Consider the following 72,089-nt stretch of genomic DNA (forward strand, 5'->3'; position numbering starts at 1 on the left):
TGCCAAATCTGAAGTAACCTTTTTAATGAGTGTTGTCTTTTGCTCTCTCTTGTCAAACTTTAGACTTTCAGGGTAGCCAAAAATTGGCAGAATGGTCTTTTGCCAGATCTATCCTACCTGTCTTTGGACAGTCATACACTTTCAGTTGATGTAAAAGGAAGCAAAACCTCTGCATCTAAGGTTATTGAAAGGCTTTGATTCACATCACAGACTTGGCTGTGAAAAGTCTTCTTGAAAAATTAAAAGGGACAACAGGCAGAAAAAACTACCCTAAATATGCACTGCAGAAAGAAACTTGTAAGCAGTTGGGATAATTCTTCTAATTGCCATCATCACCTCTCCGAAGCAGCACTCTCTTCAATCAGTCACTTGTCCCTTTTGCTTAATATTTTCAAGATGATAGATGAGAGAATGTAATAAAGCATGATGTATTTATGCTTATGCTACACACATGCATTGAACAAAGCCATCAAGGTAAAATGCAGGAATTTCATCAGATAACCTAAGGAAGTGACTGACTGGTATTAAGTCTACATCTATTTCCATTTTCCAAATAGAAATAACTGTTGCACTAAACTGCAATTGATGAAACTTGTGAGAAAACAAAATATATCTTAGGTTGTATAAATAGCGAGTGTTTAGCATTCTGATGAATGAAGGCCAGAATCATATCTAACAGGAGTTTAAATGAAGCAGAAAATAGTCTATACCTGCTTTGAAAGAACAGATAAAAAGGCTGATTACCTTCTCTACTATCATAACTTAAGAAGTGAACAAGTACTACCAACCTTCCTCTGCCATGTCATGTCCAAAATTATGTCAGACAAACCACTGACAGGCAACATACTTCTTCATAGTAAGTATCTAAAAGGGCTACAAAAGAGCTGGAAAGGGACTTTTTACAAGGGCATGGAGTGATAAGACAAAGGTGCAATGGCTTCAAACTGATAGAGAGCAGGTTTGAACTAGATATTGGGAAGAAATTCTTCACTGTGAGGCCCTGGCACAGGTTGTCCAGAGAAGCTGTGGATGCCCCATCCCTGAGCAGTGATCAAGGCCGGGTTGGATGGGCCTTGGAGCAGCCTGGTCTCGTGGAAGGTGTTCCTGCCCATGAGAGGGGGCTTGGAACTCCGTGATCTTTAGGGTCCCTTCCAACTCAAACCATTAATTAATTAACTATTCAGTAACTATCAGAACTTCTTTTACTTACAGGATTTATACAGGATTTTTTTAATTTAAACTTTTGTTTGTGAGTAATTTGGATTTGTTTTGTTACCTTTTCAGAGCCATTAAACTGGGATTAACTAAACAATGTAACAATGCACAATAACGTGATTTCAAATCTTCAGTATAAATAAAATCTCTGTTAGAATTAATTTGTGAAGTTTTCTCCAGCATTGCATTTATGTATTCTTAAAAATAAAATTGAATAAAGTGGTATCATAAAAAACTGCTGCTGCTGCAAAATACTGAATTGTGATGAAACTGTAACATATGCAATAGAAATAAAGAGCATAAAGAAACAAAGATATTGTCACAAGACACCAGGGATAGTGTCACTGTGATTGCTGAGCTTGTTGATCTTAAATGATAACCGTGAGGTGCCTTGCTGTATGTTCATGTGAAATCTCTGCCTTCTTAAAGAAGGGATCAGTGAAAATACTTACAGTATTCCTGCCTGCCCCCACAAATGGCAGATAAAGTCCAGAGTCAGTATCTTAGTAGCAAAAAAATATGCTGGTAGGTACAACAAAGAATAGATATTTTCTATCTTTGAAGACCAGAAGAAGCAGCTCATGTGGATTTACCAAAATCCGTGGAGGAATGTCCAAGGCATGTGTAATAAGCCAATAACATGAGTCCATGATGAGGCTTCAATGGTATTTGACAAAACAAGAAAGGAAGAGGGATATGCGATAATTACCATGAAAACTGATGGCACCTGGATGAGAGTTCTAGTTCTAAATGGGAAGAAAAGGGTAAACTCATTCATACCAGAGTCTTTGCATAAATCTGACATTACTGTACAAGACATGTTTGTTCTGTATAAGCTTTCAAAACCCCATCAGGCAGCTTGTGTATTCAAATACATTGTACTAGTTAGCCATGAAGGGAAAAGGAATTCTAGCAAACCAAAGAATGGGGTTTTGGTGATCCCCTCACTCAAGTATCTCATTATTCTAGGACAGGATTTGTTAATTTTTGAGACATCCATCTACAGATGTATATCATTAATCATCTAAAATTTGCACAAACTGCCTTTGATCTTTTTAGAGAACTTTTGTGAGGTGCTAAAGAAATTATAAGGAATACTTTCTTCCCTTTGGTTGAACTATGTGCCTACCCTACTTCCTTGTGAGGTCATGACAACCTTCAAACGTAAATCTGTTTGAATCCATATTTTAGAACAACAGGATGGCTTTGAGATTTCAAACTGGGTCAGTTTATGCTTTTGGAACAACGTGAAGAGCGATTTAGCTGCATGTAGTTTTGCTCACATAGACCACATCATTACTTTCGTTACCTTGTAAAGGTATCAAGAAACAAGATCTCATTTTGATAGTCCAATATGTACAAGCAATGATGAGAAAATCTGGGTATGGAGGGAGTGAACAAAAAAAGCAAAGCAGTCATAGCATGAAAGACAGTATCACAACAAAAAAAGTGCCCGCCCTTGATTTCCTTCCAACTACAGTGGTCAGAGACTGGTTTTGTTTTAAGGAAGAAAATGAGATGGCTTTGTGGGAAGCCACCTGTATATCCCTGGGGTATAAAAAAAAAAAAGCATATTTAAAACTTTCACATATGGATTATTGAAAGTGGAAGGTATTGGTGGTAAGACGTAACTTCAAATTGATACAAACCACCTGGGATATTTGTGAGGTACAGGTTATACAGGTGTTTGGAAGGAAAGATTTTATACTACATAGTTGGTGAAGGAAAACTGGCAGCAGGACACACAAGAAGGGATGTGTGGTCAAAGCAAAAGACTCTGTGAAGATATTCTCAAAACAGCATTTTAAAAAAAATTAAGTAATGAAAACTTACATTTACCACAGCTCAAGATATTCAAGAATTTTCATCCTTATGCATCAAGTTTATAAGCCCAACCCATCTATTGACACACCAATTTACATCAAAGTTATTTATCCTAAAATGAAGCTTATCAAAATTATTGCATGCATTAACCTTGAAACTATTATTTGATTTTCAGACTCAAGTGCCTATTGAAAAAAAAAAGGAATTATAGAGGTCTGTGTGATTTTGTTTGATTACCCACAAACTCAAGAAGACAAAGTTATACTGAATTACATTTTCAAACTTGTTTCACAGTTGCAAGTTTTAAACCACGCAATTCTTATCAAGAAAGCTTGGCACAAGCATTTTAAAATAATGTGAGACTACAGGTAAAAATGCTAAAAAGCAAAACCCAGAAACATTTTCCATTTCAAAAAATATTTTAGCACATTCTTTTGAATCACTCACACAAACATTTATATGGGACATTTCAGTAAGTGCTGTGATTTAAAGAGAAAGTACTTCATCTTATAATTGCAGAGAACATGTTAACACTTGGGCTGCATTTTTCACCACAAACTTTAGCTTCCATAATCACTCGTTCTTGATACTTGTGTTAACCCTGGTACCTCTTTGCTGTTTTCCCCTCCGTTATCCTCTCTTCAAAATGAACCAAAGAAAAACCCCGCCCATCTTTAGAACTGTAACCATGTAAACATAGTAATAATCAGCTTGTTTTACTACCATTGTCCTGTCACTTGTTACACTCACTTCTTTGTTATTTGAAGTTTCCCTCTTAACCTCCAGCTGATTCCAAAAGGCAGATGCCTTCGCTTGTAGGGAGAGTCACATGGTTCCCTTTAGAGCTGGGACTCTGCTATAGCAAAGGCAACAGTGATCTTCAGAGAAGCCCAAGGCTGTTTCTATGAAAAAGAATAAATAAAACAACTATTAAGGACGATGAAAGTTCATTATGTTTAAAACTGAAAATTGTGGAGCCAGGTGACCCTGTAAGTAATGCCTAATCAAGGCAGGTTGAAAGGATGGAGACAAGAAGACATTCATGGCAAAAATACTGTTGAAGCCTTTAGAAAAGGGAAATGCAAGGCTGAAACTGAAAGATAGGAAGCACATTTGCTCTCCTGGTTTGTTAAGATGCTCCCTGGCTTTGTTTTTCTAAGCAATATCATCTGTTGCTACTCCACAACTGTATTATTATAATACTATTTAAAAGTGAATTTTCTCACCAGGCATCATTCCAAGCCCTCACATCTGTGACTTTTATCTTGTTAAATGTTTGCTTCTAAATTGAAAAAGGTATTTAACTACAGGTGTTAATTCTTCCCTGGTTTAGCCCCAGGACCATTGTAAAAACAAACCTTTTTAACTTGGAGCAAAGGTGGGTAGATATTAATGGAGTAAACATTTCATGCAGCACTAGTAAATGTCTTTTTACAGAATAAGGAATAAAACAGTTTCAAATAGGCTTAAAAAAAATCTTAATGCTAAAATATTCCCCCAAATAAATACAGTATCAAAATCACTGCTGTTTCCTTGAGAATAAAAGGTAAAGAAGGTTATAACAGTCAATATACATTAAAAATACTTCTTGCTTCTTAATGAAGAATTTATCTTCATGAAGATGCACTATCTTCCTTTTTACTGTCACTGTCACAAGAGTAATATTTTAAAATACACTTCAGATATGACGAGGCATTTCAAGCAACTGATGGCAATTCCATTGTTTACCTAATGGCCTGAATTACTGAATTTTGTCAAATTTTAAAACAGATATTATGCTGTTTAGCATTAAGTTATCTTACTGAACAGAAACTTCAGTGTCCTCATTTTAGTTTATTTTAAATAAAAACCAAAATTACAAATCAGGATGCTTTACCTAACTTTAGCTGTGGAGTGCTGGGATCAAGAACAGACTCCTTTTCTGCATCTTCCTTGGTTTTGTGGTGAGTGCTCTTTTTTCTTAGTCCAGTACCTACTATTCTTCTGCCCATTTCTTTGTTCACAGGTTTGTAAATATTCTTGGTATCCCTTATCCTTGACTTAAAATGTTCTGCTAATGAAAAATCCTGGAGCTGATGAGTGTGTATTATATGATCCTGCAGAAAAACTGCAGAAACTGTATCATCTCTCTTTTGGAGGAGCAGCCCTAAAAAGGCAAGAACTCCCAACCAATCTTGAATAGTTATTGTTGCAAATTATTTAAACCTGTACGTATTACACTAAAATAAAAGAAACTCCACTCTTAGCCAATATTTTTGACTTGTCAAAGGCTTTGATACACATACAACTCCAGTACTTGAAGCCTAACATACAATTACCATAATATGAAATTTAAGATTGATGTTTCTGACACATCCTAGTTTTAACTTATAAAAAATCAAATGAAATCTTTGATTTATCATTTATATTAAATAAAATAGCAGTAATTTTTAAGTTTTAATCACTGAGCCTATAATTATTATATGCAATAAACCCATTAAGAACTATACAAGTTTGGCATGCCCAAACACACTTTAACTTCATATAATTAAAAACAATCCCAAAGGCTAACTTTGCCTTCCAGAATACTGAATATAAATAAGAATGAATTATTTTAATACAGTGAATGGGCTTATCTACCTATTCCTCTATTTCTCCCCACACTTATGCTTTATTTTAAGAGATGTGAAATCATACAGTGTAAGATCATGATGTTCCATTAATAGCCTTTAGCTGATTTTACAAGAATAGGGTGGCTTTACAAACAGACACGTACAAGAATTCGAATAATATTTCTCAGCAGAAACAGCCTCATCAACAGCAGATGAGAAATTCACTACAATTTCACTTGTTTTCTCCTAGGGCTCCCATGGGAGAGAACATCTGCTCCAGGCACAGAAGTGAACTTTGGATCCATAAACCACCGTGTCCCTGCCCTGTCAACCTCGTTTCACCCCCAGTCAACTGCCCAGATGGACACAGAATGGCTTCAGAATGAATGGGAGAAACCACAGATTTCAAGCTGAACTGAGGAAAAAATATAACCATAGCAATAAATCCCATTGAACTACTCTGTAAGGTTAGTTTATTGTAGACAAGGAAGCCTGTGACATGCAGAGCAAGGATGATGTTAGCAGCCCCTTCAGGGCTGGAGCTGCTCTGCTGTGATCTCAACATCCTCACTGGTACAGCTGGAGAATGTGGCTCAGTCTGGCAGAAGGTGAAAAGAGACCCTTTAACAGTGTCTGTACCAAAGGGGAGCCACTCCTTACAATGCTGTTCTGTTTCACAGAATCAGAGGATGCTTTGGGTTGGAAGAGGCCTTAAAGATCATCTAATTCCAAACCTCCTGCCATGGTCAGGGACACAGCAGTAAGATGGGAGGAAGACCCTGTAGTTATCATAGATTTATAGAATATTTTAGGTTTGAAAAGGTTTCTAACATTGAGTCCAACCATTACTGCCAAGTCCACCACTAACCTGTGTCCCTATATGCCACATCTACATGTGTATATGCCACATCTACACATTTTTTTAACACTTCTGGGGATGGTGATTCCATCACTTCCCTGGGCAACCTGTTCCAATGCTTGACAACCCTTTCAGTGAAGAAATTTCTCCCAGTATCCAATCTAAACCTCCCCTGATGCTACTTGGGGCTGTTTTCTCTTATCCTACAGCTTGTTACTTGGGAGAAGAGAGTGACACCCACTTCACTACAACCTCCTTTTAGGTACTCATAGAGAGTGATAAGGTCCCCCCTTGAGCCTCCTCTTCTCCAGGCTAAACATCCCCAGCTCCCTCAGTCACTCCTCATAAGACTTGTGTTCCAAATCCTTCATCAGCTTCCTCACTGCCATTTTGGGTGACCTGTATTTTTGGCAACTCCGTAACAGAGTCATCATCATAAAAAAACCTCATCTATACAAAGAGGACATGGTGGTGAATGGTATGAGATGAATGGTGTCCATACAGATCACACAAAGAGCTTTGTCCCCTAATGTCCAATCTTTGTCCACCTCTGGAAAGCAGAGGGCTGAGGGGGATGGTAAGACTTTGTTTAGTACAGCATCAGCTCCTTCAGGGACTTCCCAGGATTTAGAGCTTGGCTTCCTGAGCCAGAAGCACTCCCTTGTCTTTGATAAACACTGACATGTTTCTTGCAGATCCAGAACCATGTGAAGGTACCTCTAGCCCCCCCGTAGGTGTATAGGCTTTCTCTGGCTATTTTCCTGGTTATTCTCACTTGATGGCCCTTTATTTCTGATGAGAACAGGTGTAGATGCTGTGTTAAGTCCAGGTGTGCCATTTATTTTTTTGGATTTAAATAGTTGACGAAGTCCTTCTCAGCTGCCACGGACTTGAGAGATTTGTTTTCTTGTGGAACTGACATTTTCCAAGCAAAAGCAGTGAAGCTGTCCTGAGAGTAATCCTTCGAGCAGCATATAAATGGAGTGATTAATCCATTGGATGCACTTCTCTGTAATTATAAGTAATTACTTTAAAGTCAAATCTGCAAATGAGAATACCTCTTTTTACTGTAGGGGATGATGTAAAAAGCAACTGAAGTGGCTATCTTTAAAATGACATTAAATCACTGATTGTTTCCAAAGGCAGGAATGAAAAGATAAAATAACGGTTTTTAAAGTGAACTTGCAAGTTAAGACTAACACTAAATTCAACTCAGTAAGATGATGAAGGGCTATTTTACAATATAAACTCCTAAAGATTTTTATCAATAAATTTAAATTAGGAAATAAAGTAGAAAATTATTTTCTCCTGTCTAAAATTTAAATGGAAATGGAAATGCTGTAATATTTGTAAAATTGAAGCCACTGATGTGTAGGAAAATCATTAATATGTATCAATTAAATACAAAGATACTGAAAAATATCTCTCTTGCACCCATTTTGGTTTCACTGTTTTATGCCTGAACTTGGTTCAACATTCTTGTGTCTTTTCAGTATTGCATTACTTTTTTTTTTTTTTTAGGAATCTTTGACAGAATTTCCTAAAGTTGTTAATAAGCTTCTTTAAAATAATATTTGCCATCTCTTCTGTTTCTGTCATGCCTCATTAAGGTGATCCTATACACATGTATGCTTAATTAAGGCTTTTTGTTAAAATAAGCCTTTAATCCAGAGGTGCTGGGCCTTAATTGAAACTCAGAGAAGATTAGTGTAGCCTCTTACTTTGCTTTTCACTTTTACTGTACTTCCTACTGCTTCTAAACTAAAATGTCTCTATTAGCCTTAGAAGAAACATGGTCAGGAAGAAATTAAAATTCATACTACAGTCTTCTGGAGAGTAACATGCCATAGTAATTGCTCTTTCTTATTAAGTGCCACCTTTTACCAAGAGCCTCTACTCAAAATGCAAAAGGTTGCTTTAAGCACTCCAGGGACATTAACATAATGAACACACTGCCTGTTTTGAAGGTGACTAATAAGTGACTAATGATACCTGGTTTTATCCATATGTATAGTTTTGAAATGTTAATTGTGTGTTTAAATAGTGCTGAAATGATGGAACTGTCTAGAATGATTGACTTTTACAGAATCCTTTTTGAAGAAGACTTAGAAACAATGAGAATTTTAGTCACAGAATAGCAGCATTCAGCGGAGGTACCATGGGTGTAGTAAGTTTTAAAGCCTTTTTGAAGGAGCAAGACATAGATTCAACAGCTTCTGGTCTTCCAGAACAAAATGCTACAGCTGAAGAGCCAATCTGTTTTCTTGTTATAGAGCTGCAACAGGACATGGTATTGCTAATTAACAGAGGCAGGTGGCCTGCTGTCATCAATGGCAGGAGAGCAACTTTTCAGGAAGAGCTATTAAATTGTGTCTGTGGAATAAATCTGATACAGAAACAGTAATTCTAGTTCAAAGGTTTGAAGTGAACTTTTTAGCACAGCAACTGAAACGAGCTTCGCTGATATTGTATCTTTATATTATGAAACTTACTGTCTGTAATATGTTTTTACACTTAGTCATGTTAGAGGAGTGTAATAGAAATGTTAAAACACTTGAAAGGAATGCAGTACTTTTGGGTAGGCTACTTCAAACTGATCAGTGTTTGAATGGCATTTTTTTAAAAGAATGTGTTATAAAAGTGTGTCTTGGCACAACAAGTAAAGCCTGTGTGGTAAATGAGCTTGATGAGCTCTGTACTGTCTTAAGCTTCTCCCTGAAAGGGTTGTTATGTACTAGTTACAGTGATGTTGGGTTATGTCAATGCCTTCAAACCAGGCTCCAGGGACAGTGAATAGGATGGGTAAACCTTTGCATATGTAAACATACAGATTTTTTTCCCCCACTGGAGATCAGGACATTTATGCTACCAAAATTTTACAAGCCAATTTTTCATCTGAGAATCAAGTGCACTGTTGTCATAAAGAATGAGAGCTGAATCTGAGTGCATTAACAAGGAATTCCAGCTTGAAATACTTCTGCTGACTGAGGAGGGCAGGTTTTGGCAAATCTGCACATGTGAGCCCTGCCTTTGACTCAGCAAGGAACAGTGTCACAGAGCTTTGTAGTTGCCCTGTTAAAGGTTATTTTAAGAGAACTGAATCAGACATTAATTATCAAAATACAGTGTCTGCTCTTTCTTCTCAGAGTTTGAAAATGTTTTACCTTGTTTACTATTTGTTCACATATGTTCAGTGTTTATTTATTTATTTGTAGGTGTACACAGGCATATTCTGTATTTTTCCTTGTTGTGCTCTTTGTTTACTGTTTACATTTTCTGTGAACTTCTGTTAACTTCCAGGCACATTCTTCCAAGTCAGTAGGAAAACTGCACAATTTTATTTCGTAAGGATAGTAGAGATGTTACTAGGTCTCATTCAAAGCCCTTTCAAGTTAGTAAAAAGGCTGTCATTTGTTCATAGCTGAATTAAAAATCTGTTCTGTTAAGTAAGTATTATTTCCTTCTCTGCCAGAAAAAATTTAATTTAAGGGGAAATTTGTATATATACATTTCTGGATCAAATTAGACTCCAAACTGAATGTAAATTTTGTATATGACCATTGATTTTTATTAGCATATGTCATAGTGAATTTTTTTTTACTCAATTTGTGCAAATGTAGTAAGGATTTACAGATATGAAGTGCCTTATATTTGTAAAAACTTTCAAGTATTTTATAAGAATGTATTGTCAATTATTTAGGTAATGTTACTGTAAAAAGAACAAAGCATCTTGTTTGCAATATTTCTGATGCCTGTGCATTAACCATGTGTGGTACTAGGTTGTGTAATGTGATAGATGTAGGAATGTTTAGTTTTGGATCTATCTGTGAAGTGCTGTCTGTGTTTTAATCCATAATTTCCGGTCAGATTAATATTTGTTCAGTGGAGGCATTTTTTACTTTGTGGGAAATCCATTTAATTGTGTAAAGGGTGAATTTTTTGCAAATGTGTACCGTAGAGTACAAGCCTCTAATTCGTACCACTGTCAGCATTTAATGCACTGATATTGTTCCTTCCTTTCTGTTTGTCTTTGGAGAGGTCCTCATTCCTTGGGGATGAAGTAAAGCTCTGGTTCCATCACTGCGATCTTCAGAATTAGCACTGAAAACACAGGATTCTTTTCCTGGGTTGATGAAAGTAATTTCTTGTTTGCTGTGTCAAACAAAGCATGCTATTTGTCACATTGTGGTTTGTGTATCTTTTAAGAAGCTTTCAACTTTGATCTGAGCCAAGGTACACTCAGTAGCACAGATGACAGAAGTAACAAACCAGTGATGTGCATTGTCATTCATACAAACTCTTTAAGTCAACAAATACTGAGACTTAGATGTAGAAAACCATATTGCTTTTGAGGGGGCTTGTGCATTCTTGTGAGAAAATGCAGACCTTTGCTTTTCTTGTTTCAGACAAAGGTGTGGAACAATTTATTAGTTAAGGATTCAGTTCAGTGTCTGCACTCAAAAGGTGCCTCATCTAGTTCAGATTCTAGCCCTTGCTTATATTTTCTAGGTAAACAGTTGCATTTAAAAGACATTATAGAGATGGGCTCAGTAGCACATAAAGCTGCTTTCTTCAAACTGTCATCACAGAGGTTTTCAGAGCATGCTTTAAATACTTCCAGTGCTGGTGTTTGTATCTCTTTCTTCCTCTCTTTTTCTATGTAAAATGCTATTTGAAACAGGAGTGTTTTTTTAAATACAACTTTCACCTGCTTTTTACCTGCTCTGTCTGAAGGGAAATTAACCTTTTGTGTAATAAGGCAGAGGGTTAGCAAATTGTTTCACAAACTTACCGTTTTAAGAGAATGCAAAAAAGCCAATTAAAACAAACCAGCAGTAGTTAGGAATGGTTGCATGATTCTGAAAGTTATGTATTGTCACATGTTAAAACTTCCAGGTTTGAGGCACAATTTGATCACCCAGTTTGAGCTCCTAAGATTGTGCAAGGAATTTTATGCAGGTAGCAAAATTTAGAAATTAAACCATTTGTTTAAATCATTTTTCATAAAGCCATTCTGTTTTCATCTAAAAATTTCATAACTTGAGGGAGATTGTCTGTTCAAGTGATTAATCATCGTTACTCTTTATAATATCTCATTTGAATTTGTCTGGCATCAGCTTCTAACCATTTGCTCTTTTTATGCCTCTCTCAGCTAGGCTGAAGAGCTCTTTATTAACTGGTATTTTCTCCTTGAAAAGATACATTAACGATGTCATCAAGTCATCCCTCAATTATTGTTGCTAATCTGAATAGATTGGGTTTGTCAGACCACTCTTGAGACATTTGCCGATGCCTAGAATATTTTCTTGTCTTTTTTTCACCCTGTGCATTATACAGATTTCAACTTAAAAAAATGAAGGTACTTAAACAATATAGTATTCTGTTCTTTGTTTCATCAGCAACTTATACAACTCAAAAATATTTCCTGATAGAACAAAAGTGTATGCAGCAGGAAACATTCTTTACAAGAAAAAGTACTCTGCTACAGTTTTACTTTTCTCCTCTTGGTATTTGCAGACGAAAATGTCCCGTTTCTTATGTACTGTTCAGACCTCTCACCTTCGCATAATACGCCCAAGAACAGAAGATAAAGCAAGCAACTGCATCTGTGGTGCAGCAAGGGTGAAAAGATCTCTCTAAAGAGGAACTCTTCAGTAAAATAATAAAACTTGCAAATACTGATTATAAGGAGCTTAAAGGAAACTCTGAGTAGGGCTTAATGTCTGGCATCAAGATAATGTAGGTGTAATTTATCACTTGTGATAAATATGGTGCTCAGGAAAAAAATCAATGAGGTACAATAATTCATTTCTGTATACTGTGTAGGAAAGAGATTTGGATGTGGAAGTGGGAGGCTGTTCTATAGATTAGATATTTTTTTTTTTTTTAGGCAAGAAAAGGGAAGAGTATATAGGACCAAGAGAGAATATCTGAGCTAAATACTAGACTGAATTGGTTGAGAATGACACTAAAGAGCACAAAGCAAAGACTGTTTTCCAATGTGGTTTTAAGGAGAGTGTGAGTAGAGGTAGATGACATTATTGGTGTGTATTTAAAATAATAAGGTTTTATTATTTTTTCAAAGTTGTTTCCCTGTAATACAAGTGTAATTAATCTCAAACATGTCAGAGGAAATCCGAAGAAAGTTTAGACTTATACTGCCAATGTGCTGGAAATGTATGAGAAGTCACCAAGGTACAAAGGGAACAAACTAAGACAAAGAGCTTATGCAGAAATAAAGTATTTTGGTGGCTTAGAACTTCAGCAGAGCAGATCATGAGGAACTACTTGCCTTAGTATTTGCTATTTACTAAGAGCAATCTTTGCCAAAAGCAGTGATGTATATACAGGGTTTGCAGCAACCATGGAATTAAATGACAGTGAAAGTCAGAACATGTGGCATTCATCCAAGGAATCTGAAGGAGCTAAAGAATTGCTAACTGAATTCCTATTAAAATGTAGGTAATTAATCAGCAAAATGTGATACAACAGAGAAAAACTGAAGGTAGACAGCTTCACAAAACTGTGTTTGGGTAAATGGATCTGAGAATGATTCCGGGAATTCGAATGGTGAACTTCTTTTGGTGTTAGGAAACTTAATTGATAAAATCATTAAAGATAGAAAACCTGAAACTATAAAGAGCTTGGATGGAGTACAATTCTAAGGAAAAATAACTCTGGCTGTTGCAGCTGTATATCTTGCTGCTCCAGTCTTACAATACATATTAAAGATTAACAATTTAATGGAGAAGTTTGGCAGTAGAACTACCCATATAGTTTTCTCAAAAAGACGTGTTCCACAAAGAATGCTACACAAGGTTTTTCTACAGAAGCTAGAAACACAACTCATCATAAGAAACCCCCTTGTTAATTAAGGTGAGACAATTAAAGCCAATGTGGGGAAAAATTAGGTTGGCAATAGAAAGCAAAAGCTTTCATCAGAAAAATAAATCAGTCAGGGGAATGTCCAAGGTTCTTTGTAGATGGGTTTAAACTGCCATAGAGACAAAGCATGTGCCATCTCCTTTTCTGACAGAGTAGGTCTTAACACCTGAGTCTCTGTGGAAGCTGCAGGGTGTGTGTCCTGCACCTCAACAAACCGTGGAGGTGCCACAGAGCTTTTTGTGCTGCACTCTATTGTGAGTCTGATTTTGGAGGAGAGGCTAGAAGTGGTGACTAATGACATCCCAATTTGCTGATGAAACAAAATAAAGCATTTTCTCACTACGTTTCTAAGATAAAAACCCAACCTCAAACACGGGAAGGGTCAAGGGGGAAAATAGAAATGATTAGAGGCATGTGGGGAGCTTCTTTACAAGCAAATTAGCAAGAATGGTCCGGATTTGCAGCTGATGAAAATTGGCACAGTTCCACTAGAATCAATGGCACTGTGCCAGTTTACACCAGCAGAGAATCCACCCCAATGTGTTTTTGATATGAAAAACCAGAGCGATTGTAGAAGAGACCTACAGTAAAAGACCAACATAATTACAGAAATAAGGTTGTGAGGGTTAGAGAGTGTGTCTTTAGAGATGTAGGGGTTTTTTTGAGTGTCGGTTAGGATCAGTTTTTACAGTCAATGTAAAATTGCTCTCTATTTTTGCTGTAGGATGCAGATTTCTCCTGTCTTACCCCAGTCTATTCCAGTCCAGCCCTTTCTCTCACCTTTTCCCAGCTCCATATCTATACTCCTTTGGCATCAGGAAGGAGTGCTTTAACTATATTGCCTAGGCACCACAGAGTGAAAGGGGAGCAGTGAACACAGGAGAGCTGTCTGGTTAAACTGCCCAGGCTGCATTGCCCAGCTGGGCATCCACAGATCTTAGGCTGCAGTGCAAGACTGTCACAGTTTTTCTGATCTTAGGCCCTGTGCTTCTTACTCTGGTGTCCCCTGGTTGCAGAAAAATGCCTGTGTAGGACAAGAGTAGACAACGGTCAACTGCTGGGGTTAATATATGATCAATGTGGTTTTATTTTTGGAGCTCTGGGAAGATGGAACATGTTAGCAGTAGACAGAGGCTGTAAATCTGCCAACTCTGGCAAGGCTCCCTTGAGCATATGTAGAAGGACACGCCCAAATTTTATCTCTTTTGCTGCAATTATCACACCAACAATATCAGTGAAAGGCGTAAGTTTTTTGAACGTAGACAAAACAGTTTTTCCACTCACATAGAAGGCTTTTACAGAAAATTTCCAGAAAAGTTTCTTCCCAAGACAGAAACCTGGCATGGAAGACAACTGAAGTTTGGCAAGGTTGTAAGCAACTGAGAAGATGTAATAAAGTGATGTTAAACCACTTAATTATAAACATAGTTACCAGCTAAATAATTTGGGTAGTAGAGATGTTCTTGATGCAGCTAATTGCACTTCCTGATACTACCTGAAATAAAAGGTGAATTAATGAGAGGGAAAAACAAAGTTAATGAAAGTTAATAAGAGACAAGAAAATGTGCATATAGATACATCCACACGGGGGAGAGAGAGAGAGAGAGGGAATCCCTGTTGCTTCTGTAGGGTAAGACACTGCATAGAGTAGTAATGCCTACCATAATTAATTTTTCCTTGTTAGATTTTAATTTGTTTTACCAGTCACCATTGCTTTATAAACTCTTCTGACAATCTTTTTTGCCCATCTGCTCATTTACCCTTGCCTCCTCACATCATTATTGGTTTTTGTTTGTTTTGGCCTGAGTAGAAAGTCACTCAAGGAGCCCACGTGCTCATCTCAGAGAGAAAAGGAGGAGAGGCCCTGGCTGTGCATATGCTTGGTTCTGACTGCCTTGTGCGTGTATCTATCATGACAGGGTGCGTGCCATTTGGAGCAATAGGTATTACTGAAGAGCAATTTCAGATGAGATCATAAATATCCAAACTTATTTGTTCCAAGTAGTAGTAACAACAGCTGCTATAGAAGTTCAAGTAAAACCAAGATTTTTCTCTTGGTACTGTATTGTACAATAACAGATCTTTTAAAGGTTTGGTCTCTTCTTCCAGATCAGAAGTCACTTAATATTTTAGAAACTGGTGATCAGTGCACTCTGATGCCCTAGTATTTCTAATTTTAAATTAATTTTTCTCCTTATTTTTTTAAAAAGAAATTTTAAACTTCTACTTTAAATGCCTATGAAATGTGTTTTAATGTGTATTTATTTTCTAGTTTAATTTCTTATTAACAAGCAGTAAAAGGTAGTAAATCTGGATCTTCAACCTCCCTTTAAAATTTCCTAATGACCCTCATATTTCTAATTAGAGTTTGTCTCAATGATAAAAGAATCAGCAAAATATTTGTTGAATAGGAGACACAAATACTGTTGCTAATACTGTGATAGTTTTGTAGCTGTAGTGCCTATGTGAAGCTTCTGTTACTGAGAGAAAATATTTATTCCAAATATATCTGTTAATTTGGCAGATGTTATTAAATCTCTTTAAATATATCATCTCTCCGAAGAAGAGCTTTGCGTATATTTTTTCTAAAATTATGCTCCAGAATTTGGAAGAATGAGTGAAATTAGACATCCTGTCAAAAAATATGATAACATTTATGAGAGTCCATACAATTAAAAAAGCAAATCACCATTTAGTTTTAGCCTTGACGTCTTCAATACTGATGGAAAGGTCGCTGAGTAGTTCTTGTTGAATGAGATTTTCTCTAATGTTTTAGCCACCAATAAAAACCCCAGTTAAGTCCTTCATAGGAAACTTGAGAATTGACTGATGGGAGTCACATGGTTAAATCAGTGCTTGTTATTCATAATTTATTCAATGGTTGATGGAAAAAAATTGTCCAATTATTTGACAAATACTGCTTGGCAAGATGATTTACAGAGAATAATGCAAGTATTTGTTGAAGAATTTAAAGTGACAAAAACTGCCAAAATTACGGCCTTTATTCTCAATGCAGTGATTAGAGCTGATTGAATGATATTCAGACAGTTTGACTAATTTTGAATAGTCCTTACACAGGCAATATTCCCATTGACTTCAGCTGGAATTTTGCCAGAGTAAGGACTACAGGACTGGGCCTTTAAGTGTAATGTCTTGAAAGGGTCCCTTTATGAAGCAGCAGCTTAAATTCTGAACCGCAATGAAAACCCATTTTCACTTTTCTCTTACTTTGCCTGTTCTGTGGAATTGCTCTGTATGAATGTTAATCCCACTCCCTCTTTATCAGTAGAGGGTGCTATGGGAGTTTTGTGCTCTCCCGTAGCCTTTTGTTTATGCACAGTTCAATCTAATTTAAGTTGAACTGACCATTTCAATGGGAGTCAAGTGTGTATTTAAATGGTGTGTGGGAGAGCCATAGTTTAATGGCAAACCATTTCCTTAATTGATCCAAGTTAAAGAAGGGAGACATTTTAAAGTGGATATTTTCAGATTCCTGGCTTCTACCCCCATACCGTCCTAAATGGGTCACTGAACATGGTCTTACACCTTTGCATGATAAATGATAGCATTTGCATATGTTTTAGAAAGGCAGGCACAGTATTCTAAATAACTAGAAATGTATAATAAACTAATATTTTTGAATATAAACTTCAGCGACTTTTTAAAGTTCATGATCTTTGTAAATGTTAGTAGGACTTTAACATAAAAGAAGTGTTTACAAGTCCCTGAAATGGAAACACTCAAAAGTGGAAAAATTGTTTTCAGTAAGTCAGTATATCATAGGCTTTGTTACGAGAGTGTTAAGGTTGTAAAGTCAAGTGTAGAGAAAACAGGAAATACATAGGCAATCTTAATTCTGGTAATTTTTGTTCATCCACACCCTGACAAGGATGGTAAATTATATGATTGCATAGCTACTTTTTTCTGTGAGATGTCTGTGCCTTTAACATATACAATAGACACCGCTGAATAGGAGCTTTATGAAATATTTCTTTTTATCTCAATTGCTCAGTGTATGCCACTGAGTTATTTGCTCCACACCATTCTGTCCAGCATTGAATACATGATTATCAACTTCCTCAAGTATCTTTCTATAGTGCTACCATAAGAGGATAGTTTATTAATCCTTTGGTTAATCACTGCTTAATGTATTGTTGCTATTTAACGCACAAGGACGGGAAAGATGGTGAAATGCAAGGTAAAAGTGATGACTAATTTTATCAATTCAGTTTGAGATGCCTTAAACCTCACGCATTTCAGAGTACTTTATGCTTCTTGTAGTGAAAGCAGATCTGTAGCCAACTCCTGCAGTTCTGAATTCTCAGCCATTTCATAAATCAGATTCTGTGATCTCATATATAATCTGGATTTTCAGGAAGTAAGGGCCAGACAGTCAGGGCTCAGCAGTGAAAAGATCAGGGTGACTTTTTCAGCACCATGTAAGTGATGCTATGGCCAAAGCTGACCAGACTCCAATACTTGAGGATTATATTTTTTATCTTAAGACCATGTTTTTTTCTTTTCCTTATGCATTACTTGTCTTTCAACTCCTGCTGTAAATGAGAGAGGGTCTTAAAGATGTCAGTCTCATTTCCTGCCCAGCTGTGATGAGTTGCCAGACTATTGCCCTCTTGGTACATGGAATGAAATGGCTTCATGTAGATGAACATCTAATAGTCAAAAACTGCTGAGGTGTTGAGAAAAAGTTATGGGGGGATTCCAGAGTGCTCGGGTTTTTTTTCATCCTTAATATTTATAATGCCATCCTGTGGAGAGAAATAAAATTTCAAATTTGTTGGAAAGGTGATTGTGAAGTTGCACCTAGAAATATGCTGATTGCCAAAGTCACTGGAGGCACTGGACAGTCTGTTGTCATTTGTTCTTCTTTATTACATGGCTGAGCTTTCACCGTGAACTTTGTAATTGAGATTCTTTATCCAATCATCCAAAAATTTTTCTGCCTGGTTCTCATTCCACTGTGATAATTTGCAATATATCCTTTCTAACCCTGAATGGGGAGAGGAAGGATAACAGACAGAGGCAATGAAAAGCACAGGAGGGAGAAAATTTGCAGGTTTCATTCCCAGGCAGTGGGCCTGGTGGGTGCACACAGGCAGAAAGGCAGAGCCCTACCAGGGGATGGATCTGTGATTTGGGAGGATATGGTGCACAGACTCCAGCTGGACCAACAGGTTTCAGTTTGGTTTCAACAGGTTTCAATCAGTGGAGATTGCTTCTTATTATCTGCTACACAGTCAAAATTTCCTCTCAGTCTGTGTGGGCAGATTTGCAGAAGCTCATAACTTGGCTTAATTTGTGGACAACAAAACAACAGAATATTGATGCTATGGCAACTGCTATGCCATATTTCCAAATCCTGATCTGAGTCATGGAGGGGGCTGTAGCATCTCCACCAAACAGCTGTGAAAGGTATTTTTTACTTAGAATAAAAAGAGAGGGAGGAGGTAATAGGGGAAGCAATGCTTTCGTCCTCTCATCCCTGAGAAAGAAGAGAATCAGTTTAGGTCAACATTTCTCAAAAACTTCAGCCTTTATCAGACAAATTTTTGAGAATGTCAGTCCAAATCATTACAGTTTGGGGAAGCTGTGAACTCTCATAAAGATGGTCAAGTGGGAAGTCTGAGACAACCTTAAGAGCACTGTGCTCTGCAGTCAGTGCATTCTCTATTGTAAACCAGAACCTTCTGGTGGTGTGGTTTTTTCGTCACCTTTGTAGCGCCTCCTTACTACCTCAGAGATACCATTTTGATTAACTACAGTTCTTGCATGTGCAAATTCTGCTTCCTCCGGCATCATCAAAAGCATTGTTATGTTTTTGTTCTAGTTTTGTTCGTTTGTGTTGTTGTTTTTTTTTTAAAATAGCAGTTCAGAATCCAAAGGTGATGTCTTTATTGTCTGAGGCTACTGCTAGAACAGGTGTCAGATGAGGAGTTCCTGAAAATGATTGTAATATAAAAAAATGTTTACTTTCTAAATTGAAGACTATCCCATCTTTTTTTTTTGTTTACCACTGTAACTAATCAGTGTGCTTCACTTCCAAACGTGTTTTACTGAAAATGTTGCTTATTTCCCATTTTCACAGTTGTATTCTTAGTGCTTCCAACAGTAGAATTTTCTTGTAGGTCAAATTCATGTCACTCTTCCTTACTGGTCTCTAGAAGGTAATCTTTCTTTCCAGCTGCTAAGGAATAACAGTGTTATTGTTAAGGATACTACCACTGTAACATGTCTGTATTTAGGTAGCTATTTGAAGAAAGTGATATAATACTCTTCTTAAACCTAGTACTAGAGGAAAAGATTTGGCTTGTTTTTTATTTGTTTATATTTAGACATTGAAAGAGGATTTTAAGTGGTGATTTTAAGAGGTGATTTAGGTGGTGATTCAGGGAGAGTAAGTGAAAGAATTGAACCTTAGAAGATACCCTAGCAATTTTATTTTATCCTATTAGATCATTCTTTCTGAAGAGACTAGTAAAATGCACTCAGTGACCAAAGTCATCATCACTTGAGTAGAACACAAAGCAGTTCAAATCATGCCTGTACCCTTACCTCAGCTGTGGAAGAGAGAGCAGTCAGATTTGGTTATGCTACAATTCTTCTTTTCTTAGGTGCTTTTAGCTTGCTTAAAACTGACAATTCCTGTGGTGTGAGTGCTTTGTCACCCAGGACTGAAAAAGTGCTTGAGCATGTCCTTAACTTCCTGTGAGCCAGCTCATCCATTTAATGGACACTTAGACATCTGAGTGTAAGTAAGATTCACTTCTAGGTTTGAGCCTGTGGCATCACAACAGGTTACCTGCAACGAGAGTGAGTTGGTGGGGTCAGTGTCCGAGGTATATGGCTTACACAGCCTTTGCTGGGAGGTTTCAATGGTGGGCTGTGACAGTTTACTCAGTGTTGTATTGGGTTTACATAGGAACTACAGGGGTGGCCTCTGTGACAAGCTGCCAGAAGCTTCATGTCAAATAGAACCAGTGCCAAGCAGCTCTGCTGAGATGGACCTGCCACTGACCAAGTCTGAGCCCATCAGTGATGGTGGTGGTGCATCTGGGATAATGTGTTTAAGATGGGAAAAGCGCAATTGCAGACAGAGAGAGGAGTGAGAATAAGTGAGAGCAACAACTCTGCAGACCCCAAGGTCAGTGCAGAAGGAGGAGGAGGGGGTGCTCCAGGCATTGGAGCAGAGATTCCCCTGCAGCCCATGGTGCAGACCATGGTGAGGCAGGATTTGTTCCTGGAGCCCATGGTGGTCCATGGCAGAGCAGAGATCCACCTGCAGTCCATGAAGAACCCCATGGCAGAGCCTAAAGGAGACCATGCCCCTGTGGGAAGCCCATTCTGGAGCAGGCTCCTGTCAGGACCCGTGGACATGTGGAGAGCGGAGCCCACACTGGAGCAGGTTTGCTGGCAGGACTTGGGACCCTGCAGGAGACTCACACTGGAGCAGTTCATGAAGAACTGCAGCCTGTGGGAAGGACCCACACTGGAGAAGTCTGTGGAGAACTGTCTGCTGTGGGAAGGACCCACGCTGGAGCAGGGGAAGAGTGTGAGGAGGAAGGAGCAGCACAGAGAACATGTGATGAACTGACCACAACCCCCAGTCTCCATCCCCTTGTACCACTGGAGGGGAGGAGGTAGAGAAAACTGGAGTACAGTTAAGCCCAGAAAAGAGGGAGGTGTGAGGGGAACATGTTTTAAAATTTAATTTTTATTTCTCATTATTGTATTCCAATTTGATTGGTAGTAAATCAAACGAATTTCCCCGAGTTGAGTCTGTTTTGCCCAGGATGGTCACTGGTGAGTGATCTCTCCCTGTCCCTAGCTAACAAGCCTTTTGTAATATCTTCTCTCCCCTGTCCAGCTGAAAAGGGGAGTGACAGACCAGCTTTTGTGGGTCCCTGGTGTCCAGCCAGGGTCAACTCTGCACATATATCTATAGAGATGACCCAAATGAAGCTTGCAAGCATCACAAATAATTTTTTTATTATTCAGATTCTTGTAGGATTTTCAATTTGCAGTCTCTGAATGAAACATTAGCTTCTCAAATGATTTTTCAATCCTAAGAGAAAGTGTTATCTTTAGTGATACATTTTCAGATATGTGATAATTTTTGTTGATAAGGCTCATGAATTTTTTACAAATTAAGTGCTTCACTGCACCAAGTGAAGGCGATGTTTTCTTGTAATTTGCTTTTGTATGCCAACACCATTTGGTAGATAATTTTTCTCATGCCCTTTGAGAAGGTTAAGTGAAGATGGAGATTTTTCGTTTTGTGCAAATACTAGGATGTGTATGTGTTTTTACTACTGTTATAATTCTCTTTAAAAGTTGTTGAGCACTGAGAACTAAGCAGTCAGGAGAGACTTAACAGATAGAACTGTACTTTTTCATTGGAGGACCTTCCTTGCAAAGTTCTACAGCATAGAGATTTTTTTGTTTTATTAATTTTTACTATTGTAGAAGTCTCATTAACTTGCATTTCTGACATTGAAATAAGGAAACCAACCATTTTCCCAAATGCTTTCCCAGTTTGTTGAGATCACTTGCAAAATTATTGGTACCAAACTTAATACTGCTCCATCCTTTTCTTTGTTTTAATTCTTGCTAAGCTCTTCTGCCATGCTGTGTGCTCTTATATTATATCCAGTGTGACTGAAATTGTCCTCATATTAATCCTTGTGTTGACCTGCCAATCACTTCCATTTGCCCTATACTTTTACATTTGCAAGGGCCTTTTTCCTTTGATATTTTCCCAGTCCAACCAACAACTCCTTCCCAGTACTGGGGACGTTTAACTTTTAGATTAGGCTAGCAAATACCTTCTTAAATCTCAGGCAAATCATATATAAGTCTGTATAAGTCTATTTAATATCAATGTTTTTCAGATCCACACTGTTTTCCCCATTCTGTGTCTCAGTTATTTCTGGCTACATATCACTAATTTTGTTTCTTCTTCAGCCCACCAGTAAATAAGATCCCCTATTTTTGAGGATTTTAGTTATTTTTATGCTATACTCTTGTGTTGAAAGCATATGAGCATTCTTTCCAAGAAGGATGGAAAAAGAAAGCACTACAGAAGGGAAAACTTACATGGGAGAAAGAATTGGAAGAATAAAAGAAGAAATGAGAAAGCAGAGAGGTCTATTATCTCCCACACAGATATGATTTACAATTAGAAGTGAGAGCTCGACATGGAAGGACTCTTTGTTCCTTCATCACTTTATAAATTTATAAATGCAATGTAATATCCTTTTGCCAGGGCAGCGTACAATATCTAAAGTATACCAGTGAAGTATTTATTAGGTATCAATGCATTTGGATTTTGGCTTAAACACCAAAATGACCAAGAATATTTTGTTCATGATGACCCAAAACCTGCAGGGTGACAGATCTCTCCAGCGTGAGTCACTTCGATAACACAACAAAATCAAAAGGTTTGGATGTTCAGAGGGCAGAGCACTTAGAGCATAAATTGGAAAAGTGCAAAAGTTCTCACCTTCTGATAAATATTTATGAAGAAACACTTTGAAAATAAAACAACTTGGAAAAATGACTTGGAAAAACAAATTGGAAAAACATGCACAAATTGTTTCTTCATACGGTTTAGTGTGTTCACTAGTTACCTTGCCAGCTTCTGTCAGGAGGAACTAGGAGGCCTATGATAGTGTGATTGCTCTTTAGTTTGCAATAAAGTCTTATGAGGAACCAGGACTTAAAATTCCAAATCCCACTGATCTGGTGTTTCTTTGATGCTAAAGGTAGACTGATAGAGAACTACCAAAATTTGCCCCCACTCAGTAAACAGTGTAGGAAATTCCAGTTTCCTGCTTATGGAAACTTAGTCTAAAGGCCACCTGAGGTCATTATGTGTTGCATTATCTCTCAGTGCCTTTATCCAGGGAATTCCAGGAAGTCATTTATCTCATGACACAACAGCCTTTGGTCAACAGCCTGTACCCTTTGTAGGAAAAGTAGATAATGGTCAGTACTAATGATATTGTTCTGGGAGTATGGGTTGTAAATCCTTCCCAGAAAGTCTGGCAAATACTTGGGTATTTTGCATGAGTATCTGAGCAAACTTTGTTTTGGACAGGTTGTGGGTAGCTTTGTGCATGGCAGTGGCAGCAGTGTGGATGGTGTGCCAATGCACATTAGTTTGAGTAGATGTTTGCCAGCATAAAATCCACTCATTTAATCACTGACCACCTTTCTCTAATGTGCAAAAGTGTGGTGGAGAAGATTCCTACAGTCACTAGCAATTCCATTACTGTCCTTGAATGGTAACCAAGGACAGCTGACACCTTGTCATTGTGCACAGTATTTCATAATGCTGGTGTTATCAGGTTGTCGCTTAATTCCTCATCTCTCACCCTCAGCCTTATCCTGGCTCTGGCAGAATAAATACACACCCTTCCTTTGGAGGCATTTTTAGAGCAGTCAAAGAATTGTCTTATTTTCAGTTTTTATGTCTGTAGTTGCTTGCTATCATTCTTTAAAGAGCCTGTTGACATCACAGTTGTATCATCCATGTAAGTGAAAGAACATAGCTAAGATTTGAATTTCAGAAGCATAGAGTGTTCTGATGTCACCTTTCCTTATTCTACTGCATCTAAAAGCCCAAACCAGTTCATCTTCTTTTACCTTTTCATTTAGTACTTGGAGAACCCTTGGGATTTATTTTCCTGGCCTGTTTTTCAGTCTCAGATGAATGCATAACATTGGCACAGGTTGGGGAGGCAAACACTGCACTATCTCTTCCCTCTTCCTCCAAGGCTTCATGTTAAAACCTCAGCCCTGGAGAGACATGGTATGGATCTGGACACGAAGATCCAAAGATCCATGATTCACACAACCTAATCTCCACTTATTTGTTGCTTTCTGCTGCTTGAGAATCCTTGGAAGCAAGGCAACAAGCAGCAGGAGTTCAGATTCAGATGGAATTTGGGCTGTAAGAATCTGGACCATGGAGGTGTTAGTAGCTGAAGTACGGCCACCAGCCTGTTTCCTAGAGATATTGATGTGAGTAGTCAAAAGGTAAAGCTGGGTTTTGTTAATAACTTTAGAGATGTAAAACACTTGAACAATAAGATAGTTAGCAGCACTTGGCAGCATCTTGTGGCTTACTTTACATTGGCCAGCTTAGAAGACAAGGTCTGTATTCCTTCCAACTTGATGATCTTAGATGTATGTCCTATTAGCACAATCTGTTCTTTCTCAGATCTTTGCCACTATGTTCCGTCTATCTGCTGTAATGAAATTCTTAAACGAACTAAACTAATAGAAAACCACCTTTTAAAAATATACCAAATTTTTTTGGATATCCAAATCTGAGACTCAATGGGCGGGAAAAAGCTTTTTTATGTTTTCAACAGGGAGTGGGAAAAGTCTGTGCAGTAGAAGAGCTAAGACACAGTTTCTTGATAGGAATATTCTTAAACAAAATACAGATTTTTTTGGTGTCTTTGCAACTTGTCCAGCACTTCAGATGGATTTTTCTTGGGTAATGAATGGTATCCTAAATCCAACCCTTAAGCAATGACATGATGTTACATAATGTTACATTTTGCTGGCAAAACTTTTCTCTTCTGGGAAGAAATTTCACAGACCATATTCCCACAAGAAATAAGTTTTAATATGTATCTCCCTGATCCTTTTTTTTTCTTCTGTTCAAAGAAAATGTCATCTCTCTTTACAGTTGGCCAGGAAGCATTTGTAAGAGGTTAAGTGATACTACAAATATTCCTTAATTGAGTTTAGATGCATTCCATGCATTTTTACACCAGCATCAAAGAAAACATCTTTCCAAAGATAAGCAGCTTCTTCTCATATTTCAAAAAATCATCACGTATTTTCATCGAGCTTTCAGGAATGAAAGCTGCTGGACTGCAGTGTTGTCATAATAAAAAAGAAAGGTGCACACAGAGGAACTGTGATCCAGAGGTGACAAGTGCTGAACAAACAGCGCGTGAAGACATCTTCCCGGCTGACAGCATCCGTCTCCATCAGTTATTGCTCTTGTACGGGTTCAGATATGTTTGATCAACTTTCAGATGATTATCCTGGCAGGAGCAGGTGAAAGCAGTCATGATACTTTGATTCAGAGTAAAGTACAAGGCAGTCTGAAGGAACCTTTCATTAGCAGTTGATACTCTGTTGACAGCGAGATTCATAAAAGGAAGTTGGGATGAAAACGGTTTTCCCCTTCCCTCCTTCATAAGAGGGGTTTGGTTAGGGTAGTGTGTGTAGTGAATTTCTGCTCACTGACTTGTATATTAACACTTCTGATATTCAGATTTACCACTGCAAGATATAAGTATAGAAGGGATGCCACCTATCCTTTTTGCACCATTTATTTGTTTGCATCTGATATTTTCAGTTACGTGAGGTGGTTATTCTTTCGCTTGGGTTTAGTTTTTCGAAAGTTACTTTGAAACTTACCTGTTCCTGTGACAGAACCAATGCAATTCTCTGTGAGCAATTTTAAAACACTACAATTTCAAGCAGCTCAAACTAAAATCCAAATTAAACCTTCCCAACAAGAAGTTGATTACACTGGTAGACTATATTGGTATTTTGGGATTGGTTACCTGGTACACATGATAATGGTTTTGCTTTCTGAATAGATTACATAGAGCTGTAGATGCACAGCCCAGGGTGTTCACATCAAGTATGAGTCTTTGAAACATTCCCCATTCAGGTAGCTGAAAATGAATTTAGATGAATATGCATGAATGATGAATAAAGATATTAGAAATCTAGTACAACTGAATAGTTTTTTGAATTTGAATTTTTCTTTTCTTTCTCCCCCCCCCCCCATATTTAACCAGTTCTAGTTTTAAATCATTGAATTTTATTGAAAAATAAGATTTAAATTCTTGTTGGCACTGAACCAGATGAGGTCATGACAGTAAGTCCAGTAGGGTTATGGTTTTTAATTTTTTTTTCATTCAAAGCCACTTTGAACAAATAGAAAGAAATAAAAGCTCCATATTTGAAATGCGAATCAGGCCAGTGATATATTTTCATATTCCTAATATCTGTGCCTCTTTTCAGCATTCATCTCATATGTGACATCCTACCATTTGTATTTTTTAATCTGTGTCCATCTCTTCATGGCCTCTGATACTTTACAGTATTATTTGACCCTAAACTTTGAGTGACATGACCTGGTTTAATCAGATGGTTGGGTTGGCTGGCTACTAATGTTATCTGCTGACAGTTTTTATCCTGTACACACTGGAGAAAGAAATGCCTTTTGGATTATAGAACTTTACATTTTATTTTTGCATCTTATCAAATACTCATATTTTGTCACTATTTAAACCTATTAAAAACTCTCTCCTCTGCCACAAGGAAATATGTTTTTAAAATGTAAATAGTTGTTTATGCAAGCTTTAGAGATTGTCCTTTCTCCTCTCAGTTTCCTCAGTGAGACAAACTCTTCATTTGTTCTTTATCTCCCCTGAACCATGAATTGTCAACAGTGAGGTAAGATGGAACCATACTGGTGCACTGTGAGAGGCGAAGGCTGGTTGGAGAAGCTGAGCTGTGAAACAGAGTAGACAGGATACAAATGGCAATCAAAACCATAACTTGAAGTTTTTACTGTGCTGTATTTACAGAGTTGCATCAAAATTGGATTAGCTCATCACATGAATAAAATATAATGAGATATTAAAATAAAATGTTGCATAGCTAGATTCTGCAATCTTGCAATGCTAGATTCTTCTGCATTTTTGTATTAATACCAAGAAAACCTGTGAATAACTTATATTTTCTGCAATACCTTCTCAGTTCTTCCTTCAATTGAATGAAACATGCCATGGATCAATGCTTAATTACTTACAATATTGTAAAAGGGTTCCATACCTTAAATCTGGATGCCTTGGTATAATATTCTTCAATAATCATGTGAAAGTGGAATTCTCTTCTGGTATCAATAGATAGTTACAGTGAGCACAGTTAAACTAAAATGTGCTTCTGCAGACTATATCTTCAACAAACTATTCCTTTAAAGACAAAAACAGGAGCTGAAAGGTCTCTACTTTTGTGACTGTTCTGGGCTTGCACACCCAAGTTTGAACTGAGTCTTTTTCATCCTTTTTTATGGTCTTTTTTCACTGCACTTGCAAATACCCCTCCTGTGTCCCCACAAAATGAATGTAGCAAAAATGAAGCGTACAAGAAAAAGTTTTAATTAATTTGTCTTTTTTTGCTGTAATAATGAGCTGCATTGTTGACTTTCCATTTCTTTTCAGAGGGGAAACTGTTCTAATGCATGTTACACTGCTTGGTTGTAGTGTGATGCTCGGGTCAGCTGTTGTAAACTAAACATACAGCAATTGCCTTGTAGGGGATACCTGGCTCTTGATGCAGTTGGCATGAATAAATAAATAATCTTTTCCTTAATTCCTATCACTGTGCTCTTGATTCTGATAGTTTCTGACTACACTGGTAATGGTTTTGAAAGCAGTGGAAAGCTTCTTAAAAACAGGAATAATTTGTGAGACACATTTTGTGAGGATATTTTGAATGTGAAATGGATTCAGACACAAGAAGGTGCACACTGAAAGTGGAAACTTTTAAATTCCAGCCCAGATGAGCCCACCAAGTGCCTAATCCTCTATTATGTCACAAAGTTGGACAGTCTTAATTTTTTTTACAAGGGCACATTAGAGAGGAACTTAGAGTCTTTGATCTATAAATTGTCTGTATTCACTCTCGATGTTAAATGAAGAAATAATATAAAGCCCAAAGGCCACCAAAAATACATCCATAAAACTTCCAGGCAAAACTTCAAACTAACATTTGAAGAAGTTGGGAGCAACAGATTTACTGCTCATCTTACAGGTTTATCACTTCAGATGAAACTGAAGCAGCACACAGCAAAATACATCACAGATTTGGAGCACATTGGCTGTAATTGGGGTTTTCCTTACAGTGACATTCCCTTCCCTGCAGAGCCTGCCCAATTTCAGCTGTTTTTAGGTAATGGTGACACATTACAGTGAGAGCATAGATGCAGAAGATTCTTGCACTAAAAACTTTACAGGAAAAAGCAGAAGTGATCATTCTTCACTAAAAACCCATAAAATAAGTACCTCCTCTTCAGGTTGTCCCATTTCTCAGCATGACATCCAGCATTTTGCTGCCACTTGGAGAGGTCACGTTTGGAAAATGCCTGGTTGCTCTCATGACTTTGGAATAGTTACACATTGAAGAATTCTTGATGTTTAAACTGATTTTTTTCCTTTATTTTATTATGCCTTTTTCCTTAACTGAGTTTGTCTCCAAGGAATTTTTTGGGCTCCCTTCTGAAAATGGAGGATACCCAAGGCTTTTTTTACAGTTTATATGCATGAAAATATGAAGAGAGATAGGGCAGAAAATTTAAATGACACCACTTGTGTAGACTAAAATTGTAAATTCTCACAAAGTAAGGTTAATTAAAGTCCCTGTCTTCACTAACCAGCTATTCATACTGTGTTTTACTCCAAAAATGCCAGGCACGTGGAGGATTAGTGAGTGTCTGCATTATCAGATATCTGGTATCAAGTAACCAAGCAAGATGTCCAAACTTCTGTGATTCATTGGAGCTGTTTATATTTTTCCAGCTGGAGTAGGCATTTGTCAGCTCTGGGAAAGCAGGGAGGAAAGTACACCACACCTCCAAATCCCGTTTACTTTCTCCTTTCCCACAGGAGAGAATCACTTTGTTGAGAGACAAGGTGGTTAGAAGTTAATTGCAATTTAATTATCCCCTGTGTATACTTTTGCAGCTGAAGGGAAAGACAGCCTCTCAGTTGAAGTATCTTCATGCTTTTGAAAATAGCCCAGCAAGGCTTTCCAAAGAGGACTATAAAATTGGGATGAACATTTTACACTTACAGTCAAGTGGATTCCCCAGTCTTGCTCTCACAAGTGCCTTGAGACAGCATGGTTTGTTTTATTTTTTTTTTAAAGATGTTGTGTCTCTCACTAAAACCGTAAGATTTCTGAGACCAAACTAGATATTTTCATCAATTGATGAACACAATATTAATGAAAATATTGCTAGGGATTTTCTTAATTATTCCTATGATTTTGACAGATAGTTTGAGGTCTTCTTTCATCCAGGTGCTATTATAAATATGAAATAAACAAGCAGCCTCCCTCCAAAACCACTTAAAATCTTAAATAATTTTTAAGGGGAAATTTTCAGATAAACCTCTGAAAATCTGACCTGTTCTGTGGCAATGGTCTATTTAAAATATAGTATAGTTGTTAGGCTGATAAAGACTCCCTTTTAACAGCTCTTTATTTTGCCATTAACTTGAAAATACGATTATTGTCATATGATTTTTATTATTGCTATCAAAGATTGGTTTGTTTTTACAGGACAGGGTGTAATTTGCTTTTATAGAAGCCTCTGTAGTGAAGTTCAAATATTTATCTGATTTCAAAAGCACGTGTGTTGGTATAAAATTGCAGTTTACTCAGTATACCTGATACAGAGGTAGAGTGAAAATATGTGTAACAAAGTAAATGTTTGAACCAACATTTTCTGGAGAAGATTGATGTGTAGTAAATATGGCAGAAGACTGAGTTTCAGGAATCAAGTGCTGCTTTTTTCGTTGTTGTTTTCTTTGTAAAATGTTTTAAATTCTTGTGTGAAAAGGCCTATGTAAATGCTTAGTATTGGCTTGTTCCCATTTCTTCCACGAGCTCCTTGTTTAACCAGGGACTAATAATCACTTAGCTTTTGTATGGCTGAGTTTACTCATGAATGTAGTCACTATGACTATTTTGACAGAGGTGTCTTTATGTTCCATTCCCTTTTGAATCTGAAGATAAAAGGCTTTATTTTAATAACTGTCTAATTCCTGAAGCAACACTGACATATTAGGTAAAACAGTACACAATTTTTATAGTGCCTTCTATTAAAAATACTAAGCCCTGAAAATATTTTACAGACATATATTTTCTCCTTCATATTTAAACAGAAGGAAAGATGTATGCTACTAGAATTTTTGAAATACAAGGAGAGATGATGATAACATGGCACATCTAGAGTGTTCTGCAAGGCTCTGAAGCTTGTGGACTAAGAATTTTAAATGCAAACCACAAAATTTAACCCTGACCACCTTACAGGATAGGTTGGCACTACCTGAACTAAGTTCTCAGGCAAAGTGACAAGAATATTACTTTGTATTTACAATATCCTTTTGCTGGAATGGCTCTTAGTCCATTTTGCAGATGGAGAAATTGAACTACAGAGGAAAGGTAAGGCTTCAATGCGATGAGACAATAAAGTGCATCTTTATTATGAAAGATTGTTCTTTGACCTAAACTATGCTCACATGTTACATTGGCTTGGGGCTGAATTGTTTGTTGAAGGTCATACAGCAGACAGTTCCAGCATTAAGACTACTGGGATATGTTTATTCTCATTACTCTGCTTTGTTGCTAGATTGGGGTTAACATCAACAGCAAAGATGAGAAAATGTAATCAGAGAAGAATAAACCTGACTGGCAGGTGGTTAACACTTTTACAGAATAAGACATTTTCCATCTTTATTAGCATTAAACAACCAAGCGACACTGATGGTCATGGAAGAGAATATACTGGAAAAAAAGGACATTCCATATGCAATTCAAGGCTATATGTGCATTGAAGAAAGACCGTTGAACTCTCCCAAGCGGTTTTTAGAAACAGTGTGACATTGAGAGATGATGCAGTTATTATGCTCTTTGACATTAATCCTCACTAATGCTAACTAGAATTTTGTGCATGCAGCTCCATGAAATAAATATGTGCATTTGCCATAGAATTTCTCCAGACTGACAGCTTTTGTCACAAAAAAAAAAAAGGGTATAGTATTCAGCAGACACTTTTAAAATAACATTTTTTTTTCTGCTTGTATAAAGATGATGTAAATTGTTCAGTGTGGTTTTGTTTGTACAACTAAGACATTTTATTGATATCAAGTTGCCCCAAAGTCCAGTTTTGGGCTTTGGAAGGGACCAAATGGTTTCTGAAGGTTTGTTTTGTTTTTTTTTGGTTTTTTTTTTTTTTTGGACAGGATTAAAGAATGTAAAAGACTATTTGTATTAAACAGATTAAGCTGTTAGTAAACATGTCCCTTTTAAATTAAGTGGTGGTGAAGACAAAGAAAGTGCTTTGTTGTTGTCAGTTGGATTTGTCTTAAGTCAAATGGGCAAACAAGTTAAACATCAGTCCTCTTTAAATCCCTAATGGCTGTGCAGATTAAATCTCAAAAGGCCTGTAAAATGAGTAAAAAAATTAAATTGCTTTACTTCTTCCTGTAGTTTACTTTGGCTAAAGCATTTTTCTTCTTCCTTTTCTTTTCTTTTCTCTTCTCTTTTTTCTTCTCATCCAGCTTTAGAGAACTTTGTTTTCAAACTGCATTAGCATACAGACAAATATTAAGCAAGAATTTCACTTCTCTGCAGTCTTGTCACTTGTGATGAATACATCCTTGCTCGGTAAGTGCTGGTGACACATCATTGTGGCAGCTTCTGCCTCTCAACAGAAGGATAATTAATCTTGCTATCAACACTCCTAAACAGGGGTAGCTGGTTCAAAGTTTTTATTCCATAGAGCTGCTTTGTGTGGGGTGGGATTCCTTCATTTGAAATGGGTGCCTGTGAATCATGGCTTTCCTGTGATTAGCTTTTCTTTAATGCTGTGGGTGTTGATCTGTGTGGGAACAACAAAATGGGCAGGCTTTGTGCTGTTCTGACCCGGTGCTTTTATGCCTTAAAAAAGTGGATGTGTGCAGCATGTGATCCAGAAAGAGCTAAGGTGGTCTCACAGGAGTGTGGAAATGAATTCAAGGTATCATTCCGCAGATTCTTCTTTATTCTGACTGACTACAGTGGGAATTTGGGCGGTTGGGTTTCTGCCAGGAAGAGATCCAGAGTGAACATGTTGCTTATACACTCCAGCTATGAGTGTGAAAACATTTTCTGTGCACATCCAACAGCTGTCAGCATCAGAAGTGTTGGAAAGGCAACAGACTGCTAGATATCTAAGCATTTAAGACTGACTATTCACCCATTTTTCCCTCATGAATTTCATCATTCCAGCAGTTCTGTAATGATGAAAATCAACCAACAGAGCATTTGCTCCAACTGGATTTTCATTCAGTTTATTAATGATAAAGAAACCCAACTTCATGCATATTAAAAGAGTGTTGATTGAAGGTCACAGAGGTGTTAGCTGTGGTATCCTGGCTAAATTCCAGTTGGCTAATTACAATCTGCCTTCCTCAAACTCCCATGTAGTTTCATTATTTAGATCATTAGCTTTTTTTATTTAGTTCCAAACTCTTAGTAGTGTGGCTTTATTTTTGTTAAAAAACTCTCACTGTTGAACATGTTGAGTCCTGGGAAGGCAAATTGTGACGCCAACTTTCTGCCTCTTTGAATGCAGAATTGGTGATACAGATATGAGATTTAAGTGGGAATACATCTAACTCCACTATAAAGGATCTAAGGAATGTTTTATAATGTCATGTCACACTCTGTGACTGTCAATTGCTGTTCTAGAATTAGATGTCACACATATGGAAAAGTGTATCTTTTTGCTATTGTCTTCCAATTAATTAAACACATAATTTGATGTGATTTCTCCCCACACTCTTTCATTTCTGAATTGTGTGCTACTCACTCCTGCTTGCCTGATACATTCTACCCTTCTGACAAGCATCCTTTTTTTGCAGAGGTTTGTTGAACCAAGCAGGTCTGAAGGACAACCTCTTTTTTCTGATTGTCTCATAGCGGTTGCTTTTCCCAAAGGTGTGTGAGCTACCTGTGGCCCTGGGAAACACGTTGGAATGTATTTTCTGTTTGGTAGTGCAGAATACGTTTGCCCTCCGCTCCAGACATACCTCTGTTTGGGCAGGCCTCCCAAAGCTCCCTGTAGGAAAAAGATGGGTTCTGTACTCCATTAGGTACTTGGTTCTGTACGTGTCTCTGTACTCAAGCACCTGTGTTGCAGCTTGCAGAGCTGACCCATGAAGTTAGGGTACCCCCAGTTTGGTACCCCCAGTGTTATTTTTACATTAAACAGAGGTCACGCATCAGTGGTGCTGTCTAGTAGCAACACATTGAGATCAAATTTGGCTGTGGTCTGTACTGACTTTAACACTGTACTCCACTCATGATTTTTGATTGCTGAAGGTCCACTGTGAACACTGATGGAGGAGGAGCAGTGAAGCAGCTATTTAGAAATGGGCTCAAATGCAGTTGAAATAATTTGCCCTAGAGATTAGGTCCACGCTCTTAATTGAAAAAGGGAAGGAAAATGATTTATCAATTATTCAGTATGTTTCCTTTGTACAAAACACTGAGGTTTTTTGTAAGTATACGTGTCTCAATACAGTGTTTTTATTGAACTATTAAATGTAATTAGAAACCAAAGGTAAATGGTGTCTCAGTGAGTCAAGAAAGCCACAGAGGAGCTGAGTGGTGTCTGTAGCTTTCTGAGCACTGCACTGTCAGTTCCTCACAAAGCCTACCTAAGTGTGATTAGCTCTTTACTCAGGCTTACTTCAGCTTGTTTCTAACTAATGATGATTTACCATTTAGCTAAATGCTAAGCAGCGTTTGTTTGACAGAGTGCAAAGTGAGGGCTCAGAGAAAAGCAGGTAAAGATTCCCTACAAAGGGCCTGTCAAAATACTTCTAACACAGACTGTCAGTGTTAAACAATTTATTAATAAGCCTATTAATAGCCAAGGATTTTTTTGTGTGTGTGTCTTGAGGTTCTGTTAAAAACATTAGTGTTTAAGATGCTATCCACACAGGCTTAATGCCAGAGAAAGCAATCCCATTAAATTGGACCTCATAAATATTTCATGAGGTCCAATTTAAAATTAATCTTGGCATGAAGCCAAACCAGGCAGTATATTTGCTACTGTATTAAAAAGAAGCAGCAGATGAGGTATTTTTTCACAATAGTAATCTGACTGGATTTTTGCACAATCCTATCAATATATTTAATAATACAGCTGCTAGTTTTGGTAGGAAGAAACGCATTTCTTTCATCACCTGTTCATACAAGAATCATACTGCAACTAGCATATTTTAAATGTCGTCATTCTAGAAGACTATTTTATTTTCCTGGTGATGAAATCTCTGTTTTCTGAAAAAAAAAGTCACCTTGTTACTTGAAAGAAAATAAATAGTCAGATCTGTAGGTTTCTTTGGGAAAGGGCTATGAAGCACTCAGTTCTCAAAGGGGATTTAGGCAGGTAGGGTGTTTTCAATGTGATTTGAGTCTGAAGGACCTCAGTCAACAGGGAAATGAAGTTTAGGTTTTTAAGTAATTTTGATTGTGAAATTTACTTCTTAGTAGGTAAATTGGAAGAACTGCAGTTTGACAGTGGTTGAGACTCAATAAAAATATAAGTATCCTAGAAATCTTCTAGAAAAGCCTTTATACATTTTTTTTTGAGAGAATGTATCTGGATTTTAATGCCTCTGAGTTGTTCAGGGGTTTAATCGACAGATATGGAATCAGAATGCATGAGACATAGGCAGAGAAAGGACAACTCATTTACTTTGCTCATTTAGGAGATCAGATGGTTCTGTGAGACTGCCTGATGGGAAAGGAATTCAGGCTGCAAAAAAATCACTGCAGAAAGAAAAAGTCTCTTACTCTTGGCAATAAGCATCAGATGAGGTCTCTAAATAATTATCAATTATTAGACTATTAGGAGACTTTCTTTTGTGTCTTTCAAACATTGATTGTTTTCTTAATCTTCGTCCAAATTTCAATTTCAGAGAATTTCCCTTGTACATTTGGAAAACACTTATGACTGTGTGTGTTAGCAAAGGGAATAAATAATAAATACAATGACAATATAAGAGCTTGAGTAACAGTTTGTGTTTTATGGCTTTAAAACTGGTTTGAGGATGAAGAAGAAAGCCTTTTATGCTGGAATAATTTGTGGGAGACACTGGTAAGAAACAAGATTACAGGGTGTTTAGAGATGTGCGTTTCAATAAGGAGCAATCACCATTCATATGCATACGTTTCATTTAAATGCATTATATACACTAGCAGATTGGGAGGCAATCCTGAAACATTGAACATAATTTATTTGGATTTGAAGAAAGCCTTTGCTTTTGTGCCTTACAATGGATTTGATTTAGTAAGTCTGGAGACATAGTGGAAGCAAATTCAAATGGACTTGCAATTGACTGGGGAAAGGGGAAGAGCAGAAATATGAATGTGGCAATGGACAAAGGTAGCGTGTAAGAAGTGGCATGGGGTTCAGCTGACCTCTCTTGACACCCAAAATTCTTGTTTAGGTGAAGGGGGAAGGGGAGGCTTCTTCAAATAGTCACTAGTGCCTCCTGTCTTAGACATGAATTGCATCCTCTTGTGAAGTGCTGCTCTACCCCACTGACTATAGATGGAGCCTAGAGACATAGCTTGGATAGGTGCCTCGTGAAATTAGAAGAGGTGAAAACCAAATTTGTTATAGGTGTTGTCTCTTTTCTTGATTGCAACAGGTGAGAGACTTAAGGGTCCATTTGATTTATCTGGACTCTCATGGGTTTTGGACTAGGCACCTCTGAAGTTTGCTAGTCCAGCCCCTCCTGCTCAAAGTAGGGTCAGCTGGAGCAAGTTACTCATAGCTCTGTCAAGTTGGGTTTTGAATATATCCAAGCATGGAGACTCCACAGCCTCTCTGGCAACCTATTGCAGTGTTCAGTCATCCTTACAATGTAGAAGTTTTTTCTTATTCCCTGTTTGTATATCTTGTTTTCCTGGATACCACTAAGAGTCTGTCTTGTGTACACCATCTCATGAGGAATCTATACAACCTGATAAGATCCACCTGTACCTTTTCTTCTCCAGGCTGAACAATCCCAGTTCTCTCTGTATGACGGAAATTCCAATATCTTTGTGACCCTTTCCTGAACTTGCTCCAGTGTGTCCATGTCTCAAGTGGGGAGCTCAGCTCTTCAGGTAACACTGCAGATCTGCCCTCACCGGTGCTGAGTAGAGGGGAAGAATCACCCTCCTCGAACTGTTAGCAGTGCTTTTCCTAGTGCAGCTCAGGATTCTGTTGGCCTTTGCTGCAAGGGTGTGCTACTGGATCGTGTTAAACTTGATGTCCACCAGGGTATTCCTATTTTGCTTTTTTCCAGCTGGTCAGCAAGTTATAGCAAAGTTACTCCTCCCAAGGGACAGGACTTTGTGTTTTCCTCTGTTGAACTCCATGACGGTCCTCTTTGCCCATTTCTCCAGCATGTGGAGGTCCTGCTGGATGACAACACAACCCTTTGGCCTATTAAACACTCCTCCTATTGTGGATTTGCTTCCTCACACTTGATAAAGATGACTGTTTTGGAGATAGTCTCATTTTGAGGGAAAAGCCATTATTATGTATCAGCTCCTGGGAACACAGTAACACAAGTGGAAATTTCTTACAGTGGAGGGTGAGTTTATCATATGTACATCTTTATATACTGTAGTACTTGCATGGCCACGATAGTGCTGTGGTTGTGAGTTTCATCATTGGTTTTTACATTCTTTCCTGCCCAATCAAGTTGTGGTTCACAGTACTTTTCTCTAGATATCAGATTTAAACACCCAAGTACAAGAATTAGGTTGTCTGTCTGCAGATAATCAGCTGTTTTCATCTGCTTTTTCCTACTTCTCTCTTTCTCAAACCCTTAAAACAGAAAGCAATCCTGTTTTCTTTTTGGCCCAAGATGTAAATTCTGAACTAATGAAGACCTTCCTCAGTTATGCTAAAAATGGTGAGCTTGCAGTTCTTAAGATTGAAGGTGAGAGCTCATGTTGTATCAAAGAAGGGATATACTGAATGGTGGTAAATACTTAGCTGGCTATGTATAATATTAATAGGAAGGAAGAGAAAGAAATGAAATAAAATATCAATATACTAACTAGGGTTAATAAAAAGACAAATTGCTGTGATCTGGAAGTTCACCCACACAAGATGACAAACACCGTAGAAAGTCTGGAGTTTGCCAGTTAAAAACAGGATGTCTGTGTGATTCACAAAGTGATGGCAGAAAAGGCAAACAGAGTCTCAGACGCAGTGTTTCCAGTAGTGATAAAGAGTATTAATGTCATCCCAAAAAGCATTGTTAAAGCCCAGCATTGTTTAGCACAGGAAACACTGTGTTCTAAGTGTATATGTCTTCTCTGTACACCCAGCAAGGGAGGAAAATCACCAGTGCTAGTGAAGCTGGAACATGCTGGCACTAAAGCAAATGGGTTTAATCATCCATGAGTAAGGCTGGCAATATGAGCAACATTTGTAAGTATCAGATAGAGCAGGTAAGGTTCTGGAACCACCTCCCATTACAAACTGTGAAGAGATAAGAGCGGAGTGTGCTCAGTTTTTGAAAGAGTTTAATGGAGTATAATTCAGTAGCTTATGACAGCACACACTGTGTCCCAAGAGCTTTCTTCTAGTAAACATACTGCTAAAATAACAAGAAGTGGGATACATTTGCCTAGACATAGATATCTACTGCCTTTTGAGATCCTTTGGGACATCATGACCGTCCTTCACGTGCCACTCCTGCGTCACCGCTGATGGGTGTCAGGTGGATGCTGCAGAGTCTCTGTAGTATCTCAGATGGCATTAGATGCTTTTGTTTGGGCAGCTGAATCAAGCCCTGAAAGTCAATAGTGGAGAAGTTAGAAAGTTAGACTCAGCTGTGCTTGTCTCTGGTTGGTAGGGGTAGAGAAATATAACCACATGATGCTGACATAGTGTGCTCTTGCATCAGCTCGTTAGCTTTGATATGTGTTTCAGGGTTTTTTTTATGAACTCATTAGATAGGAAGGAATTAAAAGTATATGAAGCATAGTTTGTGAGTTATGTAAAGAAATATCTATTGCTGCTGAATATTAAACTATGCTGTAGAGGATAATACAGGAGCAGTCAACTGAAAATTCTATACAACAGAAACATTTTTATCACTCTCTGGAGCCTGTACTGTCCCCTTGCCTTCTGCAACTCTGTCTTCATTAACCAGCATTCTGTCACATTTTAAATTGATAGATGAACAGTAACATTTCCAATCTTACTTAAATGTGTCAACTTCCTGAGATGCCATTATATGTGATTTGTAATAGTGTTAATAGTGTAAACCCATTTCAGGTCTTTGGTACCAGTGAATGGTTTTCTTAAATTAAAATATAGGATGACTCCAAAGCCTACTGAATGAATAAAATTAGTTGAATGTTATATTGATTTGGAGAGATTTAGAAAAAACTATGCCTATGAAAATAGCATTAATTGATTTCTGTTGACTGCAACATAACTGGCTAAAATTCTCCAAGAGGTAGAGGTGCTCTTAGAAGTGGGACTGGATAATATTTACTGAAACTCTGGAGTTGATAGTAGATAAGTTTGGCACTCTATGAAAGGAGATCAGCATTCCATTCAAGTTGTCATGCTCCTCGTTCAAAAACAGACTTTTATCTTTCGCCATCAGAAGGAAAGTATGTGATTTTTGCAACCAGGTGTTTCTGACCATATGCCAATATTATTAATATCAACACATTAATAATATTATTAGAAGATTAACCACTGTGCATGAGGCCCTACATAGAATTTCCAATTTCATATGTTAATGAGTTTTGGGAATAAGATGGAAGTTGAAGTAGATTTGTATCTACAATAGCATGCAGTGTCCTGACAACATGCTACTCTTTCTCCATTATATGGAGTAAGATTTATACCAGACTACCAGCACACGAAGTTGATAGCGTTATCTTTGGCTATATATTTTATAGAGTATTTTAATTGAATAGAAGGAACTTGCTTGATAGTAGATAAGATTTTTCTGTGGAAATTATGGAGCCACAACTCAGGTATTCCAGTTGTAAGCTACACCTGGAAAAGGAGAAAGCATTTAACCGGATGGCACGATGATGCCTACTTATGATATTTCAAGAATGTATATGAGATACAGATGATGTACCTTATAATATCAGAACTTTTCTTTTTGGAGGAGGTTTAGTGTCAGTTCTGTCAGTGCTTTACTGTTGCTTCCATTCATTATGTGGAGTTTCAAGGATGAGGCCATTATAGAATTATAGGGTTTATGGCTCTGCTAATTCAGTTCTGCACTAGTGATCTAGATATTTAATCTACTCGTGAACCAAAGATATTTTAGCTTTTCTCTGGCACATCTAGATTCAGACAACTTCTTAATTTTGGCTCATTTCATGGTGTGGAATTTTGTGTGCCATTGAAATCTATTTAATTTCTCTCTTCTTCCCCACTTTAAAATAAATCAACAAACCACAAAATTTTTAAACTTATTTCCTCTTCAGATATATTTTAGCATTGACCAGTATTACCCTATTATTCCTTAACTTAGTCTCATTTATTTCCTTTTGTAGTTAGATCGTTCTAAAGTGTTTTGATGCATTTACATTTCCACATGCAATCTTTTTCCTTTCTTATAGTAGATAGTGGGACATGTCTTAAGAGAAAAAGAATGTAATTCAAATACTTACCTTCTAGAACACACTCTTGATTTAAATAAATAAGTAGAAGTTCTCTTGTGCAAAATCCACAATTCAGTTTAGGCTGAGTAAATATGAAATGTTAAAGCATAACAGTAGGAAAGGCCAGTTTGGATCCATATTTTTTGGATAGGTAGAACCTACAATATGATTACAATTAGGATTAGTAGAAAACAAAATCCTGCTTGCATAGACAGGCTTAGGTTACAGCAGAAGAGCTATTTCTTACCCTAATTTTATGGGTTTATGTATTAGAGATAAATGAGTACTCCCGAGTGGAGTGAAATGTCTTTTGAACTCTCTCTGGAATCTCAGAATTGAAATTACATTGTTCTTCTGGTGTAGATGGGTATAGACAGGTAATGCAGGGCCGGGTGAACAGTATCAAGGAGGAATTTTTATTAATTTGGTATACTTACAAAATGCTTTTAGTCTGGATGGCAATCAAAGCCCTGAGATCTGAACTAATGTCAAACCCTTAGGACAATTTTGGTATTACCATATAGCGTGATGCTTGCAGAAAGATAAAGAAATCTAGCAAGTATCATGTGTTCAATGAATCTGGCATACCTAAAGCACTTTTTTGGTTCTCCAAGAGTAAATTTCTGGGTAGAATTAGATGTTCATTTTTACAAATGAGTTGGTACAATGCTCAGTTCTGATAAAGGATTAGATTATATACATATAGAAGTAAATTTTAAATGTATCTGGGTTTAAATGTTGCAGGGAATGTGAGGGACTCCATGTGCTTAGAGGTGTGATTATTTCTTAGAAATGTTTTTATTCTAAAGATCAAGATTTTTTTTAGACCAGGACTTTGTGGTTTACCCACTTTAAAACCACATCGGCCATAGATACTTTCCCAAACATCAACAGAATGTTATGAGTAAGATTAGAGATGTCCATGATTTTATACACTCATGCTAACTCTTCATGCCTAGTAATGGTGAAGTTTTTATTCCATAGATGAGAAGGAGAGGGAGAAAATTTGATAAATAATTGAGTATGTTCCAAACAAATTGGGTGGCACAAAGTGAGGGATATACATGAAAGGAAAGATGGTGAAGAGGATGGATTTGCCAGAGCTAAGGAGTGTAGGAGGAGATGAAAGTAGAGATGCTTTGAAAGAAAGCTTTGAAAGAAAGAAGAAACATGGATGTGGGAGATTTGAGGAGATACACTGAGAGAGAGAAGTCAGAGAGACTTTAGTTTCAAGTGCAGCTGAGCTGGAAAGGCTGAGAGTGATAATATGTTATGGAAAATAAGAAATTAAGTTTGGTCTTAGCAGTGAAGATGACAATAGAGGACTCAACTGGAGATGTAGAAAGTGGAGGAACTTCGATGTCTGGATACGAGGGCTCCACAAGGGAAATTGATGGGGATTTCATTAATATAAAGGCTGGTGTCATCAAACAAGTAAAAAGGAAAAGAAATGGGATATTATTGATATTGGGTCATATCCTCTGTGAGTTGAATGGCCTTTCCCAAAGACAAGTTTACTTATCAGGTGCACTACTAAGTCATCTTGAGGATTAATGCTATCATAAAAGTATAGACATCTTAAGTGTAAGGGGATCTATAGAAGGTGGGGAGATAAACTTTCAGGGTATGGCAGAGGAAGTCACCTAAGAGTGAAGGGGGTAATTAAGTGTGGAGGAAGTTGTCTGAGAGAAAATCAAATGAAAACTTCAGAAGGCAATCTGAGAAACGTCACTGTTTTTTATCAATTCTGCCTCTCCTAAAGATTTATAATAGACATTTATTACACCAAGCAGTTACTACTATGCAAGTGGGCTACAGATACATGAGCAGAAAGATTGGTGTTTAGAACAAATGAAATTCCCTATTGAGAAAAATGGTTGGCAGACTGCACTTTTAATTTTGTTTTTGAAAACTGATCAAATCAATTTGCATTTTCCATTAAAGCAGAAACAATTTAAATCCTAATCTCCTTTTATCAGTGCTCTAGGATTTTGGGAAAAAAATTGATTTTGCCTCACTTTATTTTGAAGAATCAGCATGCATTTTGAGAACCCTCATATCTAGGTAGGCAGGGCTGCATTTGTGTTTTGTTTTACAAAGTGTGTTTGTTTGTGGTAGATATATTCAATTAACTGGTCTTTTAAACCACCACATTTCAGGAAGTGATCTAGCATAAAGTCCATAGTTTCTATTCTCCTCTACATTTTATAAACAGGAAGTCACTGATGGTGATTTCCTGTGAAAAGAGTGTATTGATTTCTTAAAAGTAGCTAGAGAGTAAAGGTACTAAAAAGAGTAAGTAAAAGTGGTATCTTTTGAGATTCTTAGGGTGTCTTGTGCAGGGCCAGGAGTTGGACTCCAAGATCCAAATGGGTCCTTTCTATCTCAGCATATTCTACGATTCTGTGATTCTAACTCACTGAATAAATTTTTTTAGCCTCTTGCACAGGTTTCATTTACATGCTCTTTCTCAGGATTAAAAAAAGTGTTGGGAGAAATCTGATGACTTTTTGAGGACTTCACTGTTTCTATAATTACATTGACTTAAATCGACGGATTTACTCCACTCTGAAACTAAATAAGCCTTACTCAGTCTTATCACACATAGTTATCAGCACAGTTCTGTTTTAAAAAGTTACTGTCTGTAGCTATTACAGTCTTCATAATTTATGGTATTGTAATATAAGCTCTTTTTTTTTTCCTGAAGCTCTAGAATTTATTTATTTATGTTTTATTTACATAACATATTTATTACTCATGGAAGACACTTCAGTGGTAATGCTGAAGAGCAACACATGGAATGCATGCACAGATGAGGGGTTTTAAGGTATGTGCCATCTTCTTTGAGATCCTCTTGTGAAGCTGATAGTTTCAAGCAGCATCCAGAAATGATTCATTGCTTTCTTCTAATCCAGTGTATTCCCATTTCAGCAAACTACTACATAAGTGGCGTGTTTCCAGCATGCTTTTTGTGTGTATATTTAGCATTTGGACTTCTATTGGTACCAATAGGACTATCTGGCTCAATTTATGTGCATGCATTTAGAAATACTACCCAAGAAAATGGGACCTTGTAGGAACATGTTTGGTATTGATGAACAGACTCGCTTTCTGAAAATTCTGTTTGCTGCTTTATAAACATTCCAAGGCTGAGTAATATAAAGCCATAAATCTTGAAAATGGTATCTATGATTGTCGATTCATTGCTTAATGCCTCCAGACTCCTGATTTGACCGTGTAGTTGTGAGGAACAGTGCCCTCCTTGCTTAATCTTTCTGAGTTATGAGACCCTCAGTGTCGTGTCTGGAATCTGTAAGCTGTTGATGCTCTATGAAATTTATCTTTAGCCAACTAGACCAACATTAAGTACTACAGAGGTAAACCAAAGGTGCTGGTTTTGGTTTGAAGATCTTAACTGCTGTAAAGGTGAAAGTCAGCAATTGCATTCAGTAAAATTGCTCCCAGAAAACTAGCTGGTTTCTGCAGACTTGCAGTATAGGACTATATGTAATGTGAAACTCATGCAAGTCTACTCCCAGTTTTTAGGATCTGTTGCTTGCATGTAGGAGTACTTTCAATGTGTATGTGTGGTCCCAGGGAAGACAGCAGGAACACTAAAATGAATAATGTTTCTCAGGTAGAGCCTCTGCTTATAATAAGAGAAGTGGGTGGATCTCAGTGCAAACAAAAGCATGTCAATACAAAAGACTGTGGCTTCCATGGATACATCATCATAATTAAAATCCTATGCTTGCTCTGTATCTTAATTTCCAATGGAATATCAAGAGTTCTCAAAATGTGATCAATAAGCAAGACTTAAAATATGACATATTGAAATACAACGTAGTGTCTTGCTTTTAAAAATGAATGGGATCAATACATTCTGTTTAGATGTACACAGTCATGGAATTGATTAATCTTTAATTCTGAAAGGTAAGTGAAAGTGCCTGAAACATTTAATATAATAATACATTAAGATGATCGCTATAAACGCAGTGAATCCTATGCCCTGGAGATGCCAGGAAGGAACGTGGTTTTCATAGGAAATGTTTGTTGCTCTGGAAAGCAGTGTTTCTTCTGCAGGTCATACATTCAGCATGACATACTAATGTCACTGAGTGTCTTTTTAGTGTCACTGATTTCATGGCACTCAGGCGTGATTTTTCTTCGGTTCAGTGAGGTGGTGTGTGGTGTGTGACTTGCAGATAAGGAACAATAATTGAAGCTCAGAGAGAAAGCGGCATCGTGTTCGGGCACTGTAACTTTATGTGGTTCCTTGCTCAAGACTGTGGTGGCTGGGTAAGAAGGTTCTGCCAAGAAGTGGATATTTGAAAAACATAATGCCTGACTTGAGCAGACTGCTTCAGAGGCAGCTTAACCGACTCCCTGCTCATCAGTGGAGGAGTTGTACAGTATTTAGCAGGATATTTTTTAATTTATTTTTTTTCTCCAGACAGGAGACCCAAGGCCAACTCAACTCTGTCAGCGTCTACTGATAAGGACTTTGTCACGCAGAGTGAGGCATTATGGACAATTTTACTCATACTATTCAAATCAAGGAAGAAGATGGTCTCATCTTGCAAGCAAACTTACATGGGCTGTAAATGTTTCTGGAACGCTTTCCTGAAGTATTATTTATATATCTGTTATAGGTGGTACAAGATGATTTGCACCACTCTGAAGTCAAGCTGTTTAAAAACAATCAGCTACTGTTAGTAATCAAAGTGATCTTCCAGCAAAGTATGTCTCTAATATAATCTTATTAATCCTTCCGTTGCTTTCTAAACGATATTTTTTTTTTGAAAAATGTTATTTTGAGTGAGTCAGAGCAATCTGTGAATATAGGTTAGAGTGGATGTGTTCTCCTGAAGAAACTATCATGAGAAAAAGTCATGCTTCATTGTAATTACATAGACATGGCTTGCACACTTTACAGTACCCATGCCAAGATCTGAGAGCTTATTTGCTAATTGCAGATGAATATGCCACTTAATTAATTGGGTGCTACACACCCTCAATTGTATGTATCTATCATACCAATTTGATTTATACTGATACATTTGTCTGGATAATTTATCGTCCATGGAGGGAGGTAACTCACGCTGTTTATTTAAGGCATCTAATTTAGGTGTCATTTAGCGCACCAGAAGTTAAGAACTTCAGTGCCACATCTTAGGAGAGAGGAGCAGGTACCTCCAAAGGCAATTCAAAGGAAGTACATCTGGACATATGAATGTGCTCCTCCTTGTGAGCAGTAGCAATGATACTGAAGAGTTTATCTTATGAGACAGGATAAGTACTAATCACTAGGAAATCTCATGAGTTGCCAGGGCCTTGGATCTTCATCTCCATCCTAGATTTTTTATGTGTCCATGGAGACACCTCAGTTCACTCTCGCTGCATCCAGCTTCTGTTAGTGAAGTGACTGTCCTGGGTCCTACAAGGTGACAGTCATCTGTACCTTGAAAATCTGATTCCTACTTGCTGAAATTTGATTGTAATTTTCTATACTCCTTGGGACAATGTTTAGTTTGCTTATTTTCTCTCCTATTTCATTATCTGCATGCCACAGAAAAACACAAATCATCTGTGCTTCCAGAATGACCACAACTGGAGCAAAGCAAAGGCGTGGTATGTGTATAGAGATATATATGCATATATGTGGCTGTGTAGCTAGGTATAAACTTAAATATATGGTCCAGAACACTGCAAAAGCAAAATGATGTACATAGTGTCAGTGGTTTTAATACAAGGCTTTTAAGAGTTAGCAATTTATCGAACAAGCAGACAGGATCTTAACTTTTTTTTTCCTATGACATGTCTATGACCATAAAGATTTTTAAATTAAAATTTTTGCTGAGCTTTGGAGGAAATTCTTACTTACAAAATATTCCCCCAAATAAAACTAAAACTAGACAAACAATAGACACATGTAAAGGAAAAGCATTGGTACACATTCTGTTACTGTAACTCTGTCAAGTTCACCAGGAATGCTTATGGTGTGCTTGTCAGAATATATTGCTGCCCAATGACATATAAATAAATAACAAATCATGTCAATACATTTGAGAGACCTTAATAATGTTAAATAATTGATTTACTAAATACATAATTTGAAGATTTAATTAATAATATGCTGTAGTGTGGAGTTCTGTCACAGTGACCCCAAGGTCAAGACCTGCAGTTTATGGACTATTAATTAGCCATTAAGTAATTCGCTCAGTTGACCTGCAAATCTATCAGATTGATGGATAGCAGAGACCTTTATGTTCCTAATAGGTATTCTATTTAACTTTCAGAATTTTCAAGCAAAGTTTGATCCCTAAGTAAAATGAAGTGAGAAGAGAGCTTAACAATTTTTTAAGGCCATTTCATCACCTTTCCCTTGAAAGCAGATATTAACTTGAAGAATGCCATTGCTGTCTTCACTGTTCTCCCAGGACTACTGACTGAAAGGTACAACCCGTATGTTAATTTCTTTTCTTTAAAAAGAGGAAATCAAAATGATTTTTACAGATCTTTTGAATGTGTAATATCAAGCATAAATTTTAATTGCACTTCATTTACTAAGTGGTGCATTACCTCATCCTTTGGTTTTAACAATGGATTTTCTATAAATCTTCATATGGTTAAACATGATAAACTGCTCAACATATCATGGAACATGGCAGTGCTTATTAGCACTTGAGAAGTTATCGATTGCTTATCTTGATTAATCTTTTATAGGTCTCCATAGTATTAATTCCACAGAAAAGACTTTGGAAGTTCTGTAGCATTAGTCTCCTCATTCATACATTTTCCTTCAATTACATGGATTTCTTTGACTAGTCTTGCTAGATTAATTATAACCTCTTTGTCACTAGATCTTGCTTTCAGTTTATCAAGAATTAGAATTTTAATGAAAAATGCGTATTTAAAAGATTCTAAGAAAGAGTGGCATTAATGAGATGAGATGTTTCCTGCAATTTGGTAAAAGGAAGGAATTCTTAGGTTTCTGGCATACAAGCAGGAGAAGTGAATATCAGTTTTAGAGGCACAGTTTATGATGTATGGGTTTTGCCAGATATTCAGCTGCTTCATTTCAGATTCAGCCTGGGAAATTTCCTCTCGTGTTTTAACTTAATGACAAAGCATTTCTACAGCAAGGAGTATCGTCTTTATCATAGAGCAAAGAAAGACTGCAGTTTGCTCACTAGGATTATCTTCAGGAAGGCAGATTTCCTCTGTCTCAGAGAAGTACTCGTTCTACTCAGCTATTTTAGAATCAAATGCCTCTCATTTCTTACAAGGAAATCTTGATATGTTTGCACATTCTTTCTGTTGAAGAGTGAAAATAAATTCCACCATTCAAAATTTCATAAAGTCTTTGGTTTTGGACATTCCTAAAGTCAAAGAGCATAACATACACAGAATTCACTTGCAGGTAAAAGGACTTGGTAAACAGAGGTCACAGTAACTAAAATATACTAAGAAACTGCTTCAAGCTTTCAAACTATGACACCATAAGATCTGAGAAATTATTATTCCAGTTTTAATTCAATAGGATGTCATTGTGTCATCGTCAACGACTGATGAATACTTGGGTGTTATGGGTTTTGCCATCACCATCCCAGTGTACCCTTGGTCTCAATCTCTGCTCTCCTTATAGTCTGTTTTTTCATTCACTCTAAATACACGGTTAATGAACACTGAGGTTCAGGGAGGAGGGGAAGACAAGGCTTTGTAACTACTCAGTGTCCAGACTGGGCTGCCACGTGACAACATTATGGACTTTGCATTTGCTACCTTTTGTGCGAAGACATGAAAGCAATCTACATCCAGAATATGTGTTTATTGAAACCTTAATGAGCTGTACAGTTATGGAGGAGTCCTAATCCGACTCTGTGGAACAACAACAGGAGGGTGAGGGAGTTTCCAGTGATGTACAGTGGGGTTGATCCTACTCCAATTCAGTAGAATGGAAAATCTGTCACTGTCTGGAATGGACGGGTCAAACCGGTGTCACTGTGGCAGCACTTGTGATGATCTCACTTTCTTATGGATCTAAACCATTGGCAAGAGCAACAGAGCTCTGAAGTAAACAAACAAATCCCCCATAGCAATAAAAGGCTTGCTTTATTCTGAAATTAACAACATATTGAAGGAGTAATGAGTCATCTGCCTTATTAATAATGGGTAGATTTTCAATACCAGCATATTTTATTGTTATCAATCCCTGTTGCATGTGTAGGAGCTGGAGTACAGCCAAAAGGAGAGGAGGAGTAGAAAAGACCCTTAGTTTCATAGGTTAAAAAAAAAGAAAGCAAATGAGCTCAATTCCTGTTTCCATTTACATTGAAATGAAAACATTTTTTGACCTTTAAAAGGCCGATATTTCACCCTGCATCAGGACTTTTCCCTTTTCTGTAACATGCTTTTATATGCAGTGCTAGTCCTTGAGTGCTCTGCCATCTTCACAAATGTGCTGTGAGAGGCTTAACTAATCCCAGCAGAGATCTTCACATGGAAGGTGCCATGAGAATGCCAGTTAAAGACAATATTGATGGCTGACTGAGTATGCACAGACATCTGTGAAGGAATTTATGTCTGCATTGTATTCCTAGGAATATTTTGTATTATATGTTAGTTCTGAAAGCTGTTGAGTGTTAAATATTGAATATTAATGAAGTTGTTCCATAGGCAGACCAGGTCACTCCTTCCAGATACACCAAACAAAGAAATATACCTGTAGTGGCTTCCTGGCCTCAGGAGTCTTGTCAATCACACCACAAAGATTTCACCATACAAATCTCTTGGATTTCATGTAGTGTTAGAAAGGACTTGAATACAGATATTTTATTGTATGGGAATGTGCAGGCTGCACGGATAGATAGCAACCTGCTATGTAATTCTCAGTAAGTTGGCATAAAATAGGATTTATACTTGGGCTGTAAACTAAATGGATACATTAACCAAAAGATCCCTACAGGGGAAAGGAAGTGGGCCATGACTCCACTGTAGCCTGAGGGTCGTGGCAGCAGCTGCAGAGCAATTGTTCTTTGTGTCATACAAAATGTTCATCTTCTCTTGTTTCCACATGGGTCTCTACAGAGGGAGAAAGATTCTATTCTCTAATAATATTGAGGAAGTTATTCCAGTCATTTTCAAAGGGTAAACACATGATGTTTCATATTAAGCTATACTGTCAATTAAAAAAAGCACAAATAATTCTGAAAGACTCCTCAAGTTTGCTTAATTTTATTTTGAAAGAGTAGATCAGAGGAATGTTTTTTAAGAGCAAGATGGTCATGTTATGTCTCTAAATTAGTCTCAGTATCAAGGTTATATGAAAATAGTTCTATTTTTCAAACTGGTTTTCTGAACTTCCTAAGCAAATTGGATAAATAGGTAACTAAAATTAATTTCTGCAAATACTAGGCAAGTTTGTGTGAGCAAATATGGAATTTGCATAGGGAAGAGTTTAGTTTCAAATTTAGTCAGTTGATTTAAAGTTTTACTCTTTATCTCTACAATGTTTTGAGGTACCAGCCTCCAGCTTCTACTTTGTATCATACAAAAATGTGCACGTGCAACACCAGTGTGTTTCCTGAAGGTGCTTCCCTTGTGCTGGACATCACTTGTGCTTTCTCACAGCCCTTAAACCTCTGCGTGCTCAGAACACCTGCAGCATACACCAGCCATCCTCTACCTTATAGTGCAGGGTCCCTTTATAACTGATTAGGGAAGTCATGTGGGACACTTTGCAAGTTTTGCTGTTTGAGAACTTTGCAGTTACGTGGTTTTATTATGCTGCACTGTTGGGTTTTTTGGTAATGAAAGGGGCTTTTATTTGAAAAAAATAATCTTTCTACGAAAGCTTTTTTGCTCAAAAACATGCTACACAACATCAGAAATGAACATGTTAAAAATTAATTTTCACTTACAATCTCTTCACTTAAAGGGTAACCCATAATTCCCATAATACTCACTTGAACTTAATGTTTTCCTGTCTTCTAATGGACAGTAATTGAGAGGGATCCATCATCTAAATTATACTCTAGTGCAGAGAATCACTTAGAAAAATGGTGCTATAAACTGGAATTTCTATGGCAAAAATCAATCTCTGGAAGCTGGTTAATTTTAAGAAAAGATCTTACCTGTCTGTTAGACTTATATGAAGCTTTATTATGTTTATATTAAATTTACATATGAAATTTAAGTCCCTCATTTTTCTAATATGAATTAAAATGATGGCCCTCATATTAATTTTTTCTTTTGTTTCCACATACTTCCATGGATGTCTGTGTCTTCTTCACTGGCATAACTGGATAGAATTTGTAAGATATTAAGGAAGTCCTCACAACATTAACTAACACAACAAACTAACTTTTTCTGAGGATTTGAAGAAGGGACCAAGAAGTCCTTTCTTATTCACATTGAGTCCGTAACTTATTCTAGGTGGCTGCCTTTTAGTAGAAGGAAAATCCTAGGAAGTAAAACCTAAGGTAAGAGCACTATTGCTCTTACCTGCTGCACAAGGGGATCCTGTCTGTCTTGAATCCTTCTGTTGTAGCAGATTTTGGTCCCTTTCTAGTGAGAGATCACCAAAAGGACTGTGGAAAAAGCCTGCAGGACATCTGGAGGAAGGCCCTAAGTCATGGGTTGTCAGATGTTTGGGTATGCTTTTGAAAAGGGTTCATTTTGTACCAGCCCAGTGCTTAGTCCTCCTCCTGTCTACTACCCACGGCCTGATACCAGGGATATATGGAAGCCACCCTACCAGCATGCCTGTTCTCCAGTTCTGGTTTAATGTGAGAGGGAGGGAGAGAAAGAGAGAAAGGGAGAGGGAAATGCCTGCCCAGGGCACTGCTTCCCCAAATGCAGCCTCCAAGCACTCCTTTTCCAGATATTTGGTGCTTTCCTTCCCACTATCATCCATGTCCAATAGCTTAATTTCCCAAGAGGGTGAGACCAGTAGTCAGTGAGACCTAGGGATATTTGCATGTCAAGGACATGTTCTCCACACACTTTTCATATGTCTTTGCTTGCCACTTACAGTCAAGCAGGGAGCAGGGGTGATTAGGAACTCATGGCCACTGCACCAACATTAATAAACTTTAATAGAAGAACACTAAAGAGGGCCTTGTGATAATCACATAAATATGACCAGGTATCTGTGATCCTTATGTATGTTTTGATGAAAGTAGTGCAAAACACTTATATTTTATTTCCCATGTTTTGCAACCTGGAGTTCCAGTTGGTGGAAAAATAGTTCTCTGAAGTACTTTAGGAAATCTGTGGGAAGACTTAGAGATAAATGTAGTCCTGAATTCCAGTCCAAATAATTTAACTGGAAAATATTAATGTATTCTCTTCATAGTCTCTTGAATACTCCAAGGGCCAGTAGGGCTATGTGAAAACTGTAGCAATAAGCACTGGATGCCATATTTGAAAATTATTAAGAAATTCATCATAAAAGACAGAGATGAGCCTCCTCTGACCAGCTCTGACCTTGAAATATCCTTCTCCCCTGACACATCAGTTTTTGCTTTCAATAGCTGTAAAGCGTCTGAGAAACCACAGATATTTTTTGCCATTTTGTAAGCAAAACACAAAGTAATTTTAAAATCTGTCAGATACAATGACTTCTTCAGGTTAAAAAATACCCTTTGTTTTTCCAGTAACTACTAATGGTTTAAAGCACTTCCATAAAAATCTTCTCCTCTTCGGGGAAAGGGCTAGTTTCATATATCTTTATTGGGAAAAAAACCCCCAACAACAAATCTTCCTCAATCCAGGAGCCTTGATATATGAAGGATTTCCTCCTTCCTTAATAGGAACCTGTACTGTAACTATTTTTAAAAATTCCCCCCCCCCCCCCCCAGATTTAAAAAGAGGCAGCCTGATGGTGTCTCCTGCTATTCTTCTCCTTGCCACTTAGTATGCCTCCTCACAGACTATGATATCACAGCTCATTAATCAGGCAACAGGCTGGCTCGAGTGAGATCAGACCGTGGGCCAATGCCAGTGCTCCTTTCCTCTGATCCATCAGGTGATTTTTTTTTTTCCTTCTTACTCTGCTCACAGAAGCATATAAATAGGAACAGTATTCAATATTTTATCCTCAGGCTAAATTTAAAGGTTTCACTGAGATCAGGAGCGTAAGATGGGCTGAGTATCTAAAGTAAGAATCATCAAGCAGATGAATTAGCTGGTAGTTGCTAAAATACACTGTAGCTAGAGAGGTTTTTTTTAAAAGCATGATAAAGGAGACTGTGCCAGCTTTTATAAAGAAATGTGTAAAGAAATAAGGAGTCTTCATTGCTTTATGTTCTCATATAGGGGCCAACCTGTTTGCTCTGATTTTTGTTGATGAACTACAGGTCACTAACCCATGCTAGCAGAGTTACCTGGCTGCAGAGAGAAAAGCCAAATAGTTCTAAAGTCAGACAAGAATTACCCTGAATGGATCATTTAGGAGCCTCTGGGTTTTGTCATTAACACTACTACTATTGCATTCCATTATTTGTTCTCTTCACGTGGAGGAGCATCTTGGTTGAATCTTCAGCCTCTTCCTGCTGGGGGTGATTGGTCTGTTCCAACATAACAGCAGGACATTCCTTCTGTTTTTCAGGTATTCACTTACATTTTACCTTCCTTTCAGCGAGTTCTGAAGAACTGTGGTAAAGGACAGTCACTGGTTAAGGGCTGAATTGTAGCTGCCTCCTGTGCAGAGCAAAGGCTCTCAAAGCAGGTAAGGCACATGGCAAGAGGAGCAAAGAGTAAGATCTTTACGGCTTTCAGATGACAATCTGCAAGCATCAGTGTCTGGGATAACACAGAGAAGAACACTTCAGTCAGCATGATTTACGCTGGGAATACTGTATCATTGCCAGCAATAGCTAAGATGATGCCTTACAAAGCGCAGAAAAAATATTCATAGTTTCGAAATAAAAATGTTTGCTCTCCAGGAATATCTGACTGGCCCAGGGTACTATTTTCACACAGCAAAACATGAATGATTAACAGTGAGTTTCCAGGTGTTGGATCTGACTCTTCAATGAGCTTTTTGTTTTCACTTTACTGGCAACAGTAACTTAGTTGCAGCTGAATTGTGTAAGAGTGTTATCCTGTGGCACACTGTGTTCATAACTGTGGATTTGAGGATGAACTGTTATCAAATTATCTAGCAATCTAGTTCTCAAAATAAATCGTCTTTTTTCCTATATCTTGATCACTATGAGCTGTTCTGTTTGGTTCTTTACTTACTTTTCTACTTGTTAAGAGGTTTTTGCTTTCTTCCTGTGCATCCCATTTCATTGTTGCAGCCCCTACAAAAACCTTCCTTGCCTATCTTTCCACCTTTTTTATTCATCAAAAAGTTCATTTTTTCCTATTTCAAAGAAATTCAGGCTTTTCATTCAACCTTATCGCACCTCTGTCAGTACTGTTCTATCTACTCTTGCCTATGATTTTTCCAGTTCCCTTTGAAGCCAGCCATGCCCATTTCCCTGTGTGTCCATATTTTTATTTTATCTTCTCTGGTACAGAGAAATCTGGTCTACATCTCTCTATTCTCTGTGACTTAATCCTTTTTTCTTAATATCTGTCTCTGATGTGCATGTTTGAGGGAAGTAGCTCACAAGCTTTAAGCAGAAGGTTATAGATGCATAGCAGTGTTTACGTTAGCATAAAAAATAATTAGGTAGACTGGTCAGTCTTGCCAGCTCAAGCCTTTGCTTGTGCATTATATTACTTCCTTTCACTCCATACTCAGTTTGTGTGCAGTCTCAGATGCTGAGCTCTTTAGGTAATATAATTAAAAATATTTGTTCAGCACCTTACAGCAAATGCCGTGCAAGGTCAGTGTGGCTGATCAGCAGTATCAGGAGCTGTCTGCATGCCTCCAGCCCTTGGAGCTTCTGTCCCTTTCCCCACTATGTCAAATCGAGCTGGTCTGTTTACAATGATTTAAATCGAAGTTGAATTTGGCCCAAATTTTGGTAAAAGATTCTTCCTAAACTATTGTAGTGAAGTCAATACTGTTATTGTTTCCTGCTGTGTCTTTATTTGCATGTTAATGGCAGATTATTGTTGTCTTTTCCAGTGTACTTCCCCAGAGACTCTATGCACGTTTTTATTGATTAGTTCCTCTTCATTTAACATTTAAATGGATATTTTCAAATTGGTGCAAAATTATAATAGTGTGTTTGCTCAAGGCATTTAACTGTGGTATTAGCAGAATCATCCAAGTCTGCTGATTATGCATGTTCTGTACAAAAGAGTTTAAGGACTACAGTGCAGACCAGCAATTAGGTCTGAGTTACACAAGCAAAAGAATTGCAGACCAAAAGCACCCATCATCCCATTTGTCTTCCTCAACTGTTAGTACAGGTGAAGTATGAAAGCAGAAAGTACATGTTAATATAAGAAGAATATAAATCTGAATTTGTAGCCTTCAAAATGTTCCTAGTATTTTTTCACTGTATATAACTGTTATATGCCAGTCTTGTCCATTATCTAAGTTATCTCTTTCTGTTGTTGTAGAAACTCTAGGTTTTATTAAGTGAACAGGAATGCACTTACTGCACGCAGTAGTGAAAATTTTGTCTTTGTGAACATGCACTGTAATGACTGGTTTGCAACTTTAAGACTATAGGCTGCAGTCTCACCACATTACACGGAATTCATCTGACCTCATCAATATCTAAGTAGTAGTGTAAAAGTAACAGTATAATGAATAACATGTTATTTATCTAACTTTGAGGGGGTGATGTAGGAGCATTTATGGGGTCTACTGGCCTTGTAAATTGGATTTCTTCATTGTTTCTATGGGGCTGGCAGAAACAATAGTTTCCCTGTTGGTTTTAAGGCCTGAGGATATGATCATTGCTTTGTTCCTTCTGAGTTAATCTTACTTCTAGCCAGTGCTTTTAAATAGTGTCAGTTCTCATTGGGTGCTTGCTAGCAGATCCCAGCTGACAGGTATAACCTGTTGACAACGCAAGTGACACAACAGACATTTTCACAACAAACAAACCAAGCTTTTCTGGCTGAATTTAACTTCATTAACTAGAAACATAGAAACATTTAGGTTGGAAAAGACCTTTAAGACCATTGAGTCCAAACATGTCAGACATTACAATCTCCTCAGATCTTTTTTTCTACATTGTCTTCCTTTTCCTCCGTAAAGGTGAAATAAATATAACTATTCTGCTCAACAGCTTCTCAGTTTTGCTCAAAAGGTTATTTTGGGGAGTCCTGGTTGGAAAGCATTGGGAGAGAAGGTGTTGCCTCTGCCAATAATGTTCTATTGGTGTGTTTCTTACCTCACATTAAGTTTTGGCATTACTGTTTCAGCAGGTTGTGTATCTGAAACTCTAAGATTATGAACAATCCTAAAGCCATAACAGAGCAGGCTATTTGTTCTGATGTGGAGGATCTGAGTGATCTCTGGGTGCAATGTATTCACTGTGTATGAGTAGCCTACATAACCTCTCAGGGGAAAAATGGAGGTTTTTTACCCCATTCTGTGGAATTGGTGGAACTTACACTGGAAAAGTTTGGTACAAAGAAAACCACTTTATGTTTCAAATAAATAGAGTTAGCATGTATTGGCAAAACCTGACATATTTCTTGAAGGTCTAATCAAATCTTCTTTAAGACTGACATTTCAATGCCTTGTGATTATTTCCCGGGGTACGTTTGTATGTATTAGGACACTTAAATGACTGAATCTCAGTCTTACCTTGTTGGCTGCTAGGAAAAGTATCCAGAATCCTTCCTTGAGCTGCACTGCTCAGGAACCCACAGCAGGAGCGTGAGGGGTCCCAGCTGCCGCTCTGCAGAGCCTTGTGTCAGGGAACGAGGCAAACGCAGAGCCAGTGCTTGCTGGTGAAGATCCCTGGTTCAAGAGGACACTATGGATCTTGTTCCTTTATGCATTATAAAAAGTTGCTAAAGATAGTTTAGCACAATTGGACTGGGTATGTAAAGTAGCTAAAGCCTGGAAAACTGGGGCACTAAAATCATGCTCTAGCTGGTTACTGTGGCACAAAATCAGGCATTACTTGCAGAATCCGAAATTATGTGAGGATCAGACAAGGTAGAGTTTTTGCCTATAACTGTGCATTTCCTGGATGCTGTCAGCTTAAAGCAAGCCCTAATGTTATTTTAATGTAGTTTGGTGTGTGGAATGCATCAAAGTAGGTTATATATTGATTGCTCAAACCTCAAAGCTCTGAAGGTAAATCTCTGCTGAGAAGTGTCAGAACTTCAGTTAATACAGGAATTGATAGGCAGAGGATGTCACTATTGTGCTTACTGTGGAGATAACATTTGTGTTGAAATTTTAATGTCCATAATGTTTACCCTTTCTAGACTATGGCAAGCTAATCAAAGAAATTTCTCTGCTTTATAAATCACTGCACACTACTGAAAATTGTAGACAAGATAAATCAAGATTTTCGATCAAGTCAGTCTTCAATCATTCCTTCCAGCAGCACAGAAAATATAGTCCATGTTGTACTTACAGTTGGCTAGCAAGGAGATGTTTAACATCAAGGCTGGAGAGTAATGGTGACAAGTTATCATGGAGACTGTGAAACAGTGTTTAGACTGAAATATTAATTTTTAGATTGATATAGAACTGCATAATTGAGGCCATAAATCAGTGCTAAAAACAACTGCATTATGCATCATCTCAGTTAATACTCTAGGCCAACATCTTAAAAAACCAGTCCATAATTTTAAAATCTGGAAATTAATGTAGGAAGGTAAATCTGGGTATACACAATGGATTATATTTTTGAACTTCGGTAGCATTCAGCACAATAGAATTAAAGTTTTTTCTGCTCCTCATTTTCACCAACTGTTTCTCTTCTTTTGAAGACTTATGAAGTGTTTTATTAAAAGATCTGTATCTAATCAATAAAGGAGGTGATTTATTTGTGATGAACACCTTATTGTATTGTTCAGTCTGTTTTGCTGTTTGTGAGTTATCTGCATATAGTTTTTGACCTTCAGCATTTGTTCCTTATATGGCAAGATTTATTTGAATACATTCAAGCCTATGGACTGCACTTGCCTTGAAATAAGAGTTTATCAGTGTCTGCTGTTTATTCTGCATGATTGGTCACCAAAGGCATGTGGTTTGTTTCTTTTCTCCCCAGTTTCTGTGCTGAAAACCACAGAAAGCTTTTAAGCTGCAGCTACTTCTGCCTGGGAACTTAGGTCCACAGTGGGTAATGAAGTAAAGAATAATCTTTATTAAATGAGTTGAAATTAATATATAAATAATATATTGAAGTTGAAGTCTTCTCCAGGATCAATAATGGAGGTGTGTCCAGGATAGGTATTTTCAGCGATAGCCAGAAAGGAAAAGTGCATTTTTTAAAAAAAGTTTTTTCAGAGGAATTTATCACACATTTGCCAGCTGAGGACTGTGTTGAGAAGCTGTCCTGCGTTTAGAGTCTTGTTGATGGGAAGCATGTAGTGGTCAGAACTACATTTCCCAAAATGCAATTAATAATAATAATTAAAGAATTAACATCTCCTGGCATGAGCTGCAAAGTGTCCAGCTGGGAGTTGTAGTGCTGGCTGGCAAAGCAGCTCCATAAATACCCAGGGGTGGCTGTATGGAGTGTTTTATCAACTATGATTGCTTTGGATTATCCTGTGGAAGACTTTTGGCAAAGTAATCTCTATCTGAAGTACATGGGACAAAAAATCATGCACTCAGAGACGGTGAGCGATTCATTTCCCTTCACGTTACAGGTGGCTTTACAAAACTGATGGAGCGAAATGGTCCTGGGTGGACAAGTTGGAAAATTCATCATGGTTTTGGCATGATACATTTTGGACTGATTAGAAAATACTCTACTAATTAGGGGAATTCCAGACACGAACAGGAAGCATATTTCAGTAACCCATGATTATGTTGGGTTTCGTGTAAAGCTATTTGCTTGGCTGCCAGAGTGTTTTATGGTGTGATGCCAACTGTAATATATTCAGAACACAAGCTAAAAAAAACTCCTCCAAACCTTGATGCTTGATGAGTTCATAGGATGGGAACACAAAGACAAAGAACTTTGAAAACCTCAACATGAATAATTAAGGTAAATAGACAGACTGTTTTGTATTGTGATTAAAACAAAAGGAACTTTTGGGCATTACAGAGCTATCTAGAAATTCAAAACTTCTTAAAACAAAAGCGTGTACTGTAGTATCTCTATTATCGAACTACTACACTAGTGTTAATGCTTTCAAGAGAATCCTTAATAGTTTATAGAGGTGGAACAAATAATATAACAATTTATATTTCTGAGTATATTATATGCACTTAGGAGTATATAGCAGAGTTTTGCAAGAACCTGTAACTTCATAGTTGAAGCCCTTACAAAGGACTGAGATTTTGATAAATGGTAGTAGGGAAAAAAATATATAAGCAACAATAAGCAATGTGCCTGTGACTCTCAGCAACAGATCTGGTGTTTCTTGAAAGTGCAGGTGAGGGGTAAGGACTGGCCAGAGCCTGTCATTGCCTGACAAGAACCTTCCCAGCTGGGTGCACCTGGGTGAATGCAGTTTTTCTGAGCCACATATCAGGTGCTGCTCCCACCCCACTCTGAGGGGTTCTGGGGAAATCATGGCAGCCCACAAAACCCAGGAGTGAGGTGCAAAGAGGCAACAGAACTGTGGAAAATCAGTGTATTGCCCAGTACTTTGCTTTTGGAGGCTAGGACAGAGAGGATTGCCAGGTGTGCATGTGTCAGGGCTTCATCTCCTGACCTTTCCCAAGGCTGACTGAAATAGCCTTGGCCCTGGGATGGGAGCAATTCCCTGCACGAGTCAGCCAGCACAACACTCCAGGCGTATGCCAGAAATCAGAGTGCAACAGCTTCTACACTCCCGCTTTCCCCTGAGCCCAGCATAATGAGCGTGGCCAGGGAAGGAGGGTGTGGTGTCAGCCAGCTGCCGAATTAATTAATTGGGAGCTGGAAGTACATGGATTGACTCAAGGGCTGCTTTGGGGTGTGCACTGGGGGATGGATTTGACACTGACCAGAGCCAAGGAGCCACAGGCTGAGCTGATAGCAGCTGGTATGACCTTCTGAGATACCACTGAGGGCCTGGATCCCAAAATAGTTTTAATGGGTTGCAAATTTTTGTAATTGTTAATTGCTTTGTTTATAATCCAAATCTGCAGGGTGGTTTTATTTTAATGAATCTGTTGTTGAATGGCAGCTAAAACATTAGTCCTGTGTCAATTTTCATTGCCTCTGCCTGGGTTATGGTATAAAAATGTAAATATCCATTTCCTTTCTCCAGACAAGGAGCAGCAGGATCCGTGGAGCACAGAACTGTACAATAAAAGCAATCTTAGGTCTAAAAGACAGAAGAGGTATCTGAGTGCTGTGTCTCCCTCTTGCCTCCATTGTAAACTTTTTGTTTAGTCTTAGTGAAATCACTTGAGCTCTGTACAGCTCCTTCTCCCCATGTGTGTAAAGACTGATCTCCAGGGTTTACAAAACACAGAGGTGTAATGAGGCGTATTCTCCTTGTACCAGGCCCTCCAAGAGAAGGTGTTACAGGAAATGAAAGAGATAACTTTTATTTTATTGTGTCATTCAGCATCTAGCATTGGAAAAATTCTACTGCTTCTGTTTTGCTCTCTGCAGAAGTTGAATCTCTGGCACAGGGATGAAACAAATTCCTAGATAGATGCATAATCTCACCGAGATAGGGCTCACTGTAGTTAGAATGCGTGTTTGTTGTTTTAACCTGGAGGGCTGTGCTGGTTCACCCACGCAGCTGAGGACTGGAGTGGGTTCTTGTGCTGCATGAGTAGGGTCATATGCATTGCAATGTCCTCCAAGATGGTGAGCAGAGGAGGAAGATGTGATCTGTTCCTTCTGCTTCTGCATACTGGGAATAGTGTGTTTGCTCTCCCTTTTAAATGTATGGTTGCATGTTGGAGGCAATGTGTTAGATGGGAACACTGACTCTGCTGGCCTGGACTGCAAGGACAAGTAGGACCCTCCATCCATTGGCTCTGCTCTTCCCTAAGGGACTAATGGAGAGTGGGAGGAGAGATCAGGCCTTCAGCTCTCCCCCTAAGACAGGTAATTTACATCAGAAAGTTCCTAGAAATCCTCTAGGACTAGAAATTCCCCAGTTCCTGCTGTCACCTTTTTACTCTTATGAAGGTCCACCTCCTTGGATAAAGACTGGGGAAGATGTCCACGTATTACCTCCTCAGCAGCTTCTATGTGTCAGGTGTTGCACAGCACAGATTTTAGCTGAAGCTGCTGTGCCAGGGTGGAACAGTGGCACCCTCATCTGTAGCTACTGTGGTCTGTTAATGGCAGAGGAGTCCTGTGGGCAGCTTAGACTTGCTGGTGCCAGTATCTGAGATTCATACTCTGTGTAGAATTCCCAATTATATATAAAAAAATTCTCCCTTATCAAGGATAACAGGGTGGGGAGAGGAAGAGAGGTGATGTGATAACCCAGATAAAGCCATAAGACAGACAAGACAAAGCCTTTATAAATTAGCGCATGAGAACAAATTTGGTACCGCTGCTTAGAAAAAAACACCACTTCTTTTTAGAGAATAAGAGTAACACTGATTGGAATAGTGAGAATTGTGCCAAAGCTGACAAACATGGAAAATTGCTTGATCTTTTCATTTTTTCCTGAACCTTGACAGTATTTCAGTTTCTATGGAAATACTCTCTTAGGGATTAAACCCTTCTCATTGCAGGAGGGTCATCTAAGGTGGGCTTGGGAGGAGAAAAGGAGAGGTGACTGATGGGGTTCCTGAGGCCAAGTTGTTCCATGAGCCACAATAAGGCTGTGGGGTGGCCCAACGCTGGTGAGGACCTGGCAATCAGGTCTGTGATCTGCCTGATGACAGAGCCCGTCTTTGGGTGGGTGGAGGTGGGCGAGGGGCTCAGGCAGCTGTTGCCATAGTTCCAGCCACTGACTCTGAACATCTGGGCAGCTGCCAGGAGCGTGTGAGCACTGCTGGGCCTCTCGAGTCTGAAGCTGTAGCACTTCACTTCCTAGAACACTGTGCGTGTTTGTGTACCTGCAATAGCCATTTATAATTCATTTATAATCCTGGCATGCTCCTCAGCCTGCAGATGAAAAGGGAATTTCAGTCCAAGATGGGGTTTGCCACGATGTTGCAATAATTGTTCTTTTCTGTGCATCAGTTCTATAAGGTTCTGTCAATCAAAGAGTTCAATGTCTTCATTATTCTGTAGGTGCATGTCATGCTTGAGGGGAACACCAGCAGGCTCGGTGTTGGGACTTGCCCCGAAACAGCAACAGAGGGAGCTTCCCCGAGAATCAACACAAGCTTATCTGTACTACAGGTCCTTTCTGGAACGTCAAAGTAACATCTTAAGTTCAGAAGCCCTTAATGAACACACCAGACCAAATCTGCTTCAGAATATGCATGTGCGGCTCCTATTGAAGTAAATGGGCGCTCTGCCTGCGCCTGAGATAAGGATCTGGCTTGTAGCGAGGCTTAAAGGGGTATACGCTGGGTTTTAATGGACTGTCGCCTGCTACAGAATTTAAGCTATTTTCAGTTTTTTCTAGTGTTGCAATATGTAAACTTCCCTTGTTTTGCTGCTACATCTTCTCCATACTGGTTTAATAAGGTATAGAAATGGAAATAAAGCAATCCAACCAGATAGTTTATTGTGGTTTCTTTAAGGCAATGTCAGGATATTTTACAAGCTTGCAAAATTACATTTATTACACTCCAATCATCTGGCAGATCATAAACACTCCGGAATATTTTAGTTGGAGGAATGGCAATTTTTTTAAAAACCTAGGTAGGGAATATGAGTTTGTTTGAAGAATGAGTGAATTTACCTAACATCTTTTCATTTTCCTTTAATTTGGCCTGTTTGGCCTTTAAAAGCTGTGCCTCTGACATCTGTTTTTTCTTTGCTGACACCATTCAGGCAAGTAATCAAGGAGAAGTCTGCCATTGTTTTTGCTGCACTAAAGTGTTTGTGTGTGTGTGTGCATGGAAATTTCAAACCTTTTCCAAGGAGGAAAATGGTGAGATGTAAGAAAGAAATGATGAAACAGGATAAACAAGGTAACAAATAAAATAAATTTTAAAGGTAATACATCAAGATAATTGAAGTTAAGACAAGAAAAAAATACCACAAAAATATAAATGTCATAATGAAGAAATATATATAAAGAAGCAATACTAAACTCAGAGGTCTGATTCCATTTCCTTTCACAAAACCTAAGTATAGGACTTTTTGGGACACCATACCTGTATTGATAGTGTGACATAGGCAAAAACTGAGCATGGAACCCAGCCACTGTTCCTATGATGCTGCATCCTTCCTTTAATGGTTTTATTTTAGTGGATGTTAATCATTCTCATAGAGCAGAGGACTGGTAATTCTGACCCAGGATTAATGTCCCAGGTTTCTGGGCAGCACTGAAATGTGCAATTCATAGGCAAATGTAGTTACAAATATGAACAGTCATATATGCTGAAATGGTGAAGAAAATCAGAGCTAATGCAGACTTTCCTATACTTATATCTGGAGCAGCATGTGACACAAGTAAATAACAGATGAGCTCTTCCCTAAAAGGGAACCCATAGTGGGAGTGTCAAGACTTCTTGAGGTTTTTTTGAAATTCAGTTTAAGGTTTCAATATGAATGTGACCAGGTTTAGTACCACTGTCAGTATGTGAGTGTGCTCAGTGTGGACTGGGTATTTCTTCAAGACTTATGATAAATTGTCTGAACTGACACTCTCTGTAGTGAGAGTGTCAGTTCTGTATGATACATATGATATATCTATATCATATGGTAAAAAAAAAAAGAGAGACAAATTTCAACTCAAAAAGACACATACTTTATTATTTTGGACCTTTATAATATAAAAATGCATCATATCTATTACTTTTACTTGTTAGAAATACTGTTTCTCTCAGTAAAGTTATAAATCCTGCTCTACTGTAACAAGGCAGTGTATGTATAAAACCTCTGGGGTGGACCAAGAGAGGCATTTCAGTTCTTGTTGTCTGGGTATGTTTGGAGCATACAACTTGACAATATTTCAGAAAAGACTGTGCCAATGACATATAATTGGGCTAATGAGGAGCCAGTGATAAGAAAGAAGTTGTTCCATCAACAGCAGGATTTGTAAGGTCTAACATATTAATTTTTTATCTTGTACAACGAACAGTCCCATCTCTCAACTTGTTTAAGCAAAACTGTAGCTTTTTCTTCACTGGGACACTTAAAATACCTCCTTTTTTTGGCTTTTCCACTAGTGTAACTGTGCTGAATTCTTTCTCACAGTGAAAGCCAAAGATTCATTCGAGTACCTGTCCTCAGGGTAATTGCTTATTTTCATGAAGGCATTTATGAACTTTGCATTCTTGAATCTCTGCTCCTCTTTCAGATAAGAATTGAAATTTTCCAGCAGCTTTGATGGTCATGAGGAACTGGATAGACGTTGTTTCCTTCATATGCTGAAGTACAGGAAAAGAAGAAGAAAAACCCAAACTGCAGGAACATAAATTTTTTGAGTTGAAAAAGAATATGAGGGGAAATATCCTTAAAAAATGGCAGAAGAAGGAAAGATGCCTCTTATGCTGCACTTACAACTTAAAATTCTTCAAGGTAAACAAGCATATCCACAAAAATGCTGAGAAATAACATCAGTGAATGCCCTAAAACAACAGGTGGATGTTATATGTGTGTTGGAGTCTATACCACAGTTTTCAGGAGATCAGCTTGTGCAACCAAACAGAAAGCATCCCAAATCATGTACTATTTTGGTAACTTTGCTGTTATGAAACACACTGTTAGATTGAGAGGAACCCATGCCTATTTTGAGATCCAATGGAGACAGACTGGTGAGCTGTGATTGCAGAAACTATGGGTGGTAAGGCTCTACTTTTCACTCCAAGGAAGAGGCATTTGTTTTCAAACTTTTATGGAATTAATATTGACAGAGATAAACACGCTCAAGTTCTCAAAAATGTAATTGCAGCAAGTGAAAGTCTCTTTCAAAATATTTATAGCATAATTTAAATACACTGAAAAGCAGATAAGAGAAACACAGTGCAAATAAAGGATCTGAGCAGAACAGTTTTATTTACAAAAATACAATATGGATGAGTTAGAAATATGATTACCATTAATAAAATTCAATGAAACAGAGTTATACAATGACCTTAACATACAACCAAAACTTGAAAGCCCAGGCTACATAAAAGATTAGAAATGTGAGCAAAGACAGAGTTTTGCATAGTCCAGTTAAAGACATGAAAAAGAAGAAAAACATACATTGTGAAAAAAATCCCTCATCACCCAATCTCACTGTTTTGTCCCTTGTTATAAAGGATTTTTGAGAGTGATATGTGAAGTTTTGTCCCACTAATTTTTCTGCTAATGTTTCAAATATAACCAGCACAAGTTCTTGCAAGGACCCTGAGTCCTAAGCCAGATGCTGTTACCTGCTTGACGGCTTAATATTCCCAAGCCTGGGACCTCTGCCAGGAGAACACGTGAGTGAAGTGGGGACAAGGATATTCATTATTCATCTGTACAGAAAGGATTTCCATCAGAACTTCACAAACTGAAAGCAAAATTGAAAGGAAAGGAAGAATTAGAGAGATAGAAAGGCTAGATGAAAGAGTTAAGGGGATTTTAAGAACGATTATGGTGAGTGTAGCAATTTTGATTTTCTAGTTCTTCTGTGATACCTGAAAAGATCAGGGAATGTACATATTTTTTTTTTTATCTTTGTAAAGAGCACTCCCCAAAGGTGGGATTCAGCCTGACCCGTGTACTTCTGATCTTAGCTGGGTAAATTGCAGCTCTAGGGTGCACCATCCAGGAGTCCCGGGAGTTGTTGCTCACCACATTCTGCTGAAGTTTACCTCCTTCCACTTCATAAACTTTCCTTCCAAGTTATCCCTGCCTCCGCTCTGCTCTTGGGAAGCTCGTGGGAGACACTGGAAATTTCAGAAACTGTATAAAATAACTGTGTGGGAAGACAAGGTTGATACTTGAACATAGTGTCAAGGAATTATCAAAGAAGGATAGTTTTGACTCCAGGAGTATATACCAGCCTTAGTTTCCTCAGTTTGGCGGTTAAAAGCAGCAGGGAAAAATACAAGTGTCCACCTAGACTTTTTTAATAGACCTGCAATGGGGAGCAAAGCTGTTTTCCTATCTACTGTGTTTTTTTTTCCTGCTGTCTCATTCCGGTTAATTGGGTAACTCTTGTTTCTTTGAAAGCACTTTGATTCACCATATGAACACTGGAAGTATAATAAAATCAGGCTGTTTAAGAGTGTGTCTGGAAATGGTGATAAACAGTCGGTTCTCTGCGGTTCGTTACATCCATGGATCATGGTGAGCTCTCTGCCACGGCTGGAGGCCAGCTGAGTGCAGTGGGGTTATGGAGGTGTTGATTATTCATTTCTTTTCTTGTGACATTCCCGAGGTTTATTAAGCCAAAGGCACTGTGTAACGTTCAATAATATATAGAGAAAAGCAGTCATATGCCAGAAAAGACTGGTCTTCCTCCTTGCATCAGCTTCAGGTGCCCTCCCAGTATAGGCAGCCCAAAGTGGGAAAGCAAAGAGGTTGAATCTGTGATCTGAAGAGTTTTGCTGTACTCAAGACATTGAAAAAAAGCAACACTTGCTGATAAATTTGCAGGAGAAGTGAGAAAAGGAAACCAGTACCTGGAATTTCACTTGTGCTGAACTGTAACCCTGTGTACATGGTGGGAGGAGGGAGGGAGTGATGCAGGTAAAAGGCATTGAGATTGTTTTGGATCATATCTGTGTTTAGACAGTGAAATGTGTCCTAGGATGTGCCCCCAGTACTGAAGAGCTTAGGGATGCAACGGCAGTGAAACCAGAAATAATAGCTGTTAATGGTGCTAAAAGTGTCAAAAAGATATGGACAAGGCATTTTGAGGCTGAATGTCTCTTTGAGTCTGCTTCCAATTTTTCCAGTCCTAGGGTTAACTCTTTGTACATCAGGCCTTGGTAGAACACAGGGGTTGTTCTTTACCCTAATATTATCAATAAAATATGATGTGACTTTGTTTAAAAAAAAAAAAACACCAACCCAAAAGCAAATGTAAAAAACAGTAAGACGTTTTACAAGGAGTAGCACTAAAGTGGCTGGTCTGTGGGCAGGGTCTGTCAGCCTCAGAGCTGTGGGGCTGGCAAGAGCTGGGTCATATGTTTTCCACCAGGCTGCAAGGACTAGTGCTGGAGAAGTTTCCTTGGGCAGAATAGGTGTAATGCCTCTGGTGAGCGTGTCAGAGCATAAGCCTATGAGGATTCACTTTGGTAACATGTAGCCCAATCTCAGGGTGAAGTTTATGGATGCTGCGTGGCTAACACTGTTCAGGGCCCTTTAAAAATCCCAGGCTTCCCATCTGAAGTAAGAAACAGTTCATTCGCATTTTGCTATTTAGAGGAAAAGTGCAGAGTGGACGTGGTTATTTGATACTAATTATTTAGCAGGTATAAAAGCATATTCAAGTCCCTAATCTCCTTTCTGAGCAGGCAGGCATGCTCATGTTCAAATAGTTGCATAACTTGCCCACCTCCAGTTGACAAACCCTTCTAACTTTGTTTTCAGATCTAATGCAACCCCACCCCTGGACAAGCTGTATGCATATCTGGCCTGGAGTTGATCTTGCTGTTAACCTCATCCTCATTTTTGCTCCTCCTACAGTTTGTTGCCTGCTTTCCATGTATGTTTAAAATACCAACTGTTTAGGAAGGGGCTGCTCCAGCATTTGCACTGTGCCTGGCATTTTGAGTGGCTGGATGGGTGTTCAGGGCTTTTGGGAAAGTGAATGAAAAAATTCAGGGCTAAGTTTTGTATTGACTTGAGATGCAAGAGAAACTCACAGAGATCTCTCTCTGCCTCTTTCTCTGCCTCATACATCTCATATGTATACACTTATATCTTTGTCTGTGTGTGTATATGTCTGAATAGTCAGGATACGGGACCTGAAGGACATAGCAGAGATCCTGGATGCTGTGAGATGAACACAGCTTGCTGTTGATATGAATTGTGAGATTTCTCATTGCCAGGTCTTTTCCTTGACTCTTCACATCTTCCATTTGATGAAAACGGTCCGAAGTTAGTGGGATCACAGAGGATTCAAATCAAAATAAAACCTGGGCTGAGCCTGGGAATTTTTGCTGAATTAGGCATAAATTAGATGCTATCTCCCAGCCAGTTACAGTGATACTGAAAGCAGATACTTCAAACTATTTACAGTGTGTGAGAGCATCTAATCTTCTTTCGTATAATTTAAAAAACAACCCAGGACAGGGTTGTGGTTTCAAGTTGTAGATGGAAGAGACACTGTATTTATCTGTGCACCAAGGAGGTCAAGGAAATAAAGCAATCTTCTTTCATCTCCCTGCATTATTATCACAAACAATGGCCTGCTGGCGCAAAACAAGTTTTAATTGATTGTTGTTATTGATTTTACAAGAAGCAAAGCAGAAGAAATACAGCTTGAATTTTGTAAGCCAGGGTGACCTGAAAAATACAAAGGAGAAAAAGAGGTTATAAAACCCTCTCATGTTTTGCCCAGTCCTGTGAGTTTTCAGCTGAGCACTCCAAAAAACCCTCTCTATTAATTCTCTCTTTATGTATTTTGATCAAATTGATTTTTTCTTTATATAATCCCCACCTGAAAGTTTTATTCAGGTTGTTTGTTTCGTGCTGTCACTGTGCAGATCAGTCTTGTTCCTTACAGCCAATCATTTAAACACGTCTCTTCCTCTTTGCTCTTTCCACCCTCCTCAAACCCACATAAAAGTTCTAGGCCAGTTGGTATCATGACTCTCTCATTTCTGGTGATCACCCTTTTCTGGGGCATTTTCTGTTCAGGCTGGGGCCTGGGTATGGGATTTTTTTCTGCACCCTCTGCTCTACCAGTGTGTGGTTGGGAACAGAGGTCTTGGGCTGTGAATAATCATGGACTGCCTCAATGACCCCAGCAAACCAGCTAAATAATCCAGGTGGTGTGGTTGGTGTTCAGTGGGCGGACTTTAGTTAGATTTTCTCCTGGTCAGGAAGCGAGGAGATGGTGAGCTTCATGGGATGCTGCTCAGATTCACACTTTTCCTGAAATTTTTCCCGAGTTACCCTCGGCACAGATTAAGTGGGTTGACAGAGAAGATTTTATTGGTGGTGAACAACAAAGATTTTGCAGATGCTGAGTTGAAAGAAGAACTTTCTCACCGTTCAGTCTTCCATGTTAATTGTATGGATTTTGGGGTAGGTGTGTGCCCAGAGGAAAATGTTGACAGGAATAGCAGTTTTTGGCACTTTTAGAAGAGGAGCCAGTGATTCTTTGCATTACGGGTAGACTCTAAATATATATATGGAATTAATTAAACCAGATGGATAATGTCATTCAGCAAAGCTTTAAAATAATTAACACCACCAAAAATGTTATCATGGATTTTACAGTGATCATTATTAACCTAATTAATACTTTTATTAATAACATTAATAGTATTATCAGCTTACCCAGTATCTGTCCTCAGGGACTGTGTAAAGTGCCTTCCAAATGCAGAACATGAAGAATATTACAGCCACAAAGATCTGTATGTTAGCGTGTAAGGCTTTCTCCTTCCTTTCCCCCTTTCTTACATGTAATTCTTATTTTATTATGACTTGTAATATTTATGAAAGAGTATAAAAAAAAATTAAATTGAATGTAATTTAAATTTACATGCTGATGTTTATTCTTTTACTTACATTTGCAAGATTTTTGTCTTGACAGCAATGACTAAAATCTTCCTGCCTTCCAAAAATGATAATTGAAATAGTAAGACTATAGGAGCCATGTTTCGAAGAAAAATATTAGATTTTTAGACACCCTTTTTTAGTTTTAAACTAAATATTTAGTTATTTACAAATTCTTTGTTTTAAGGCAATGAAGAATGATAAATTATTTATTATCTGTCTCCCAAAAAGAAATGTCCTGTTGCACTGCTGTACTCAGAGAGAGCCCTGGTGTTGCTGTCTATAGCAGCTTGGCAACAACAGTCTTTCCAGAATGATATATGGGGGGGGGAGAGTTTTTTTTGCCTTTGCAGCACCCACTCAACTTTCCCACCAAGTGATCTGTTGCTAATGTGCAGGAAATCCCAATGAATGCACATCATTTGGTGAAAGAATGACAGCAGACACCACAGCTATCCTCAGCAAGCATCCACCTGCTCCCGTGGTGTCTTTTTAAAGCAAGTTCAGCTTACCTCTTCTCCTCTTAGTTTTCCTTTGCTTAATTGCAGGTGATGATTCCAAAGAAGCCTTCACCTGTTTGACTGTGCTTTAATCTTTCTAGACAAAGCAGGCTTGGGCTTGGTGCTTGATCTGTGGCATAGTTAGGGCCTTTGGTATTAAAGGCATTGGGATCACCCTGAGGCTTTTAAGGTTTTAGGGTTAAATTGATGAGCGTGTATAAAATGTAAGCTTTGTTGTTTGGCGGAGTTTTTCAGCATTTGTTATTTTTTTTCATTAAGAAACCATGGGACTATACTGAATTCCTAAAGTGCCTCTTATCTATTAAAGAATGCTGTCAAATGGAGACCTCTTCCACATGAATAAAACTTGTGATTCATTGTATTGCCTTTAATCCTCACCAGCTATCCAACTTAGCTGAGATGTCCAGGAATGCCTCTGCACAGGATCAGGGTATCTATTTCTCTCCCTGTTTCATTTGTGCTATGCCTACTGGATAATAAATACCTACTGGATGGTAAATGCTCTTTACATTGTAGAGCTGGGAGAAACATCAGCTCCTGCCCACAGAGCCTGGACTTGACCTTCTACTCTGTCTTCTTTGTTATAGAGACCAGCATTTAGGAATTCAGAGCTGTCCCATGAAAAATCCACAGCAGAAGCCAAACACTTCTCTAATACCCTTTTTTTTTGGTTTCTTCCCCTCTTATTTTAATTTAGGAAATTAATTTACCAAAGGCCCAGTGGAAGATAATGCCCAGACCTTGACTACTAGTGAAGAGCTCTAATGAGTGCTGCCCATTGCTGCTAAAGAAGAAAGTTGTCACTTCTAGAAAAATGATGTGCCTGGGTTTCTGGCTGGGATCCCAGCACCTTGGCTGCATCTGCTGTGAAGTTGTTCCCCCCACCCCAACAAGCCCTGGTGGCAGGACTAGCCCTTTGAAGGAAATTGTTATCCTCTGGGAGAGGGAATGAATAGTGGCTTTATTGGAAATAATTTCAACACCATTTGAAAAAGTTGTAACTGAGATGAAAAGCTGAATAAAATAGTGTTTTATCACTTTTCTTTTTTTCTCCTTCCTCACCCCTTTTATATGTTGCATGGGGGAATTTGCTTCTTTTCTTAGATGAAGTCTGAGATGAAGTTTGAGATAAACTGGAAATCAGTGAAGATCTGAGTACAAGAAAGGACAATGTGTCAGCTCTGACAGCGACAATGTTAGAGGCATCTCCTGGCTTTGCCATTAGTCCCTTGTGTCTTAGAGGCAGTGACCAGCCTTCAGTTTGGGGGCAGATTTCACATTTCAGCAGGAAGGCACAAGTCCCTGTTTGAGCTGCCACAGAGCTTCTGGCCACCAGGTTGCCACCTGGTGACACTGGTTGTTTCTAGACATGGTCACTGGGGTAGAACTTCTCTCTGTGCCAGCTTCAGAACTGTTTCTTACCAACTACATAAATGTAAGACCCGGATAGTAAGGCCAGATTTGGAATTATGTAGCTTTTTATATTAGACATTGATATGTATTCATATTATGCTGTTGTCTTCTGAAACAGTCTTCTCCTTCTAAAGGCTATAGATTCGTAGATACTGATTAGTTTGTTCATTTTTGCTTTTTCAAGTGAAGCCCTTTGGGCTTTCTAAGTGATCCCTTAAATCACTTTTATAGGCCTACTCTGAGTCTTCTCCAGTTGTCCATGTGTGGACTGTAGAAGTGGTGTCAACATTTCAGCAGTGGTCTTTCTCAGTGCCCCCTTACCTACTGCATGAAAGAGGAAGGTCAAGAGACTGTCTGTCTAAATTTTATTTCAGAATTAGTATTTTCTAGGATATAGTCCTTTATCCTTCATATACACATAAGCAATTAGATGGAGGCGTCAATATGTGAATTTGACCGACCAGCTGGCACCCAGAAGAGCACAGCTGATGGAGGTCTGTAGGCTTCATTGGCTGCATTGATCAGTTCTTCACTGAATAAACTCAGACACGAAGTTTACAGGTAGACACCAACATACAGGTACCTGAATTTGCAGCTGAGTCTCTCTGGTTGTCATGAAAATGTGTGTTTGGCAAACCTGTTAATTACATATATAAATATACGTAAAATTAGTAAATTCTTTATGACATAAAAAGTGAAAATTTAAAAAACCGCAAACTGTTCCTAGTTAGTACTGGTGGCTGCAAATCTACAAACAACCTGAAAAGTTCCATGTTTCCCTGACCTTCCTTGACGAAATGATCTGGAGTCAAGTTCTCTTCACCCAAACTTGTACCCTTCAACTGACTTCAAAGGAGATAATTGAGACACTCAGCAGAGCAGAACAGAGGCTTGTTATTACTGTAACACTTTCTATATGTCATTAATACTCTTTTTCTTATCTAACTCTACTAATAGTCAGCTAAATTTTAAGTGTTTATATACAGTTGGATCATTATTATTTTTTTGCATTTAAAACTTTGGAAGGGTATTTTCCCCTCCTCTTCTGTTTATATTTACATTTTCAGATACTACATACACAGCCTAATCATATCGCTTTGAAAGTGATATAGAAAGTTGTGCTCTCTTACTCAATCAGATCTAATCAGTTTGGATGGATTCCAAATACTAAGCATTAATCTCACTTAAACCAAACTCCTGATAGTTCATCTAGCCTGAGTATTCATGTCAAAGACATAAAACAATCTCCTTTAATGCCCACAGTACTTTTTAAATTGAGCTTTCACCATCTGTTAATAAAACTTGCTTTGTACTGCTGGTTGTGTTCTGTGGAATGTGTCAGGGGTGAGTTTCTCTTTCCCTCCAATTCTTAAAGGCCTTCTTTTTTTTCAAAAGTATATGAATATTATGCAATGTAGTAACAAGGAATTAGTCACACCTTGGCAGAATCTCCATTACCTTGGCT

Source organism: Chiroxiphia lanceolata, chromosome 1 (genome assembly GCF_009829145.1).
Source record: "Chiroxiphia lanceolata isolate bChiLan1 chromosome 1, bChiLan1.pri, whole genome shotgun sequence".
Taxonomy (NCBI): domain Eukaryota; kingdom Metazoa; phylum Chordata; class Aves; order Passeriformes; family Pipridae; genus Chiroxiphia; species Chiroxiphia lanceolata.